At 39.3% G+C, this 72,089-nt stretch overlaps 3 protein-coding genes and 2 long non-coding RNA genes across 5 annotated transcripts in view; 3 read left to right on the forward strand and 2 right to left on the reverse strand.

Moving 5' to 3' along the window:
• The first annotated feature begins 11,225 nt into the window (after positions 1–11,225).
• On the forward strand, positions 11,226–11,986 carry LOC131691124 (uncharacterized). The gene is made up of 3 exons (XR_009305718.1): positions 11,226–11,288; positions 11,345–11,503; positions 11,560–11,986. It is a non-coding gene; the product is annotated as an uncharacterized LOC131691124 (long non-coding RNA).
• A 7,201-nt stretch (positions 11,987–19,187) lies between these two features.
• LOC131691098 (uncharacterized) lies at positions 19,188–20,942 on the reverse strand. The gene is made up of 4 exons (XM_058977299.1): positions 20,875–20,942; positions 19,970–20,084; positions 19,785–19,909; positions 19,188–19,730 (listed from the first exon to the last, which is right to left on the reverse strand). The coding sequence occupies exons 1-4, from the start codon at positions 20,875–20,877 to the stop codon at positions 19,410–19,412; spliced, it is 564 nt and encodes a 187-aa protein (XP_058833282.1). The 5' UTR covers positions 20,878–20,942; the 3' UTR covers positions 19,188–19,409.
• A 4,749-nt stretch (positions 20,943–25,691) lies between these two features.
• LOC131691121 (uncharacterized) lies at positions 25,692–26,766 on the forward strand. Its single transcript, XR_009305715.1, has 3 exons — positions 25,692–25,804; positions 26,150–26,602; positions 26,658–26,766. It is a non-coding gene; the product is annotated as an uncharacterized LOC131691121 (long non-coding RNA).
• On the reverse strand, positions 26,455–48,490 carry LOC131691093 (uncharacterized). The gene is made up of 12 exons (XM_058977292.1): positions 48,355–48,490; positions 47,955–48,105; positions 47,395–47,486; positions 46,603–46,646; positions 33,506–33,574; positions 28,502–28,680; positions 28,288–28,448; positions 28,115–28,211; positions 27,730–28,058; positions 26,825–26,939; positions 26,640–26,764; positions 26,455–26,585 (listed from the first exon to the last, which is right to left on the reverse strand). Exons 4-9 carry the CDS (start codon positions 46,628–46,630, stop codon positions 27,768–27,770), a joined length of 825 nt encoding a protein of 274 aa, XP_058833275.1. The 5' UTR covers positions 46,631–46,646; positions 47,395–47,486; positions 47,955–48,105; positions 48,355–48,490; the 3' UTR covers positions 26,455–26,585; positions 26,640–26,764; positions 26,825–26,939; positions 27,730–27,767.
• Positions 48,491–52,664: 4,174 nt separating this feature from the next.
• Positions 52,665–72,089, forward strand: part of LOC131691094 (V-type proton ATPase subunit D 1) — a 118,175-nt gene continuing 98,750 nt past the window's right edge. Inside the window, exons 1-3 of the mRNA XM_058977293.1 lie at positions 52,665–52,819; positions 52,892–53,009; positions 53,071–53,434. Of these exons, the coding sequence (XP_058833276.1) occupies positions 52,779–52,819; positions 52,892–53,009; positions 53,071–53,434 (523 nt within the window). The 5' untranslated portion in view covers positions 52,665–52,778. The remainder of the gene's footprint in view (positions 52,820–52,891; positions 53,010–53,070; positions 53,435–72,089) is intronic.

The following is a 72,089-nucleotide window of genomic DNA, read 5'->3' on the forward strand; positions in this document are numbered from 1 at the left end:
AAGAGAGAAGGTCAATAGAGGTTCACAGACAGTGGCCTTTACCTTCTACGGAGCAGCCACGTCGATCGGAGCGGCGACCGAGTTCCCCTCGAAGGGAAAAGGAAAGGGCAATCGCAAGACGGCATCGAATGCGAAGCGCCCTAGGAAGTCGCCAGGAGAGGGTGCCAAAACCGACACCACTCGGCGTGCAACCGTCAAGGTCAAACGCCGCCTGGGTGAGGTAAGCGAGGGCGAGAGTGACCTCGCTGTGGAGAGCGATGGTACCAGCAACCCGACACGACCGGGGCAGGGGGCTCAAACCCCTGGACGCTGGTTACCAAGAAAAAGCCGGCACCGAAACCGGAGGTACCGCGGCCTGCGAGGAAGGCCAAGGACAGAGGCGAAGCCCTGTGGTTAAAAACCGACAAGGACAAATACGCCGATGTCCTTAAATCGATGAAGGCGGCCGAAAGTCTCTCGGCCCTTGGGCAGGATGTGCGTAGCGTAAGACGCACCAATACGGGAGAGATGCTCCTGGTGCTGAAGCGAGGCGCACAATCAAGTGCAGTATATAAGGCCTTGGCCCAAGAGGTCCTTGGTGAGGGCGCTCAAATCAGGTCGCTAGGTGCGGAAACAACTCTCCAGTGCAAGCACTTGGACGAGTTCGCGACCGCAGAAGACGTCGTCGCAGCCGTCAAGGAGCAATGCGGCGTCACAATCGAGCGGGCCTCTGTGCGATTGAGGGACGGACCCTCTGGCACCCAAGTAGCCTACCTCAGGCTACTGAATGCGGATGCCAAAAAGGTAACCGAGAAAGGGAAGCTGAAGATCGGCTGGTCGGTATGCCCTATTAGTATACCCCAGTCGCCTTCAGTGGACAGGTGCTATCGGTGCCTAGAATCCGGCCATAAAGCTTACGAATGCAAAGGCATAGACAGGAGCAAGCTATGTCGTCGATGCGGCGAGGAGGGGCATAAAGAGCGGGGGTGCACTAAGGCATATAAGTGCCTTATCTGCACCGCTAAGAAGCAAGCCCATAAACATGCTATGGGCGGACCTTCGTGTCCCTTCGGCGAGTTAAATAAGAAGAAGCCGTGAGAGTCACACAGCTAAATCTTAACCATTGTGCAGCAGCCCAACAGCTGCTGTGGCAGTCGGTCTCGGAGTCGAGGACAGATGTCGCCCTCTTATCAGACCCGTACAGCATCCCTGCCGGCAACGGCAATTGGGTGTCGGACGGGTCTGGAATGGTGGCAATCTGTACAACGGGAAGGTTCCCGGTTCAAGAGGTAATACACCCCTCCGCCGAGGGTGTGGCGATTGCCAAGATCAATGGTGTGTTCTATTGCAGCTGCTACGCCCCACCAAGGTGGCCAATAGAACAGTTCTACCAGATGATCGACAGGCTCTCGTCGGACCTCGTGGGCCGGAAACCGGTAGTAATAGCGGGAGACTTCAACGCTTGGGCAGTGGAGTGGGGCAGCCGCTGTACAAATAGCAGGGGTCAAGCGCTAATGGAAGCGTTTGCGAAACTCGATACTGTGCTAGCTAATGATGGCTCCGCCAGTACATTCCGTAGAAACGGAGTGGAGGCGTGGATTGATTTGACCTTTGCCAGCCCGAGTCTGGCTCCAGGCATGGAATGGAGGGTAGACGAAGGCTACACCCATAGCGATCATTTAGCAATCCGCTTTAAGATCAACTATGGTGTACAGCATCCGAGGGCGGGAGATCCCTGTCAGGTACGCGGGTGGAAGTCCAATCACTTCGACAGCGAAGCTTTCACCGCGGCCCTGGGATTGGAGGCCAACACCGACAGTCTAAGCGGAGATGCGCTGGTAGCTGTTCTATCACGCGCGTGCGACGCCACTATGCCGAGAAAAACACTGCCAAGAAACGGTAGATGCCCGGTATACTGGTGGAGTGCCGAGATTGCAGCTCTACGGTCAGCCTGCCTCAGAGCTAGACGTAGGATGCAAAGAGCTCGCACCGAGGATGCAAGAGAGAACCGCCGTGAAGTGTTTCGGGCTGCGAAATTAGCCCTTAACAAGGCTATTAAAAGCAGCAAGAGAGCGTGTTTCGACAACCTGTGTGAGAGTGCCAACGCGAATCCGTGGGGTGACGCCTACCGGATTGTGATGGCCAAGACCAAAGGGGGCTCCTCACCCCCAGAACGGTCTCCGGACCGGTTGGCAACGATTATCGAAGTACTCTTCCCGTCTCGAGCCACAAGCCCCTGGCCACCTGCACTACGAGACAGTGCGGGCACGGTCGAAATGGTGGCTCCAGTGACGAATGAAGAACTACTCGCAGTGGCTAAATCCCTAGCAATGAACAAAGCTCCAGGGCCGGATGGAGTTCCAAACAACGCTCTCAAGGCAGCGATCATAGCGAACCCGAACATGTTCAGGCTAGCTATGCAGAGATGCCTTGACGAGTGCCGTTTCCCCGATAGATGGAAAAGGCAGAAACTGGTGCTGTTGCCGAAGCCCGGGAAGCCGCCAGGCGACCCATCGGCGTACAGACCAATCTGTCTGATAGACACGACTGGCAAACTGCTTGAGAGGATCATCCTCAACAGGCTCACCCCGTACGCGGAAGGTACGGACGGTCTGTCAAGCAACCAGTTTGGCTTTCGAAAGGGTAAGTCCACAGTGGACGCTCTCAACTCAGTGATAAATACTGCCGAGATAGCGATCCAACGAAAAAGGCGAGGTATTCGATACTGTGCGTTAGTGACACTTGACGTGAAGAACGCATTCAACAGCGCAAGCTGGGATGCCATCGCGCTCTCGTTACACCGGCTTAGCCTACCGGTGGGTCTGTACCGGATCCTGGAAAGTTACTTCCAAAACCGCGTACTGATATACGAGACCGATGCCGGTCAGAAAAGGGTTCCGATTACCGCCGGAGTCCCGCAGGGCTCGATCCTAGGCCCGGTGCTATGGAACCTCATGTATGACGGGGTTCTGAGACTGAAGTTCCCTCCTGGGGTCAAGATCGTCGGCTTTGCCGACGACGTAACCTTGGAGGTCTACGGGGAGTCAATTCCTGAAGTAGAACTAACCGCAGAACACGCGATCAGCACGGTGGAGGAATGGATGAGCGCGAGAGGCCTGGAGCTCGCTCATCATAAGACGGAGGTAGTTATCGTCAACAACCGCAAGTCGGCACAACATGCAGTTATCCATGTGGGAGAAGTCGCGATCACTTCACAGCGAAGTCTGAAGTCTCTCGGAGTCATTATAGACGACAAGCTGATATTCGGCAGCCATGTCGACTATACGTGCAAGAGAGCGTCGACTGCTGTTGCGGCACTATCGAGAATGATGTCCAACAGCTCAAAGGTGTGCGCCAGTAGACGTAGGTTACTGGCAGGCGTTGCCGTATCTATCCTCAGGTACGGCGGCCCGTCATGGTCAAGAGCACTGAGGGTAACCAGTTACCTACAGAAACTGGAGAGCACCTACCGCGTGATGTGCCTCAGAGTGATATCTGCCTACCGCACGGTATCACACGATGCATCCTGCGTGATAGCGAGCATGATGCCAGTCGGGCTGGTCATTCGGGAAGATGAGGAGTGCTTTGAGCTACGTGGAAATAGGGGAGCCCGCGAGCGCACCAGGGTGACCTCGGTCGCCAGATGGCAGCGTGAGTGGGACAACTCCTCGAAAGGTAGGTGGACCCACCGGCTGATACCTAGCATATCGAGCTGGGTGGGAAGACCCCATGGGGAAGTTCACTTCCACCTGACACAATTCCTGTCAGGCCATGGCTGTTTCCGTCAGTACCTCCACAGGTTCGGGCACGCGGAGGTCCCGGTCTGCCCGGACTGCCCAGGTGTAGATGAAACTGCCGAACACATACTGTTCGTATGTCATCGGTTCGACGTCGAAAGAAGAGCAATGCTTGACGTCTGTGGCTGGGACACAACCCCGGATACCCTTATCCAGCGGATGTGTCAAACGGTGGAGAAGTGGAACGCAGTCTCGGCTGCTACCATCCAGATTGCCAGTAGGCTACAGGTAATCTGGCGAACCGAGCAACAGACGGCGGGCACGGCTAACTAGTGATTGGTTAGCTGGAGCGAAAAAGGCCAAGCGCAAAATAAGAGAGTGAATGGTCTGTTCATGCCGAGGTAGGTTGGCGCAGCGAATGGCAACCGCGTAAGGGGTAAACCCAGCCACCCCGAAGCAAGACAGAAGAGTGAGTGTATAGGCGTATAAGTGGACTGCCTCATGCCAAGACGGGAGGGTCGTAGCGTAGTATGTTGGAACTAAGCTATCGATGCCTCATGGCGTGGCAGAGGAGTGAAAGGGTGAGCATCCAAGTCAGTCTCACATTGCATGTTAAGGGTGAGCATAAAAGTCAGCCTCACAGGTTGGTAGAGGCTAGCACAAAAGTCAGCCTAGCAAGGAATGAAAAAGGTGAGCACACAAGTCAGCCTCGCATGGTATGTCAGAAGTGGGGCCTAAGAAAAATGTCCCACATGGGATGCCAGAGGGAGTGACAAAGGTACAATAGAGTGGCACGATTGAGAGTGAATCAGGTGATAGGGTGAGCACCCAAGTCAGCCTCACATGGATGGGTAGGGCGAGCACAAAAGTAAGCCTAGCAAGGAATGAGTAAGGTGAGCACACAAGTCAGCCTCGCATGGAACGTAAAAGGTGAGCACAAAAGTCAGCCTCATGTGGGAGTGTTTGAGAGTGAATCAAAGTGTGATTGAGAGAGCACCCAAGTAAGCCTCATACAGGATGTATGATCGCGCGAGTGAGAGTGAATGAGTACATTGAGTACAGCCATCCCCCCAGAAGTAATACCGAGAGGTAGTTCCTGGGAGGAATGATGGCGGAGCCCAATGGAGTTTAGTCGGTATTAATGGCTGGTCACCATTCGAGTCCGACACGCCCCCAGTGCACCCCGTGTGGTAGATTGGACCCTACCGTTAGCACGTGTACTGGGCTAGGACATAAAGGTCTTCTCCATTGTAAAAAAAAAGGGCTGCGAAAAGGAAGCGTCATGGGGACAATTCAAACGGTGGATGGAACTGCGCATAACATCATGCACTTCGCTCACATTCCAATAGCTTTCAACAATCGGATTCAAATGACAACGGTGCTGCTTGCTCCATCATTGCCTGATTGTGTCATACTGGGAATGGATTTCTGGACCAAGTTTGGAATAAAAGCGGTGTGTTGCTCGCTCAGTGCAACAACAGAAGCCTCCACTGGACCGGAAAAAACGGACACCGAACACGTGAAACCATTGAGCGAGAATGAACAACGCAGACTGGAGGAAGTGATCAAGACATTCCCGGTTGCACAGGACGGAACATTGGGTAGAACACATGTCTACGAACATCAAATCAACGTGGGAAATGCCGTACCGAAGAAGCAACGTTATTACGCGATGTCCAAATATGTGATGGACGAAGTAAACAAAGAAGTGGACAGGATGCTCGCACTCGATGTCATAGAAGAAGCCATGTTCTCACCTTGGAATAATCCATTAGTGGCGGTCAAGAAAAAGAATGGGAACTACAGAGTGTGTCTAGACGCGCGGCATCTGAACAGCATAATGGTAAACGAAGGAGCGCCGATTCCACAAATCTTAGCAATCATGAACAACTTGAGTGGCTGTTCGTACATATCCACCATTGACTTAAAAGACGCGTTCTGGCAATTGCCACTAGAAAAGAAGTCACGACCACTAACTGCGTTCACAATCCCCGGGAGGGGACACTTCCAACACAAGGTGGTGCCATTTGGTCTGTGCACGGCCAGCCAAGCGTTGTCCAGGGTAATGATGCATCTATTCGCAGATTTGGAACCTAAGGTATTTCACTATTTAGACGACATCATAGTTTGCACCCCAACGTTTGGAGAACACTTAGAATTATTGAAGGAGGTGGCACATAGATTACAGCGAGCAGGGCTCACGGTTTCTCCAGAAAAATCTCAATTCTGCCGGAGCGAACTAAAATACCTAGGATATGTGCTCAACAGTGACGGTTGGAAAGTCGATAGCGACAAAATAGACTGCATTGTAAACTTCCCCACTCCGAAAGACAGGAAGGAAATACAACGTTTTTTAGGAATGTGTAACTGGTATCGCCGTTTCATCGACAAATTTGCAGATATGGCCACGCCGTTAACGGAGCTCACTAGAACCAAAATAAAATTTCGATGGAACTACAAAGCTGAAGATGCGTTTCTACGACTGAAGGCGGCAATGGTTTCCGCTCCAGTGCTGGCCACTCCGGACTACCAGAAGCCGTTTGTCATAGCATGTGATGCCAGTGATCGAGCAATTGGGGCAGTATTGACCCAAGAAATAGACGATCAAGAACATCCTATATGCTATTTCTCCCAGAAACTATCCGCCTCTGAGCGCAAATACTCCGTTACGGAGAGAGAGTGTCTCGCTGTAATACGGGCCATCGAGAAATTTCGTGGTTACGTGGAAGGAATAAAATTCACGGTATACTGTGACCATGCAGCTCTATCATACTTGAAATCCATGAAGAACCCGACAGCACTCCTCTGCCGCTGGATCCTTCGTCTAAACGCATATGATTTCGACGTGAAGTATCGCAAAGGGAGCTGTAACATAGTACCAGATGCACTTTCTCGAGCAGTATCCAGCATGGTATTCAAGACAAATACGGACATGGACGATTGGTACAAGCGGATGGTCGACAAGGTGTTGAAGGAGGGTGACAAGTTTCCAGACTTTCGCTTAATCAATCAGGATCTCTACAAAAACTGCAATTGCAGGGACGAAACGGGAGGTAACTCACACAGGTGGAAACGCATCCCACCATTAGCAGACCGCCTGGACATTATACGAAAATTTCACGATGCACCGTCAGCTGCACACCTTGGATTTCACAAAACCTTTCAAAAACTCCAAACCCACTTTTACTGGCCAAAAATGAGAGACGAGGTGAGCAAATACGTCAAAAGCTGCCACACTTGCAAAGCTAGCAAAGCCGCAAATTCGACACTGATGCCGACCATGGGCAATGCGAAGCCGGCAAAGGTCCCATGGGAGCTGGTATCGGTAGACTTCGTGGGCCCCTTCACGAAGTCCAAGATGGGGAACACTGTCATGTTAGTAGCCGTCGACTGGATCACAAAATACATAGTCGTTCACCCGATGCGAAAAGCAGATTCAGTTAGGATGGTGCAGTTTCTAGAAGAACAAATCTTTCTCAAACATTCACGACCAAGAGTTATCTTGACAGACAACGGCAAACAATTTGAATCTATGGCGTTCAAGGCGCTACTTTCTAAACATAAGATCACACATATGAAAACTGCATTCTATTGCCCCATGGTAAACAACGCAGAAAGAGTGAACCGTGTGCTGATAACATGCATAAGATCGCTGCTGGATGAAGAGCACCAGGCATGGGACGCTAATCTACCGGCAATAACAGCGGCAATCAATAGCGCAAGACATGAAGTGACAGGAGTGAGCCCACATTTCGCAAACTACGGCCGAGATTTGATTCTACACACCGATTTATACGATCAACAGAAGCTCAACATTAACGAGGACCCGAAAATAGCGCAAGAAATGAGACTGTCGGCGATACAGAGGGTTCACGACTTCATACTAAAGCGAATTCAAAACTACCACGAGAAATCCAAGCAGCACTACAACCTCAGAACGCGTTCAATATCCTTTAAAACAGGTGACGTCGTTTGGAGAAGAACATTCACTCTATCGTCGAAGGAGGATCAGATCAATAAGAAGTTGAATCCGAAGTACGTGCCGGCCATTGTCAGAGAAGTCCTGGGGACGAACATCTATATGTTGGAAGACGTGAAGACTGGGAAGAAAGGTCGCTATCATTCCAAAGATATCAAAGCAGACTAAAATGAAATAAGGAAAAACCAAATCGAGCTATGTCCACAGGCCAAGCCTGTCAACAATGAGTCAGTACTCCCAAAAAACCGTCGACTGATCGGGAAAATCAGTTTGTCAAGGTGCGGCGAGCAACAACTATTTTAACTACCTCCCCACCTTGGCGCTAAACAAGGACAACTGAAGCGAACCAGCGACAACAGTAAATTGACTGGCGAGCAGTGCTGGGCGGTGCAGTTTTCGACAACCCTCCAAAGAGGTTCAAGACACAGCAAGCACATAAACCGAACTGGTTGCAATTCAGGAGAGAAGCACTACAACAAGGTAGCCATGCAAATGGACGATGGCGCACCTGAGCTACTGAAGTCAGCTCATTGGACAAAATCGTACGCCTAGAAAAGCATCCCCAAGATGGGCAATTGACAATTACCCAAAACAAGCAAAGTATAGGCTCAACTACTAAACAAGGGTATCCAAATCACATCGTCGTGTCAGTCTGGGCGTCTCATGAAAACTTTCAAAAGCAACGCGAGCTGAGGGCGCGGTATGTTTCATGAACATGAAACTATCTCTGATATCTGGGCTCATGTAGATTGGAGTGAGGAAATGCGCTCTTTCCCAGACCAGAACACGACAGCTGTGACAAGTAGGCGGTTATTGAAGGGGTCAGACGACCTGAAACAACGGCCTGTCTCAAAAACAAAAAAAGGAAGGAAAATCACGTGTAGTGTGGAGAGGATAGCCAATTCTCGCATACATTTGCTTTATGTGCGATCGTACCGTCCATTAACATGGACTAGTTTAGATCGACTTGAATGTATTGCTGTTGGGGAAATGTACCAAACGAGAAGAGGGCAAGAATAAGGCTAGAGACACTTTGCCAAACAAAGTTGGCGTTCGATCAGAACATTTCGCAGATCTAACTGCGGTATTTCAGTATGAGTTCTGGGTCTGGAGTAATACGCTCTGGCAAGCAGAAAGGCTTGCGTGATTAAGTAATGGATTAGTGGAAGGATTATGAAGTCAATTTTAAAGGATAAACCATGATCGTCGTCTCTAGCCAACTTCAAGGGCAAGTAAGAAGTAATGAATTTTTCATGAATCGGCAATTCGATTCATGAAAAATTCAAACCCCAACGGTAATGTTGTGTTACGTTTGATTATTATGTCGGCACAAAAACACATTTGAAGTTAAGCCAGCAACTCAATGTATCGATACTAAAAGCAGCACGAAATAAAAGTACCACAGACAAATAGTTGTAATAGCGACTTGAAGAGCCCCTCGCACAGACAGTTCCAGAACATCGCATAAGACAAGCACGACAACACCTTAACACGCACTTCCACAGCAGACCTTCCTCAAAGTGTATCCGTCACCGCAGAATGAGTCAAAAAACTACAAGGGGCAGCCCTATGGGGTTGCACGAACTGTAGACGTAGGACTATACTACTTATTGTAAAATATTTAGTGTGTGGGAAAAAAACACCCGGACCGGTGAAGAAAAATCAAATTTTAGACAATATAATCACTTCTCATGTATAGACCAAGCTTTTTAGTTGCTGTCAAACAGATCCTAAAAGTTCAAACACCCATGGATAACCCCAAGTTTGTAGATGTGTTTTCGATGCCACAGGATTGTAAAATGGTAAATATTACGTCATGAAAATTCAATTCTTCCGTGACAATTTTTTTTTGCCTGCAAAATGCCCTGTGTGTATGCAAAGCTTATGATTTGTTGGGTATTAGCATTGATCGGAAAATGCTTTCCAACGCTGCGCATTGCATACATACAGGGCGTTTTGCAGGTCACCAGAAGCTGTTCATTTTACCACCGCCACATGTTCATTTTAACCACTTGCTATAAACATGTCTTATTTTTGGACATGTTTAGAAATCAAGAATCAAGTTTGAAAAAATGTGTTTATGACGAATTATTTTTACCAGATATGTACAAAACATGTCTAACAAGAAACATATAAGGTGATTGTAATATCTCATTCACTTATTAGTTAGAAAATAATGACTTTGCTTTGCACATTCGCTCCAAACATTGAACCCAAGCGCACAATGCAAAACGAGTCAACGCTGATGATGATGGGTAGAGCGAAAGAGACAACTAGTACCACCACGACACTATTAGCGCGATTCACCAAAATTCCACGCGGCCTTTCCCGATTGAAAGAAACGGCCGCGCTTAGCCCATCTGTTATAATATAGCGAAGGGCTGAATGATTTTGTTCCAAAAACAGCCCTGCGTTATGCAACACTTTGTGCAGGTTGATTATACTAGTTGCAAGTGGGGCCAAATTCACCAAGTTCCGTAAAATTCCTTTTAAATTGCAGAATTGATAAAATTGATAGCTATTCTAGCTAAACTAATTAATCAAATCCTGTTTTAAAAACTGTCCTTGCGTTTAAACCAAAATGGGAAGCTTATTACTACCACTACATTACTTAATTTCAAGCGCAAATAGCGAATACATGTGCTAGTTAAACCAAAAATTTACTGGCAACATTACAGCGGCATTCAGGAAGCAGTTGGAGCGGTCGCCTGTTGGACGACACAGGGTAACGTCCCTCCACAGCCAGTGTAACGGACTTCTAGCTCAGCTACACTGGCTGTAAAAAACACAGCACAGTGATCTGCTTCGCCAGTCGTTCAACAGGGAACTGAGCGTGTCTGGCCAATCCGTTCTTTAAATAGTCGATGATGACGTCATTCATAGAAGCGTTGCGCTCTAGATAAACCAAACCGTCGTACAGGGCTTGGGAAGCGCTATCTTCTGTGTGTTAATGCGCGATATTTTGACAAGGTTGTATATTATTTAATTTTTTAATGCTATGATATCAAAAATCTTTGGGTTTATCTATTGGAATCTATTCTTAGAAGTATTTCGGGGCGATTTGCGCAAAAAATTCGAAAATTTATCGTGAGATGGCTGAATTATATTCGTTTAAAATTGGACCACTTTTCGTTACATACCATTTTTGTAGAATTTGCAGAGTGCACCCCCATATCGAAAACAAAGACGTAGTCCTACGTCAAAAGGGAAACAAAGCATCTCATTTCTCGTGGACAAAGACATTGCTTTTCGCTGGCAAAAGGTGGCAAAAAGCACACGCGGATCAGTGCAGGTCGGTTAGTCAGAGTGGCAGCAAGTGCAGGAGAGCAAACCGCTTCAACCGTCACAGAAGACACACGCAAAGGTGGGCTAAATTGCACCCAACGAACGGAACGTCTCCCAGTAGAGGTAGGAAAAGACAAATTCATTAAAAAGGGTCAGCAACATCATGTGATATTCCTCGACAGAAAGCCGCTGTGCCTAGTCATCCAACCGATCTCACCCGTGGTTGGAACGGCACGAAAGCGGAACGGCAAGTGGTCCACCACGGCAGAACCGACAGGGTCTGGAAGAAGGCGGAACAACCAAATCAGGTACACGCAATTCTTCGGGATTTAGCAAATGTCATCTGAACACGATCTTTCTACAGGGGCGAAACACAGACAACGCCACTGTTCGAGGAAAAGCATTGCTGGCAGGTCAAAGCCCACAATTGTCACGTGCAACAAGCAACGATCGAACAACGAAGGATCAACATTAATCGTGCAGCGCTTCATTTCATTGCACAATCACAACAGGGGATCGACGAGTAAGTCCGGTTGATCGATGAGTTTGGCGAGACATAACATATGCTCTCTTATTTAGGGTTCCCTGTTGTGCCGGACCTAAGAGTCGACGAGAACAAACTGCTGTCAGGCACGCCATCCTCTTCAGGACAGTAGGGACGCCCAATTGTACGGTTGAGACGAGTGAGAGTTGTAAGGCGGTGCGGGAACCAACGGCACGTGGGAAGTCGTCAGCAGACGCGGCGAGCCGAGGGGAGAAAGCGAGGACGGTGAAAATGTGCGAAAAGTGGAAGTCCGGGAAGTCGTGCGAGGTGGCATAGAATAGGCGGTGACCGCACGGGGCCGAAGGCCCGCTGTGAGTACATAGAGATTAAGAATCAAGTGCACGCAATAATAGGGACCTCAAGATAGATGAATAGGAGAGCAGGATCCCTGCAATAAATGTTTGAGATACAATGATTGAGTAGTTTGGTTCTATTTGATTTGGTTTTTGGAAGTTAGTACGTCCCTTTTGTTACAACCCTCCTCCTTTGCACAGAAAAAGCTCATCCAGGTAGACGATATGTAGGTGCCCTGTCAAAAAAATGCGGACGAAAATGGTCAGGCGATTTAAAAAGTTTGACGTTTGACTCAACTCGCCTGTGCTAATAGACCTTTCTCGTCAAAAAATTTTATATGATAGGATGCTTCCTTTTTTATCCCCAATTCGTTACTGCCTATTGCCGCGATGATTTGGTGCCTCTAACTATTGAAAAAATCAAAAATAGTGCAAGCTGCTCATTTAACCCCATATTCTGAATACCTATCTTGCCTTGTTTCCCCATATTTTTACACCATTTGGATGAATTTTCTGTGGGGAATACTAAAAGGATGCCAGATCTGCATATATATTAGTAAATCTGCAGATTTTGCATTTTCACTGCAGATCTTTTGCAGATTACAAATATTTAGCAGAACAAAGCCTATGCCAGCCAATTTATACACCAGCCTTCAACATTTTTGATCATTTAAATTATATACATACTACATTTCTACGTCGCATTTATTGAAGATTTTTGTAGAAATCTGCAGATTTTTATATTTTTACTGCAGGCTATTGTTTAAATAGACCTGGCATCACTGATGCTGAAATGATTCATTCATATACCTGTCAAAAATATAGAGCATTGTATGAAAATGTATAACCTCACTTTTCTGACAGTTTCGGTGTGCTTGTTTACCTAAGACTTGTTTACACGGACTATTAAAATTTACATTACTTGAATACTTTCGATGCTCTTTGAAAGAATATCAGCTCAAGAGGGATGAGGATTGGAACAATGGTAACCTGGTTCATACATTGACCAATCGGCGCTGGATGTAAAACCCGGTGGCATATGCTGAATCGCAAGATCAAGCATTGGGCTATAAAACGATTGCTTTCTGGATGATGGATCCTTATCACATTTGTACACATTTTTTTGTTTGCTCGTGGGTTAATTCCTAACAACATGATCAGATTGATTATTCATTTTTAGGTGGTGAAGTTTATCTGAACTTTATAGGTAACGAATTCGGTCGATGATAAGCTGTTGAAATGATTTTGATCGTTCAATGCCTATATCGAAGAACGTTTCCATTGGTCAGAATGCCTACCAGCGTATAGACTTTTCTACGGCTCATGTACGTACACGGCACATGACACAAACACTACATCACTAGCTGGTGGAAAATAATAAACAAAGACGGCAAAATCAAATGGGATTGTTTTCAACCAGGAAGCTGCAGAAGTGTTCGTGAGACCGGGCGACAAGAACTCAATGATAGCAGCAAACATGAGGACGACAAGGTTATCGCTTTCGAGTGGAATAATCATTTATTTAGGGTTACCAAATGGACTGAGAGCAAATTAAGTACATCCCTGCCAAATCTATTCGGAATTGGAGCCTGAATCAGTTGTCACTTGAGCCAGAATTCTGAAAAAGTCGGGATTCTGGCTTATGTTCCAGCAGTTGAACTGGGACGTTGAATCTTGATCGAGACAAATTGGAATGGTGTAGTGCCAATATTGAACGAAGGTAACATCTTTGGCTATATCGAGTTATCCAACAAATTTTGGTTACTTCTGAGTAAAAGAACTTTTGGTTGTGATGAGTCGCCGAGAGTATGCATTAACAAAAAAAATCGCTGGAAGTATTTGAAATTGACAATTGAAATTGATTCTCTTGGAATAAAGCTGATCTGAATAATTTAATACAGGGTGATTCATCATGACGTTTTTTTGATCTCGCAAAAATTTTAAAAATGGAGTAAATCGCGAAATGTTTATTTGTCAATCGAAAGAACATTTTTTGCCATTTATTGTTTGAAAACAATTTCTTTTAAACGTTGACCATGTTGGCGCTTGAGGTAATCCTTTCGATTGGTCCAATTTTTGTTGATGGATTCGAGTATTTCAAGTGGTATCTGGCTAATTAGTCGAGTAAAGTTGGTTTCCAATGGGAATGTCAATGTTTTCTTCAATGCGTGCTGGATGTGGTCGATTTGTTCGCTAACCATCCAATAACGAGAACTGCAACTTTCACTCTTTTATTGTATGGTGAATAGTGGAATCAGTTGGCCGATTATATCGACCATATTATGGACGGAGACTAAAAATAAGGACATTTGAAGTAAAATAAGGACGCTTTCCAAAAACCTCGAAAATAAGGACATGTTCTTTAAAATAAGGACGGTTGGTAACCCTAATTTATTATTCGTGTTCAAGTTCCATTACAGCAAAAGTTTCGTCGATTATCGCATTGTCGTTGATTTCGCCGGCAAATGCAAAATAGCGCTCGGCACTGACGATAAGGAGTAAGAAGAATTTGATTGGAGTGATAATAATGCAGAGCATTATACATTCTGATAGAATATCAGGGAGGAGAAATTATATGTAAATTTATATTATATCCCGAGTTGCCATCATTTTGGCACCGCAATAAAGCTATCTGCTGTCTTGTTCAAATTGGCACGAAATAACTAGGCAGCGAATGATAAATTTCATAGTCAATTTATTTAATTTTCCGGAATGATAAGTAATTAGTATGTTGTGAATATATGTGTCGCCGGTGCCGTGTGTTATGGTGGTACCGGACGGAACCGTTGATCAGCAGACCGTCCTTGTCGTACTGGTCATAGATGCGACGTTTTTTCTCATCTGATAGCACTTGACATGCTTCGGAGATCTGTCTTAACGCTCTCTACTTAGAGCAGGATACGCGAAACCACTGCTAGCTTTTGAAAGAAAATTCCTAGCTGCTGCTACCCTATCAGCCTCTTTCTCGGCTGAGGACTACAATTTCGGTCGATTAAATAATGCTATGAAAATTGTACTTCCTGGAATTTCATCTAACAAGGTCAATTCATTGTGAGGAATTTCGCTGCGTTCCAACATTGCTTGCCTCTGTAGGTGAAGATGTGTGTGGATTCACTTCGGCAGCCAGCTCTTATCTTTTGGATAATTTTGCTATCTTATTCTGCTGAATAAATCATCTGCCTAAAGCCTCTACGTTATACTACGGTCACTTTAAAAACGCTCTGCTATTTAATCTTGTAGCTCTCGGCAAGTCAGTCCTGGCACTCTGCTTGACTATTCCTTGCACTATACTGCTGACGTCGCACTTATGACGGTGATCAAACTTGGCGAGAGTGGCAGTGGTTTCGTCGGAATTGTTCACTCGACAAGCAGTAAGTGCATGGACTCTGCTGCTTATGCCTGAGCCCCTCATTGAAACCTTCGTCCTGCCGGAGTGTTAGCTTCGTCCGATACCGGAGCGTATTGCTGAACCGAAGCAGTCTGCAACTGGCGCAACTTCCTTCGAATCGGAATCGCTGAATATTCCCGTTAGCCGAATGTCCAACGTGGCCGAAGGCAAACCGATTGCAGCAACACCACCAGCCGTAGCTGACCTTTTAGCCTTTAATCCAAGTCCCTGCCATTGGCATAGCGACAGACGAGTGCGGCGCAGGCTGGACCATCAGTTGACTCGGTGCCGGACGGGGCGAAACAGCTGCAACAGGAGCGGACCTAGTATGGGGTGTAAAGGTCATCAATTGCCATAGATCACCAAAATGCTCTGCGACTAACATTGTGAACAAAACAAACCAAATGAAATTGATCGCAACAACGATAAAATAATCTAAATTCTACCCAAACATTTGAAACATTTGAAAAGGGTCTAACCAGCCCCCTGTCAAGGACGACGTCTCTGTACAGCCAGCATCACTGCCATGAAAGACAAAACATTGATTTTGAACCGAATGTTTAGAAGCTGTATTTAGTTACAAAATGTCGATTTTCTGAATAATATGATATTAAATCATCCCACAAGATGCAAAACGTCGTGTGGAATGCTTGAATATCGAGCATAGTGCCGAACATAATTCTTTGTTTGCGGCTTTATAGCTATAACGCCCCATATATGTCGGTCGCTGTCAAACTCCATATGATGGTATAGGGTTGCCAGGAGGCTGGGTCTAGCTGCCAAACGTAAACCTCGAGAAAAAGGCAAAAGAAGTTTTGGTCGAATTCATTATAATTCTATTTAAAAATTGAATACTGTTTTATTTAGTTTGATAGCGCATATTGTTTACATCAGACACTCTCCTTAATTCATTGAGTACGTATTTCACTGCCTTTATAATCCTTTTGGAATCAGTTACAATAATCCTTTATAATCATTTTATAATAAGTGTATTGCTAGTTAGGACTTTTATATCAGCCGGGCCCTTTTATAATTTGTTATAAAATCATTATCAAAATTCTTCATAATCCATTGTTGCGTTATGTTTATGTACATGGCCAGATAGATAGTTTTTAACTGGGACGGGAGTGTGGATACGAAAAAACCTAATGTCAATTGCAGCCAGGAGGAGCTGTCAAATGCAGCCAAAGGGAACCGTCAAATGCAGTCAGGGGGAACTGTCAAATGTAGCCAGTCCATTTAAAATATGTGAGAAAGAAAGAGTGGCTATGCATGACAAGAGATCAAATGAACAGAAAAAAAAAGAAAAAGACAACATATCCACAGGTTTTGTCCCAGGATTTTAATAGAGAACATGAAAATTCGATTTGTTTGCATTTGGCAGTGGGCCTTTTTCAAATGTTTGGCTAGAGATTCCTTACTTCTACGATAAATCATGTACAAGAAAAGTAAAAATGTTAAATTTAACGGAACAATGTATGATGCCGACATCAAATAAAAAATAACAGCTGAGCGACCTTGTTTGGAAAGTTAACATTTGGCAGCGAACCAAACCAAGTTTCTCATACTATGATCGAATCAACAAAAATTCCAAGACCATGTAAACAATCTCTCTGAACTGCCAAAAAAGTGCGGTTAAACATTATCATGCAATGTTCTCCACCAAGAGGTTCACTTTAGTTTGTTTACATAACCAATGAACTTTGTACCGCGACTCACCACTTCATTTGCCGCGTTGCCAGGAACTCAAGCAAAAATATTCAAAACAGTGTTGCCCAAACACACATTTTCAGTCCCACCATTCTTGCAAAGGTGAAAAAAATACTCAACATTCTTGCATTTTTCAAATCTAAAAAAATCATTAAAAAATCACGATAGCTCCAAATAGTCTCATTTCAACGGCAATATTCTTAAAAATGTGTAGTCTTTTGAATAAAAATAAGAAAAAAGGGGGTTAGGTCGGACGAGAAAGGTCTATTGCCCCTCGGAATAAATGCTATTTGCGAATGCGATTTAAAGGCAATTTCAATACTTAGACAAATTTTCTGGCGGCTGAAAAGGACTTGGTTGTTTTTGCGTTTTTCAAACATGGCGGTTCATGTTTGGCTTAAGCTTAAAATAGTTTTTTGAACAATTGGTGTGTTCTCACTTTTTTTTTATTTCAATTATAGAGGTTTTAATCTTAAGGGCATTCACATCTTCGGGTTAGAAAAACCTCTTATGAAAAATTTCTAACCCTATGTGCGGGGTCGGGACTCGAACCCAGGTGCGCTGCGTACAAGGCAATCGATTTACCAACTACACTACGCCCACCCCCTGTTCTCACTTGTATCTTGTTTGTCTAGTGCACTTCATTTAGCCAACGAATGTAGAAAATTGTGGAATCGTGTGTAAGTATAGTAGAACAAGATCTCTGACCTAAAGTCTTAATGAACGTCAGATTGTGATAAGTTTTGGTGTGCAATACCAATTTCACCATTGATTCTTCCTATAAGTTGGTGGTGATTACCTAGTATACTGGTAAGTATATGTGAGTAGATACTGAATCCGAAAATAAGTATTATTTGTAATTTTCATATTAAGCAATTAAGGGCGATTAAATGGCGCGTTCCGTGGGCGATTTAAGAGCGCTACATAGCTTCGAAGAATCCAGCAACGGTAAGTCTTCCGGAACTCGAAGAATTCAACCCATTTATCGAGTAATGCAGCATCCTTCGGGTACCGAAAAAAAAACTTATTTCGGCTATTAGAGCGTAATTACAAGGCCGATTCGCACAAAATTTTCCAATGCACTTCATTTCTTATTTTTAAAATAAAAGTAATAATAAAGTCACGCTAAACTTGGTTCGCAATAAATTATACTAGTTATTTATCGCGATATTTACTGTTGCTAGCTAGTTGCTATCTCTCCCTAGAGGATAACTACAGTCGTGATTCGCTGGTTGGACACTTTTTAACTGGACCGCTTTTTAGTTGGACCTCCGCTAGTTGGACCATTGTCCAACTAAAAAGCATCTGAACGTCAAAATCTCGTGTCAAATTTACTTTGACAATCAATATGACTATATGAGATGCATTTACACTGCCAACATCGCCTTTGGAGAGTTTTTGACATTTGTCAGTCGGTCCAACTAGCGAATTAAACCCAGTAAAGTTCAGCCGGAAATGAACTGGAATTCTGGCTGGTTCCAGTTCGTAATCCGGCTCCAGTGACACAACCGATTCTATCTAGAATCGGTTGTGTCACTGGAGCCGGAATGCGAACTGGAACCAGCCAGAAATCCGGTTCATATCCGGCTGAGCCTAACTGGGAATTCGTTAGTTGGACAAGGCTGTGGCCCAACCAGCGAATCACGACTGTAATTAAAAGTGTCTGTACTTTCGACAAGTTTTGATTCGAGCCAACAACATCCAGCTGGATGAACCTATCGTCAATTGACATTTCGACGAGTTTTGTATCGATAGCCAACATAATATGCACGCTAAGATTAAAAAACTTTTTTTTGAGGAAAAATACCCATCTCGGACTAAATTTCATCCCATCAAAATTGGGTAAAAGGCATATTACCCAAAGACTGAGTAACATTGAACATTCTCAAAATGGGTAATTTTTACCCATAGTTAGGTCCATGAATGATTCTCAAAAGTAAGCAATTTTTACCATAAATTAAGTTGGTGAGACATTACTTCAAATTGTGTACTTTTTAACCAAAATTATAGTGGGGGAGTCATTCTTATAATTAGGTAAATTTAAACCAAAATTGAGCTCGTTTTTATGCTTAGGAATTCGGAAGAAAAAATTTAACAAAATAGATTATAACCTCTAAAGCACATCGTTACCCATTGCTTTCACAATGTATACACGCAGGTCATTGGATGTTTACTTATTGACCTATCATAATATTATGTAACAACGAAACAATATTTGACCTAGCCCTCTGGAGGATACAATCTCTTTTGGTTGCTTATTTGTTTTCTGCGATTTTATTTATTATAACAGCTTTTTTCAAGGCCGTTTACCTTAATTTACTGACTGCGATAATTTTGTTTATGAATTCATAAATACAGCCTTTGTGTGGATGTTTTCAGGGAATCAAGAGTTTTACTACAAAAAGAGAAATAAGAGCAATGGTCTATCGACCGTAAATGCAAAGGAACAGGCACTTTTGATACGGGGTAGTAAAATTGGAAGCCCAGCATGATGTTAACCGTTCATCTCAGCTGCATCTGTGTTATCAAGTGCTGTTACCAGATCGTTTACCGACCTGCGCGAGCTACATAATAGAACTTTCTGTACTTTCATGCGAAACAAATCAGATATTGGTCCTAATAGCGGTGGGATGCGTAAGTTGAACACTACGAAACATTTAAACAGGACATCAAGAGCCTGGAGCGCACTCGAGCCGATTGAGATTTGAGCATCTCCACCTAACACGACAAAATAATTGCCATTTTGTGCAGGTGTTCCGATGCACACTAGATGAATGTTGTGGTCAGAGCTAAAATGGTCTATGGCATCTGCAGGCTGCAATATATAAATACGTAAGATATTGCTTATAACAAGAAATAAAATAGTTACATTTATCCATCTTATTAGCGGCGCAGCAAACAACTCATCTGGTGTTAAGTTTCCTGGTGTGTGTGGTCTTTTTACTCCTCGTACGGCCATTTCTTTCATCAAGATTAGAGTTCCTCGAATGTACACTGCAAATATTATAGAAATAATATTTCAAAATAAGTAATGGCATATAATGTTGTACATACCGTCAGCTATGTTCGGAAAAGCTCCACGGCGAAGTAACAATGATTGAGCTAACACTCGCTTAAGGCTTGCCTCCGAATCTGGAGCATTCATCAACCTGTCGAACGCCTGCTGCACCTGGTTTATATAAGAAAAGGACGCATAATGTCATTAGCAGGAATAAACATAACTTGTAGTATTAGATGAGACTGCTTAAAAATCTATTGATTCAATCAATCTTTTTCAGGCTACTTTTGTTTCATTTCATTGCCTTTAGCCAATGAGAACGATTCGAATCATTCTTTTCAACTTCTTCAGCGTTTACGTTAAATTCTAGAAACTGAAACTACATCCGCCATATTGAAAAGTTTCTACTTCAAGTTAAAAATAGAGCGCAACTTTGTTGTTACAGATAATATAAGACGGTATTAGATAATTTCTTCACCCTCGCTTAACTTTTAAACCAGGTTTGCGAGTATGTTAACCTTGTTTAAATGCAAATGAAAAGCCAAACACTTAAGCCAGGTTTTATCGCACCGGTAAAACTGGTTTAAAAGTGAAGCGAGGGTCAAGAAATCGACCTGAAGCTCATTTTAGACTTTAACAATCCTAAAAAGGGTGGCTCAAAAATATTTATTTCGAATAATGGTTTAAATAAAATGGCGTTTTGTTTCAATTTTAGTAGCTTTAACCTTATGGTCAATTGCCTAATTTTTCGGGGTGGACAAATTTTCTAATTCTATATACGGATTTGAGAATCAAACCAAAGTGAGCCGCGTACAAGGCAATCGATTTTACAACTATGCTATGCTCACCCCTTTCGAATAGGATGTTTCTAGGGTATTGTTGGTACTAGGAGCAGTTCCCAATAGAATGGAATACGAGAGAACAAATAGATATTTATGATAGATAAATGAGGGATCCTTACCATTAGACCATTGTATGATTTTAAATGCGGAAATTGGCTCAGAATTTGACATTTTTTTTCTGGGTAATCATGTTTTTATGGATGACAAACGAGTTCTTTAGAGCTATTGAAATCTCGCGTGAGTTTTGAGGGGTAGCCTCCATAGCAGTGCACATTTCCGCCACCGCCACCATCTCATCAGAAACGTCCTCTACACTTTCGTTGCCATTTGTGCGCTTAAACTTTTGCATACCACGTGGTATTTCTTTGCGCATGTTCGTCACTCGCTGTTCAATGTAGCCACTGTGCGGGCCTGTTAGTTGACCATTATGTTTGAAAAAAAACGCCGACTGTAAGAGATTATGTTAAAAGTTATTTTGGACAGGTTTATCTTATATATAAATACCTCGATGGGTGCATCTTCCGTCACCTTTTTGATTAATTGTGGGAACGCTTGTACAATCCGTTGCGCAAGAAGCATTTTTTCCTGTCTGGTAGGATAACTGAAATAAGAAAATTGTGAAGAAAAACGAGAGAACAAAAAATGATGTATTAAATATTATTAACTACAAAACTTACTTCTGTTCTGTCCAAACACGTTTCCCAAAAAAATGGTCGCATATGACCCGCGTCATACGGAGCAGTTCATTGTGTTCCAGAACCACGTGCATTAATAGCTTACTGGTGTAAATGTTTCGAAATTGTGGGTTTTGTTCCAATGCAGCCTTAATTTCATGAATCTGCATAATATAAATGGTTAGTACATGTAAGTGAAAATGACTTTCTAACTTACTGGAAATGCTGAATTCACCGGTGCTGATGACTCGATCCAGTCGTCATGTGAAGTAATAGTTCGCTTGGCCTTTTCAATGAAATCCAGAATGAGAACAAGCAGTCCTTTTTTGTTATTTCCATCTCTCTCAAGTCTTGCTTTTTCATAACAGCTATACTCTCGAACGTTACGCCGTTTTCTTTCCAAAATTACAGAAGTAAACCATTAGATTGTGATATTGTATTTGATGTACAGGTTAAGTATGGCGAACTAACGCGCTCAAGAAATTTATGATTATATTAGTATCAAGCACACATATCAAATCAAAGAATATTATATGTGCATTGGCATCGTAATTTTATTGGAGCGACTGTAAGGCAAAATTGGGAAATCTTCAAAATCCACCATTAAACAGGTTTCTCTCTCTTATCGTTGGCATCAAAATTGATCAACGTATTCAGGACGAATTTTCGAATTTCGAAGCGATGGATCCTTGTTTTGGAAAACCTTGCCAACAGCAGGTAACATTTTTTTCAGTCGAAGATGTGCGATTTTGAAGATCTCTCAATTTTTCTCTGAATTTTAAGAATTGCACACAGATACAAACGAATGTGTTAATTTAATTAATTCTGCCTGGCATGCATTTACATATAGAACTTATTTGATTTTAATACCATGGAGCCAATGTATTATGAGTGATAAATGTAGGTTTAAACAGTTGAACTAAACTTTATCTGGTGAGTTGCTATATGATTTAGACGATAAGTTTGCATCACACTTAAAATAGTTTAGTTAATAAGAATGTTGATTTATTATGTCGTCCAAAGGAAATAATCCAAAACAATCTTATTATGCCCCGAATAGAAATGTACAGTAACAAAATCACGATTTTCACTGTGGCAGGACAATAATTTTACAATAATTTACAGTATGTACTAGTGCTATGCTACAACACAAAAACAATAAACTTTAACATTTCTACAGTAAATTTCAATGTAAAATTAACTTTTACAGCAAAAAAGGGGGTGGTTACCCGCATAATGTGTACCATATGCCAACCATTGCATCAATCGTTTCAAAACCATTTCCAATATGGTTCGTTCAACAATAGATTAACCATTGCCTGGTATAATATCGAACATAACCAGTGTCGTTTTTCCATACTCGACCATACAAACAACGGGTTGTTAAGAACAGTCACCATACCAAAATGTGCTGTTTTCCATATACATTTTGACAACATACCATTCAAGAACCATACAGATTATGGTGGCATGCATATTTTAGGTCTAGCGATGGATAAAATATTAGCTGGAGAAAAAAATCTCCTCCCCTTCACATTTCAATTCTATCGATTGATGAAGTATTGTTTTGCTCTCGCCATCTTCTGCAGAATGCTTCGTTGACACTAAGTAGACTGACACTTTATCCAATTGAGCTATCTCTGTAATATTGTTAGACTCATTCACAGTAGAATCTCACCAACCTATCCCTGTAACTACAATATGGCATTGCTTCACGAGTCTTCGGTGCATACCCTTCTTGATAACCGTCTACCCAGAACATCATGACATACCTCACATGCAGATGATATAGAGAACATCATGACAGTATCAGAGTGCCAATAATTATCCGAAATATCGACCCTCCCCTCGCCCCTGCGATTACAGGCTGGAAACTACAACACTACAACAAAGTGTGCATATCCGCCACAATGATCAATCAGCAAACGACGATGTCAATTACACAATATGTATCCCACTTCCTACCTTTTTCCTTTACTTACATAAGCGGGGAGCAAGCCGCCCCTAAATACGGCTTTCCTTTCCCCCACTAACATGTGACATGTAAATAAAAAAAAATGAATTATCGGCCTCGTTAAGCTAAAGCATTTGGGCCTAAATAAACGTATTTAAGATAAAAAAAAAAAAAAAAAACAGCTGAGCGACCTTGTTTGGAAAGTGTTAACATTTGGCAGCGAACCAAACCAAGTTTCTCATACTATGATCGAATCAACAAAAATTCCAAGACCATGTAAACAATCTCTCTGAACTGCCAAAAAAGTGCGGTTAAACATTATCATGCAATGTTCTCCACCAAGAGGTTCACTTTAGTTTGTTTACATAACCAATGAACTTTGTACCGCGACTCACCACTTCATTTGCCGCGTTGCCAGGAACTCAAGCAAAAATATTCAAAACAGTGTTGCCCAAACACACATTTTCAGTCCCACCATTCTTGCAAAGGTGAAAAAAATACTCAACATTCTTGCATTTTTCAAATCTAAAAAAATCATTAAAAAATCACGATAGCTCCAAATAGTCTCATTTCAACGGCAATATTCTTAAAAATGTGTAGTCTTTTGAATAAAAATAAGAAAAAAGGGGGTTAGGTCGGACGAGAAAGGTCTATTGCCCCTCGGAATAAATGCTATTTGCGAATGCGATTTAAAGGCAATTTCAATACTTAGACAAATTTTCTGGCGGCTGAAAAGGACTTGGTTGTTTTTGCGTTTTTCAAACATGGCGGTTCATGTTTGGCTTAAGCTTAAAATAGTTTTTTGAACAATTGGTGTGTTCTCACTTTTTTTTTTATTTCAATTATAGAGGTTTTAATCTTAAGGGCATTCACATCTTCGGGTTAGAAAAACCTCTTATGAAAAATTTCTAACCCTATGTGCGGGGTCGGGACTCGAACCCAGGTGCGCTGCGTACAAGGCAATCGATTTACCAACTACACTACGCCCACCCCCTGTTCTCACTTGTATCTTGTTTGTCTAGTGCACTTCATTTAGCCAACGAATGTAGAAAATTGTGGAATCGTGTGTAAGTATAGTAGAACAAGATCTCTGACCTAAAGTCTTAATGAACGTCAGATTGTGATAAGTTTTGGTGTGCAATACCAATTTCACCATTGATTCTTCCTATAAGTTGGTGGTGATTACCTAGTATACTGGTAAGTATATGTGAGTAGATACTGAATCCGAAAATAAGTATTATTTGTAATTTTCATATTAAGCAATTAAGGGCGATTAAATGGCGCGTTCCGTGGGCGATTTAAGAGCGCTACATAGCTGCGAAGAATCCAGCAACGGTAAGTCTTCCGGAACTCGAAGAATTCAACCCATTTATCGAGTAATGCAGCATCCTTCGGGTACCGAAAAAAAAACTTATTTCGGCTATTAGAGCGTAATTACAAGGCCGATTCGCACAAAATTTTCCAATGCACTTCATTTCTTATTTTTAAAATAAAAGTAATAATAAAGTCACGCTAAACTTGGTTCGCAATAAATTATACTAGTTATTTATCGCGATATTTACTGTTGCTAGCTAGTTGCTATCTCTCCCTAGAGGATAACTACAGTCGTGATTCGCTGGTTGGACACTTTTTAACTGGACCGCTTTTTAGTTGGACCTCCGCTAGTTGGACCATTGTCCAACTAAAAAGCATCTGAACGTCAAAATCTCGTGTCAAATTTACTTTGACAATCAATATGACTATATGAGATGCATTTACACTGCCAACATCGCCTTTGGAGAGTTTTTGACATTTGTCAGTCGGTCCAACTAGCGAATTAAACCCAGTAAAGTTCAGCCGGAAATGAACTGGAATTCTGGCTGGTTCCAGTTCGTAATCCGGCTCCAGTGACACAACCGATTCTATCTAGAATCGGTTGTGTCACTGGAGCCGGAATGCGAACTGGAACCAGCCAGAAATCCGGTTCATATCCGGCTGAGCCTAACTGGGAATTCGTTAGTTGGACAAGGCTGTGGCCCAACCAGCGAATCACGACTGTAATTAAAAGTGTCTGTACTTTCGACAAGTTTTGATTCGAGCCAACAACATCCAGCTGGATGAACCTATCGTCAATTGACATTTCGACGAGTTTTGTATCGATAGCCAATATAATATGCACGCTAAGATTAAAAAACTTTTTTTTGAGGAAAAATACCCATCTCGGACTAAATTTCATCCCATCAAAATTGGGTAAAAGGCATATTACCCAAAGACTGAGTAACATTGAACATTCTCAAAATGGGTAATTTTTACCCATAGTTAGGTCCATGAATGATTCTCAAAAGTAAGCAATTTTTACCATAAATTAAGTTGGTGAGACATTACTTCAAATTGTGTACTTTTTAACCAAAATTATAGTGGGGGAGTCATTCTTATAATTAGGTAAATTTAAACCAAAATTGAGCTCGTTTTTATGCTTAGGAATTCGGAAGAAAAAATTTAACAAAATAGATTATAACCTCTAAAGCACATCGTTACCCATTGCTTTCACAATGTATACACGCAGGTCATTGGATGTTTACTTATTGACCTATCATAATATTATGTAACAACGAAACAATATTTGACCTAGCCCTCTGGAGGATACAATCTCTTTTGGTTGCTTATTTGTTTTCTGCGATTTTATTTATTATAACAGCTTTTTTCAAGGCCGTTTACCTTAATTTACTGACTGCGATAATTTTGTTTATGAATTCATAAATACAGCCTTTGTGTGGATGTTTTCAGGGAATCAAGAGTTTTACTACAAAAAGAGAAATAAGAGCAATGGTCTATCGACCGTAAATGCAAAGGAACAGGCACTTTTGATACGGGGTAGTAAAATTGGAAGCCCAGCATGATGTTAACCGTTCATCTCAGCTGCATCTGTGTTATCAAGTGCTGTTACCAGATCGTTTACCGACCTGCGCGAGCTACATAATAGAACTTTCTGTACTTTCATGCGAAACAAATCAGATATTGGTCCTAATAGCGGTGGGATGCGTAAGTTGAACACTACGAAACATTTAAACAGGACATCAAGAGCCTGGAGCGCACTCGAGCCGATTGAGATTTGAGCATCTCCACCTAACACGACAAAATAATTGCCATTTTGTGCAGGTGTTCCGATGCACACTAGATGAATGTTGTGGTCAGAGCTAAAATGGTCTATGGCATCTGCAGGCTGCAATATATAAATACGTAAGATATTGCGTATAACAAGAAATAAAATAGTTACATTTATCCATCTTATTAGCGGCGCAGCAAACAACTCATCTGGTGTTAAGTTTCCTGGTGTGTGTGGTCTTTTTACTCCTCGTACGGCCATTTCTTTCATCAAGATTAGAGTTCCTCGAATGTACACTGCAAATATTATAGAAATAATATTTCAAAATAAGTAATGGCATATAATGTTGTACATACCGTCAGCTATGTTCGGAAAAGCTCCACGGCGAAGTAACAATGATTGAGCTAACACTCGCTTAAGGCTTGCCTCCGAATCTGGAGCATTCATCAACCTGTCGAACGCCTGCTGCACCTGGTTTATATAAGAAAAGGACGCATAATGTCATTAGCAGGAATAAACATAACTTGTAGTATTAGATGAGACTGCTTAAAAATCTATTGATTCAATCAATCTTTTTCAGGCTACTTTTGTTTCATTTCATTGCCTTTAGCCAATGAGAACGATTCGAATCATTCTTTTCAACTTCTTCAGCGTTTACGTTAAATTCTAGAAACTGAAACTACATCCGCCATATTGAAAAGTTTCTACTTCAAGTTAAAAATAGAGCGCAACTTTGTTGTTACAGATAATATAAGACGGTATTAGATAATTTCTTCACCCTCGCTTAACTTTTAAACCAGGTTTGCGAGTATGTTAACCTTGTTTAAATGCAAATGAAAAGCCAAACACTTAAGCCAGGTTTTATCGCACCGGTAAAACTGGTTTAAAAGTGAAGCGAGGGTCAAGAAATCGACCTGAAGCTCATTTTAGACTTTAACAATCCTAAAAAGGGTGGCTCAAAAATATTTATTTCGAATAATGGTTTAAATAAAATGGCGTTTTGTTTCAATTTTAGTAGCTTTAACCTTATGGTCAATTGCCTAATTTTTCGGGGTGGACAAATTTTCTAATTCTATATACGGATTTGAGAATCAAACCAAAGTGAGCCGCGTACAAGGCAATCGATTTTACAACTATGCTATGCTCACCCCTTTCGAATAGGATGTTTCTAGGGTATTGTTGGTACTAGGAGCAGTTCCCAATAGAATGGAATACGAGAGAACAAATAGATATTTATGATAGATAAATGAGGGATCCTTACCATTAGACCATTGTATGATTTTAAATGCGGAAATTGGCTCAGAATTTGACATTTTTTTTCTGGGTAATCATGTTTTTATGGATGACAAACGAGTTCTTTAGAGCTATTGAAATCTCGCGTGAGTTTTGAGGGGTAGCCTCCATAGCAGTGCACATTTCCGCCACCGCCACCATCTCATCAGAAACGTCCTCTACACTTTCGTTGCCATTTGTGCGCTTAAACTTTTGCATACCACGTGGTATTTCTTTGCGCATGTTCGTCACTCGCTGTTCAATGTAGCCACTGTGCGGGCCTGTTAGTTGACCATTATGTTTGAAAAAAAACGCCGACTGTAAGAGATTATGTTAAAAGTTATTTTGGACAGGTTTATCTTATATATAAATACCTCGATGGGTGCATCTTCCGTCACCTTTTTGATTAATTGTGGGAACGCTTGTACAATCCGTTGCGCAAGAAGCATTTTTTCCTGTCTGGTAGGATAACTGAAATAAGAAAATTGTGAAGAAAAACGAGAGAACAAAAAATGATGTATTAAATATTATTAACTACAAAACTTACTTCTGTTCTGTCCAAACACGTTTCCCAAAAAAATGGTCGCATATGACCCGCGTCATACGGAGCAGTTCATTGTGTTCCAGAACCACGTGCATTAATAGCTTACTGGTGTAAATGTTTCGAAATTGTGGGTTTTGTTCCAATGCAGCCTTAATTTCATGAATCTGCATAATATAAATGGTTAGTACATGTAAGTGAAAATGACTTTCTAACTTACTGGAAATGCTGAATTCACCGGTGCTGATGACTCGATCCAGTCGTCATGTGAAGTAATAGTTCGCTTGGCCTTTTCAATGAAATCCAGAATGAGAACAAGCAGTCCTTTTTTTGTTATTTCCATCTCTCTCAAGTCTTGCTTTTTCATAACAGCTATACTCTCGAACGTTACGCCGTTTTCTTTCCAAAATTACAGAAGTAAACCATTAGATTGTGATATTGTATTTGATGTACAGGTTAAGTATGGCGAACTAACGCGCTCAAGAAATTTATGATTATATTAGTATCAAGCACACATATCAAATCAAAGAATATTATATGTGCATTGGCATCGTAATTTTATTGGAGCGACTGTAAGGCAAAATTGGGAAATCTTCAAAATCCACCATTAAACAGGTTTCTCTCTCTTATCGTTGGCATCAAAATTGATCAACGTATTCAGGACGAATTTTCGAGTTTCGAAGCGATGGATCCTTGTTTTGGAAAACCTTGCCAACAGCAGGTAACATTTTTTTCAGTCGAAGATGTGCGATTTTGAAGATCTCTCAATTTTTCTCTGAATTTTAAGAATTGCACACAGATACAAACGAATGTGTTAATTTAATTAATTCTGCCTGGCATGCATTTACATATAGAACTTATTTGATTTTAATACCATGGAGCCAATGTATTATGAGTGATAAATGTAGGTTTAAACAGTTGAACTAAACTTTATCTGGTGAGTTGCTATATGATTTAGACGATAAGTTTGCATCACACTTAAAATAGTTTAGTTAATAAGAATGTTGATTTATTATGTTGTCCAAAGGAAATAATCCAAAACAATCTTATTATGCCCCGAATAGAAATGTACAGTAACAAAATCACGATTTTCACTGCGGCAGGACAATAATTTTACAATAATTTACAGTATGTACTAGTGCTATGCTACAACACAAAAACAATAAACTTTAACATTTCTACAGTAAATTTCAATGTAAAATTAACTTTTACAGCAAAAAAGGGGGTGGTTACCCGCATAAATGTGTACCATATGCCAACCATTGCATCAATCGTTTCAAAACCATTTCCAATATGGTTCGTTCAACAATAGATTAACCATTGCCTGGTATAATATCGAACATAACCAGTGTCGTTTTTCCATACTCGACCATACAAACAACGGGTTGTTAAGAACAGTCACCATACCAAAATGTGCTGTTTTCCATATACATTTTGACAACATACCATTCAAGGACCATACAGATTATGGTGGCATGCATATTTTAGGTCTAGCGATGGATAAAATATTAGCTGGAGAAAAAAATCTCTTCCCCTTCACATTTCAATTCTATCGATTGATGAAGTATTGTTTTGCTCTCGCCATCTTCTGAAGAATGCTTCGTTGACACTAAGTAGACTGACACTTTATCCAATTGAGCTATCTCTGTAATATTGTTAGACGAGGATTTTGACCATCTTAAACTACAGATTTTTGGAACAGGGTAAACAGATATACGAATAATAAAGCCCACCAGAGCAATATTAACCTCTGGCGCCAAAGGACAATGTAGTATACAAATCTCCAATATAGGATACACGGAAAGTATTGGAAATGGTAACGAAAATGGGTATGGTAGTATAACAATTCAATTATAATGGTGAAATATATCAGTAGTATTCCCAATATGGTGAGCATTATACGAATGGTTTGGAAATGGTTCCGAAGATTTCTGGAATGGTATTTATTTATACGGGTATGCATCTTAACATTTAAAAAATCGATTTTCTCCGCACATTTTTTCTCAAAAACGGTAAAATTTATTGTGAATTTACTATATCAGTTTTTGCTGAATAGTAAAAGTAATTGTTACATGAAATTTTATTGTAAATCTACTGCGAGAACTTTGCGTCGAACAATGTTGAAACAGTAATAACTATAATATATATTGTTTTATGATTGTTTGTAGGGTAAATGCTAAAGCAAAATTCTATCCGGGGCTAAACCTAGGGGCAGATCACTAGGAATGTATAACAAATTTGCATCAACTTAGAAAAAATGCATTTAATTTCCATTTTTGCATCAACTTTGCACTCCCTCGCAAAAAAGATTACTTAACAATCGTCCTACGCTGATCCACTTTGTTCGATGTTTTGTTGAATGTGGGGCTGTTTTTTGTAGGGTTTTGCCGTCTTACACGCAACGCAAAATACATTGCACGCAACGCCAAATGCGTTCCCGTATAAATAAATACCATTCCAGAAATCTTCGGAACCATTTCCAAACCATTCGTATAATGCTCACCATATTGGGAATACTACTGATATATTTCACCATTATAATTGAATTGTTATACTACCATACCCATTTTCGTTACCATTTCCAATACTTTCCGTGTATCCTATATTGGAGATTTGTATACTACATTGTCCTTTGGCGCCAGAGGTTAATATTGCTCTGGTGGGCTTTATTATTCGTATATCTGTTTACCCTGTTCCAAAAATCTGTAGTTTAAGATGGTCAAAATCCTCGTCTAACAATATTACAGAGATAGCTCAATTGGATAAAGTGTCAGTCTACTTAGTGTCAACGAAGCATTCTTCAGAAGATGGCGAGAGCAAAACAATACTTCATCAATCGATAGAATTGAAATGTGAAGGGGAAGAGATTTTTTTCTCCAGCTAATATTTTATCCATCGCTAGACCTAAAATATGCATGCCACCATAATCTGTATGGTTCTTGAATGGTATGTTGTCAAAATGTATATGGAAAACAGCACATTTTGGTATGGTGACTGTTCTTAACAACCCGTTGTTTGTATGGTCGAGTATGGAAAAACGACACTGGTTATGTTCGATATTATACCAGGCAATGGTTAATCTATTGTTGAACGAACCATATTGGAAATGGTTTTGAAACGATTGATGCAATGGTTGGCATATGGTACACATTTATGCGGGTTACGAATTTCTATTTTGATGGAAAGAAATGCATTTAATTTCGCTGATTTTTAAAAATGCATCATAAGTGATCTGCCCCTGGGGCTGAACTATATTTCGTTTAATGTATGCTCATGCGGTAAGTGCTATTTAAAGCGGACCCTACACGAGACAGAAATATTGTCATTAAATAGATTGACAAGACTGCTTTAATCCATCAATCCTATTTAAATACTACAGAATCAATATTTTCAAGATGACCTTACACCATCAATATATTGATCAATATATGATTTATTGTCAATATTTTTGCTCGCGTAGGGTCTGCTTAACAAACCTGTTTCCGTTGGATAATATGCTTTAAAAACAAGATCACTGAATGCAATACAGTTTGATTCAGATCGTCATCACTGGTGCCACTAAATTAAGATCTAGAAAAAGTATTATATACAGTACATTGAAATAATCTGAGTAAAATCAATGAATTGCAATCTCTTTGTTTTTTTTAAATCTTTTGCGTGATATATTTTTATAGTGCACATTATATTTCTAATTTAATATATTGGGTCTTAGCCACAACCCAGTAAAGTTCTGCGGGAAATGAACCAGAATTCCAGCTGGTTCCAGTTTGTATTCCGGCTCCAGTGGGCAGAGAGAGGGGGAAGTTTTGTATTTTGTAATGTGTGACGACATGGAGTAGGGGGTCACATCATGCTACGTAGCTTTTTAAGGGGGTATAGGAGTTGAGTTGAGAGAGGCCAATTTTCAAATCGTAAGCGTTTCCGTATATGATTCCAAAATCGAAGTGTGAGCAAATTAATTGGTTCCTGTAGTGAATGATTTTTTATGTTTCCAAACTTTCAAGTTTTCTAATGATAATGGAAAATTCTTGAACATGTGCGCAGTTAAAAACGAAGTTTTTTCTTTGTTAATTCTCGAACAATATATACTCAGCTTTAGGGGGAGGTGGGGGGAAAGGTTTCCTTCAACCTACGTCATTACCAGGGGGATTGGGTCGAAATGCTACGATAGGGGAGAGGGGTGCTAAGAATCGCACTAATAATGCTGCGTCATTTTTTTGATGTGGCTTGTAAAAGTAGTGTAGATACCAGCCGAAACCTGCTGTTCACCAGAAAGAGTTTGAGTATTGTTGTATACATGATTCTGTTGTTTATTATTGGGATATAATATGATTTCGCAGTTAAGTGATTTTCGTTGTAGGAAAGTACTTGTCAATTGGAGCAAAGACCTAAAGACGAAAAGTGACGAGGGAGAGGGTAGGGTCAGAAGTTGTGCGACCTAGCATTAAGTTTAAAACCCATTGTTTAGAGAAAACAATTTAATGATCCTCCATTCCCAAGAGATATGAATTTAAAATCAAACAAGTTACTTTTGATGCGGTTTTTCATGAGGTAAATTTTACGATTGGCGGAATTACAATAACACGAAAAGATTTTGCATGCTGATTTAATTTGCTGCATTAGTTAGCTAATGTTGCTAACTAGCAGACTTAGTTTGGAAGCTGAATATAATTTTCACTTCGGATTCAACCAAACAAAATTGCGAAGGGTTCGAGCATTTGTGTGTTAACGTATTTGATCGCGTATGCTAGCGTGTTCGTGACTTCGAGTGCTCGAGTTACCCCATATTAACCCTCAACAAGGCAAGGTGTCTCAGAGGCCCAGCTAGTTACAGTTCTCTAGTTTCAATGAACTTAGAATTTGAAATACAAATGATCAAGCGTTTTCGGGTTATCGATTCTCTCACTGATAAAACGAAAAAGTTATGCGTGGATCATGGGTGGGGGGCGAGGATCTAGGAAAAAATCCTGACTGAATAGACTAACACTATCTGTATCGCCAAACTTTTTTAAAATGATTTTTTTCTCCGAAAATACCTTAAACCCTACGCCCCCTCCCCCTAAATGAAAAATCGTAAATTTGTGACCAAGCAATGTTTTTCGATTTTCTCATAGCAGCAGGGGACAATTTTTTTTGCGTTGAATGTTCAGACAAATTCATTGATTTTAATTTTGATTTCTATTACTTATTACTTACTAATTTAAGAAGATAAACAAAAACTTACCATTCAACTTATCACGCGTATCTTCGTGTAATGTTAATATGAATTTATTGTATAAGCTGTCTTTAGTTCCTGTTGATAAGGAAAAAGTTTTAAAATGAGTTAGTGTTATGACGTTAAAATATTTCAAGAACTTATTTTCATATTTCTGTTGACAAATTATTTCAATGGACCTAGTGGAGCAATCGGGATCTTTAAGGATATGTAGGTTAATAAATTTTCTGGGTGGATTATCAAAATAAGGGCTATTAAACATATTACGAACAATACGAGTTAGGCCGCCATCATGGCACGCCAAGAGCTGGATAGTATTTAGATGGGTAGCTCTCTCTAACACCAGTAGTATGAACGTTAGTATTGAGCAGTTAGGCAATGGTTATTATAATAATCATAATTTTATTCTATAAAATGGCGCTATTTTATATAATAAAATTATCATTATAATAACCATTGCCCAACCTGTTCAATACTAACGTTAACGCTACCAATGAAAACGTACCTTTCTACTGTTAACGAATTGGAGTGTTTCATTTGTTCCTATTACAGCTCATCCATGTATTGCAAACTGATGTATAAGAATTCATTATTCGCATCGTAGGTTTTCCATAAACTGTATGTTTTTCGTTTGAATATTTTTGATTCCGCTACTCGAACAATGCGCTGTGATAACTCCGTAGCAAGTGACGTCACATTTTTTATATTTAACTGTAAGTCCTGCGATGAAATTCGTTTCGTTGTATGAATAGTGCATAATCAGAGTGATTTCAGGCGGCAATTCGAAGAGCAGAGCTTTATATTCTAGCTCATCTTTTTTGACATTGGCAGTACGAAGTATTTGTTTCTTTCCAATGTCGTATTGGTGCTCAACAATTCGTTTAATTTGACTTAAATTTGAGCGTTTCGTCAAACTAAGCGTGACATTTTTAAAATTATTGCAATTTTTTGTTTGACCCTTTATTTGCTTAAATTTGCTTTCAAAAAGCATGCAGCTATCATTCACAGATGGTCCTTTTTCCAAGATTTTTTGAGGGTAATGACTCAAGTGATGAAGTTTGTTTATGGCATTTCCAGGCTGCCTTGCTGCGAATTCAAGATAAAATATGCTTATAGCCATTCGTAGATCTTTAATCATGTCTTCATTCATAATGTTTGAAAAAGAATAATACGTAATCTTTAGCAAAGCACAAAGAATTTTTGTGTAGTTAATGTCTTCGTCAAGAAAGCTGCTGAACAAGAAAGGGAATGCACGTAACAATGTCCATGTTTGTGCAGCGGATTGGCTGATAGTGTGACTTTTAGATTTTAATATATCCATGGAAAAATTTGCTGACGGTTTATCTCGTTTTTCTGCGTCGCCGTAGTTGAATTGTGTAATTCTTTCGTTGATTTCTTGTACTGTTATTATTTTTGGCATTAAAAATGTCTTACTCCACTATCTGGGGCTAGGTGTCATTCTAAAATCTAAACTATCTCCCATGTAACGAAACTATGTAAGGTTTGCACGCTTATAACTCCAATATTACTAGATGGATTTTAATCACTCATACACCAACCGATTCAGAAACACCTAACTTAAATATTGGTAATAATTTAATATCTCCCCAATAAAAGTAGACTTTTGGAAATTGGTAAAATTAAAAAGTTCACGAAAAACGGGAAAATTACCATTCGTGAGGCAGATTTCTCAGACACAGCCGTCAAAAGAGGGCAGCTTAGTGACTCAATGAAAGACGAAAAGTCATAAATAGAAGCGACGCATGTCCGTTTAAATCAGTTGTTGCTCTTGTCTCATACGAACAACATCGTCTCCGGGCGATGCAATAAGCGCTATCGATTTTCGGCAACGTTGGCATTTGCACACACTCGCACCTATGTCACTATGTGACTAAACCATATACGGTTAGTTTATAAATAGAGGTGACGCGTACCCGTTTGAATCAGTTTTTGTTCTTATGTCGAACGGGTAAGATCATGGCTGCAGCGTGTGGGCACTACAATAAGCGGTAGACGCTATGCATTTTCGGCAGCGGTGGCCGTGTGCGGATTTTTCGGGTACCAGCACGGTGTCACAGAATGATTTGCAAAGTGGGTGGGTGGGGCGGTTTGGATTTAATTCAATACGGTGTTTGCTGCTTAAGAGTGTTGCGTTTGAATAAAATATATTTATTTTTATGCATGCGTGTGCGTTGTAACTTGTTAATCCATGTTTACGGCGCATTGTAGCTGCCTAGGGTAAAGAGCCTATTGGTTTTCATATGTTTCATATTTTGGTTATATGTTTTTTATCAGTAAGGCATCTGACAACGTGCTTCTGTAGTTATTGCACTGTTCAGCAGCGTAGTATTTTATATAGGGGAGTACACTCAGGTTTTATTACGCGGTATTTTTTACGCGAATTTTGAAATTTCCGCGGTTTTCATTTACGCGTTTTTTTTAAATTTAGGCGGTTTTCATTTGCACGGCCTGTATCCCCTGCGTAAAAAAACCTGAGTGTAATTGCATCGGAAACAATCACATTCCCAGCAGAACTTTTTGTTTTCTAATTTCAAACACTTTTGTTTCGTACTGTACACAACGGAAAATTTAAAACAGAATTTACCGTCCCAGCAGCAGTTTAGGCGGGTGTTCTTTTTCGATTCAAATTCAAGCCATGTCTTAATCGTTACTGGACTTAAAATTGTTTTCCCAGTTTATCCAGTCAGAGTATCTGTCCTGCCCTATGTAGTTAAAACACAGTTCTAATTGCGTTTTAAAGTATACAACAAATTGAACGGTTAGGTATACTAATTTAAATTTTAAAATATATCTGTTTGAAATTATGCAACAAACCGCTGTACTGAAGATATAATTATGTCAGTCCTATTACCACATAAAACACCTATATAACATAAAACGCTGCAGAATTGGTTTAATAATACAATGTTTACACTACAGAGTTATAACACGTTTTAATAATTAGCAACAAGAGAAAATGTCACCAAGATAGCATAAAACCCGTTTTAACTGGTAGTGCGAACGTTGCATAACAATGTAATTTATCAAATAATTTCATTTTTTTCACCACTAATCGATCAAGAAATACTTAACCTTAAGATTGTTTACTTAAGTTCATTAATACATTATTGAAAATTTAAATGGAAAATGAAATTTCATATTTCATGAAGAATCTGTATATTTCCGTTGCTGGGCGTGGGCTTCCTCGTCACGGTTCTAAATATGGAACTTTTCTTTTAAATATATTTTCTGGACAGACCAGCCTATTTTTACTAGATGGATTAGCCAAATAATGCCAATCACCTAGTGAGATACTTGATTAATTAATAGATTACCGTTAAAAGACCTTCAATAAATTATGTTTTAATGGGGAGGGTATATAGCAAATTGTAACATAAAAAACAGGCGAGTGAGCAAGAACTTGAGTCGATATGTGTGATAGATAAAATACATTTGCACGCTCTTGAAAAAAGCTACATTTTTAATGTCACCGTGGTCGTGTCCTGTACACAACCCTTTAATTTTTTTCTGTACTGAAGTCCTTAACATAATTTTTAAAACCATGCTCACTACTCCCTCGAGTAGGTCGTGCATTGGATCAAATGTTAGATTATTTGCCATCTTGAAATATCGCAGTTCGTGAAATGGGCAATCCTGTATAATCCCGCATTGATTTGGCGTAATTTGTCCTCGCTGAAGTGCTGTTAGATCATTCTCATAACTCTCTACCGTCCGCAGTGGATATGTATCGCCAAACTCACCGGTTTTGAACGTGTCGCGGTTGATATAACAAGTGCGACAAAACATTTTTGCTGAAGGACTAAGCAATCCCAATACTTCATGTAACGCCAAAGTATCACCGAGTATGTCCACTAACACCGCTCGCATTTGCAACTGTCCTTGTGGTGTACTGATCGTAATTCCTTCGTCAGATTCTAATGTGAGTAGATCATCGATTAGTGGCTGCAGCGTTGTTTTAAATCCGTATTTTTTCAAACATTTAGCTTGCACGATCAGAGTGGAATATATTCTACTCAGTGATGCGTTCAGTATCGGGTGAAAGTTTTGAACCTTAAACGAAAATACGGTAACTTTCTGTTTCCCTTTTCTTGAACCCAGTGGATTCAAAATTTCCATGTCATCAAGATGAAGCGACAATCTTACTGCGTGAGGATACTTCTTCAAATGAGGATGCGACCGAAACTGAGATCCATCTTTAAAGGTACGTATTGTACCATCGTTTCTTGGTTCCTCCAGAGTTACCATTCTTCTTGCATCAGGATTGCTCATTATTAGACGAAGAGTGTCTGTAACCGGGATGTAGTGTGCACGATCTTTCACGAACCATATTTTTTTCACCGGTGGTCTTGATTGTAACCTTTTCAAAATCACTGTTCCTCGCTTTTCGGCAAACAGACATATTTCCATCATTTTAGTTTTACCTAACTGTATTTCTCTCGGAACCGGTAGAGGGCATTTTGCTTTGTATTCCAGAAGTGCTAAATTACTTTTATGTGTTTTGACATCCACAAAAGGATTAGGTATGAACAAATCGTTGATGAACTCATTTGCATCATCATCAGAAACTGGAATTTTTTTCTTTGCCAAAAAAATGCTCACGGTGCGCATTGTATATTTTTGAATATTTTCACACATTTTCGTGGCCGCGTCAATAAAACATCTTATTTTTGATTCTGGAACTTTGACGTCACTTCGCATAGTAGTAATGACTGACGCACAGTCAGCAGTAATTTGTTCCAGCAACAATACTTCCATGTTTAAAAAAATGGATTTGTGATCTTCGACGTATCCATTATATCCATTTTCTCAGAACTGTTCGATGTTTCGATAACTTCATCATTTACATCGCAGACAATTCCATCGTTCGACAAAATATTTTCCTCGACTGGACCATGCTGATGGTAATGTTGATAATGTTTTTTCAATGCGTCGAAGTTAGTAAAAAGAACTGGATGTGTAGTACATATAGTACATTTATATGGCATTTGATTTCCTGATTTTGATTTCAAGCCGTGTTGTTTGTAGAAATGTGTTTTTAATAGATCTAATGAGCTGCATGTTGTTTCACAGTTCGGCATGTGACATCGAATACCTTACAATTCACATAAAGAAAAAAATGAACCATATGTAGTATGTATTGTATGACGTTTCGTTATTTTATTTATTTACTTGTACTGGTCTTCGAAGTACTCGTATACAGTTCCTTAATTATTACTAATTCTATGTTTAAAAATATTCTTACTTATATTTAAATCATGTATCATCCATTTTGGATCTTTTTGATTCGGGATTTGCTATCAAAAACGAATCCAATAGAACATCAGCCTATCCTTATAGCATTGGACGTGTTGCCATACAATGCCGGGGGCATACGTTGCCAAAACTGCAGTTTTTCTTTCCGCAGTTCTCTTTCTAGAGTTTTTCTAGTTTACTCACACTGAGAAAAAACCTGTGGTATCTGTGACCAGACTTTCGTAGTTGTTTTAACTATTTGCCGAAATAGCAGTAATGACCATGAGATCGGTAATACTAAACATCTGTATCGCAAAAAATACTACAAAAATCGATTACCGCTCAACTATGCTGTTGTTATTTACGACAATTTGAACATGCTCACTCCAACAATATTTATCATCTAAAAACTGACAATGGAATAGTGTGAATCACTATTAAACTTAAAGTAAAAATAAAAATATGAACATGGTAAACATCTTGAATGTAACCAGTGCCATTGTTATAACTACTTTTCGTTTGATTATCCTCTGCACAATATATTAATAAGTCGTGAACACTAAATGTATAGTTGTTATAAGAATGTAAAGGATGAAATAACTATATACACCGTTTATGTGGACTTTACCGTTGTCGAAAGCAGCTTCTGCGTATAGTGATTTTCAGCTGACAATGCTTTGTATTACTAACAACCACAAAACTCTTAAATGTTTGCGTTCCCATTAAGTATTACTGCAGGATGCGGCCATTGCAGTAAAAAATGTATAGATAACATACATGCGTGTTTTTCGGCGCACATTTTTTTTAATTTTTAATTTTTTAACTATTGCAATTATATTATCTCTGTGATATTACGGTAAGGCGATAGCATCATAAGCCGTTGTATGATAGAGTTCCAGTTAGGAAAGGTATTTAATAGCTAAATTTAGGCGTAGCACTAGCCTCACAAAAGGTCTGTACATTAAGAGCCGGTTTGAAGTCTTACGAAACAGAAGGTCATCTTTCGCAAGGGACTGTATTACTAAGTATTTGCTTTGCTTTATTGCACTATGTGAGTACATACTTCAATTTAATTCAATAACGATGTTTTAAAATCGTAAAATTTTCGATTTTTCAGTTAAGCGTAAAATCAGAAAAGGAGGCTGAAATGTGGATGCTGCGACGATTCATATTTTTATAAAAAATGTGTATCATCAATAAATTAAGGGATGCTTTCAAAAACCAAGATTGGCTCAATCTTTCTTTTATCCACCCTCGTCATTTCCGAAACAGTGATATCCCTTTTTAAAATAACTAGAGGAAAAATGTCAAAACCCCAAGGTTTTAGTTATTGCAAGCAGGCCCTGCTCAGGATGACTATGCTTATTGTTATAACAAGCATCCCACTTTTAATGGTCATTCATACAACAGAGTGTTCAATTTGACTATTATGCATAAAGCATGGTAAAACTGGTAAAACATCCTATTCTCCTGGTTTAGTTATAACAAACAGTTCTAGGTCAAGATAACGATGCACATTGTTACGGCGAGCATCCCACTTATAATGGTCCTGCTTACAATACAATGTTCAATAGTACTATTGTGGTCAAGAGCTCTTGTATAGTAAACTTGAACATGCATATAGTTAAAGTGACCTGATACTATAGTCGGTTAAAAAGCACTATACTCGAAAAGTCGAATTAACCTCCTCATATGGTAAATGTTACCATATAATTTTTCTTAGTGCATAATTTTATCCACAAATCTAGGAACATTGTCTATGGTCCGAATATACGACGTTAACTGATTCATGATTTATCACATATTGATCTTTATTTGGTATTAGTGGTTGTTAAACAAAATTAACAAAGTCATGATATTTTCTCGAAAATCGTTACACGACACTCGGAATATAATTCATGGATCCATTCTGGATTCGTCAAATGGTTATGATCAAGGATGCAAAATGCCTACCTTTTCCACGGCTATAATTTTTCTGCCTACATTCTCATTTCTCTCTCGATGCTGCTGTCATTCGCTAGTGCAGGACGCCCAGCGCTGTACGGCTGCCTGTGTGCAAAGCAGTAACATGACAAAAAACTACTGTCCCCAGTACAGCCACCAGACGCGAGCGGTACAGCTTCTCTTTCCTTATTTTACATTTTTTAATATTTTCATTCTTTTTAATATTTTTATTCAAAAATGACTACAATGAATGCGGCTCATTTATGCCATGGCCGGCATCAACGCTTTCGTGTGCGGGCCTCTCCCTTTGACTATACAGAGAAAAATGTACAAAGCGAGAGAACAAACTTTACTACGCCACACTCTCACCGAGCAGTCGGAGTACAGCAGCAAAACAAAAATGTATTCTACTACTGTACGAGAAAATGTACTCGCTTTGGCTACTGTTCTGGCAAGAGCTGTAGTGATGCGTCGCTGTAGCGGGCTGTACGGCTTGTGCAAATGTAAATATATCGAAAAAAATGTAGTTTATCGGTACCGTTGGCATCCCTGGTTATGATCGCGAGCATATAAGTTACAATTCACCATTCGTGCGCGTGGAATGGTCTACAAGTTAAAAAAAACACTTCCACTTTCAAGGTATAGTTAATGAAATTTACGATTATGTGCCTGATCTTAATCTTTGCACGTAATCAATTTCACTGGAACGCAGTGTACTATTCATCGATTTTTTAACCGATTTATGATTCCTAATATGCTAGAAACGATTCATCATTCGAGCTCGTGAAACTGTTCATGATATATTTAATGAAGTAATTAATTTGCCTCATAATCTTAATATACTTACGTAAACAATTAAAAGGAACTCAAGACTATTATTCATGGATTATTCGCTCTGCTTTTTGTTTTTGAATATTCGATGTGCGCTATTGTGTACAACTGCTAGCAACCAGACTCATTGGCGCGAGCATTAGACACAAGAAAACTAGTAGGACTTGTAACCCTGTTACAAAAATTGCCAAAATTTGCCAGAAACGCGAGCGAAACCGAGTTCGCCCTAGTTCAACTAATTCGACAGGATGCGCTCAGAAATCTGACAGGGCTGCCAAACCAAGACTTACAGAAATCTAGCAGAACAGTTTCTGCCAGAAAATTTGGTGACTGGGCAATTGCAGACGAAACAGGCAACGTTGCCCACTAAATCACTGCATAAGGCCAATTGCGGCGGGCCATGATTCTGAATGTGATATTTATTGTACGGTTTAGATATGAGACTTCACGATCGCGTGTATCATCGCGAAGGGCTCGAGCATTTGTACGTTAACGTGTTCAATCGCGCGTGCGTTTGCATGTCGCGTGTGCTAACGTATATGTAACTTCGCGTATATGAATTCTATAACTCTATTTTATAACCGTGTGCCTTTCGCATGTTTGCGTATGATCTTGGATGATCGCGCGGGGACCGTGAATCAAATACTTAATTGTTGGTGTACGGCTTAGATGCTAGCAGAAAGTGAGATCTTCCATATCACTAGAGTTTCCCGTCATGTCGCCATGAAAGGTGTTGTCTAGTGGATATGAGCTTTATTTTTTGATTGATCCAACTGAATGTATGGACCTAAGTTGCTATGACGGAGGGTAATGATTTTCCGACGTGACCGATTCATGATCGCGCGAGTTGGCAATCGTCGTAGATGAGTTGGCAATCGGTTGAGATGCGTCTTCCTCTGCATCTTCTGCGCAAGGTTGTCCATGATGTGCTGTCTGATTACAATACTTGCAGTTTGCCCCTCATGGGTGCATAGCGTAGTTTGTATAATTGTAGTTCCGTGAGTTTTGAGTTTTATTGTCAAGTAGGAGGGTATGGGCCTAGGGGTAGATCACTCTAGAAATGTATAACAAATTTGCATCAAATTAGAAAAAATGCATTGGAACAAAGTGAATCAGCGTAGGACGTTTGTTAAACAAACTTTTCTATGAGGGAGTGCAAAGTTGATGCAAAAATGGAAATTAAATGCATTTTTTCTAATTTGATGCAAATTTGTTATACATTTCTAGAGTGATCTGCCCCTAGCCTGTTGTTCACTTCGCTCGATTGTACGTCTGACTGCGGCAGAAGTAGAAAGTAGACTGAAATTATCCCAATTGATGGTCAATAGCTAAGTTATGATTATATTTTCTTAGTGGTGTATTTTACCCCATCTACCTCTACTTACGCTTGCATTACATTCACATAAATCACTTGCGACGCATTTGTGCAAATGGAATCTTGGTCATACCTCGAAAAATTCAAACGTGCACCAGAGGCACATACCTGGCAAAATTCAAATGTTAGATTTGTTCCAAAGTTTCGAGTGGGTAATTACCAACTCAATTATTTTCAAGTGGATAGTACTACCTTTAATACACTCAAACAAAATTATCACTTACCAATCACATGCAAAAACATATAAATATTTCCCATAATACTTTTCGCGTAAATATTACCTATTTCCCACATAGAAAACTTTGTTGTCAATCTATAGAAAAAGGGAAAAAATTAGTAAAAATAAACAAATTTTGGTTTTAAATAACAATTTTCCCGTTTGATATAATGACAAACAAGATTCAGGTTTGATTCAATCAATCCTGTTGGTTCAAATTACCAACAAATTCTTTTGTTGGATTTTCAGTAGTTTAAACAAATATTTCGTTTGAAACAACAAATTTTATTTTGATTCAACAATGTTTCTATTTAAAATGTAAACAGAAGTATTTGTTGAACTAAATCAAATACATGCTCTCGAAAAACGCCCATTTCAGTTTGAAATAGTCATTCGTCACGTTTTAAATTCTACTAAACGTTTTGTTGATTCAAAAAGGCCTGATTCTTCTGCGTGTAATTAAAACCAGTGTTGACTACATGTATATTCTAAGTGAAGTTCATTTCCCTTCCATAGGAATTTCATATACTTTCTAGAATTATTCCATATATTTTAATGTGATTTTCATGTGATTAATAGTTGCATTTAAAATTACATTCAAATGATTTTCTTACTGTATAAAAAAGTCGACGGTAAACAAATACATAGGCATTGAATTTTATTGGTAATGCATCTTATATGATTGGTTTATAATTAATAGCATAACTATCCTCAACTAGAGCCGTTTCCCTTACCATGCATCCTTTATGTTGAGAAAATCAGCAAACTTCGTCGTAGTTTTCGTTGGTTCCTATAATGCTTAATTTATTTTTATTTTCTGCAATCTGAAATATAATTTAATTTTACTGGTATTTTCCTTTTGTACTTAATTGATTGAATTTACATTTACATACCTTCAGAAAAGTGTTCGAGTATCTCCAGGCGTATTTTGCCTTGTGCTGTAAGTACCGTAAACTATATTGAAACTTTTTTCACATCTTAATTCACGTAAAATTCATTTTCTTTACACATAACACTTAAGTATGTGACAATCACATAGAATGTATGCATGGTATACTTTAAAGTCATTGGTAGCGTATTTGATATTCAATTATGTAGGTATGAATGTTAATTGCTGCACATGAATCTAATGAGATTGGAGATTTTTAATATTTACGTGTTTTTTTTCACATGAAATTTACTTGATTTTTTGGCTCAGTGTATAGTGGGATCAAAATGCATTCGTCTTGCTGAATGTTTTTAGAAATAGGCCACTTTAAAGCATGGCATGTACAAATAAAGTAAATTAAGGGTCAAATCGGAAAACAAATAGTTTTTGGACTTACTGTAAATTGTACTTATTCTACAGTTAAGAGCCAGCTGAAGGGCATTTGCGCGTGGAATGTCTGCATTAGAGACTTAAGGCAAATTCCCTATACCTAATATCACAGAGAACATACATCCATGATCGAACAAAAATATTTAAAAAACGTGTGTAAACATTTGAATTAATATGCGATAAACACTAGCACCGCCACACCAACCTATCCCAACTACCCGTCAAATCCATTCCGGAATCGGTTCGAAATCCTGAATGGATTCAGTATGGAATCTTGCTCAAAGAAAACAACCGATTCCGACTCCATCGGTTGATGCATTTGAGCTGGAATTCATGCTGGAAGTCCGAACCGGTTCCGGACTAGTTTGACTGGGTAAAGGAATAATCGCTGTCAATTCTATCGAACTCAGCCACAAAAAAACATGACGACAGCAGCGCACCTGGTTTGGATATCCCAACTACCTTCGAAACCGTTAGAGATTTTACACAAGTTGAATGCTGAAGATGTACGTCTGCTCTCTGTGATAATATGTGCAAACCTTCACCAAGCAGGTTTCTTAGCGTGGAGTTTTCGCAATAACCCTGTAATTGCCACGTATGGTAATAACCAACAACGTATGTAGTGCCAGGCAGCGATGCCACATGTTTTTATGAAATGTCTAGAAGAATAATTAAAATGTCTGTAAATGTCTCTAAATGGTTGAGTAAAACCTAGTTACACTAGAATATTAATCTTAAAATAGATTGAAATTAAAATACTAATAATGAAGGAATCACTCGTAGTCGAATACAGTTATTCTAGTACAATTTTGCTAAACACTTACTCTTTTAAAAGTCTGTAGATTTCTAACTACGTCTGTAGGAGACTATCAAAAGTCTGTAAAATTCAGACATGTCTGTAAATCTGGTATCGCTGGCCAGGACATTACTTTTAATGGAGCATTTCACTATTTCTCGAAATAAGCAAAATCGTTTAGCTGAACATAAAGTAAACCGGTCTTAATGTGGATGTACAAATCCTGTCATACATGCAGCAGTTATACAATTAAACTGTGATTATAGCAGTATATACATAGATATTTAAAAAATTATCTCAGTTTGCCCCGAGTTTCAAATCAACGGCAGAAACATATTATATCAGTATCCAACAATCATCTCCTTTACACAACACAACAGCCAATGCTATTAAAATCGTCAAAAAATTAGCCAACATAATTTGTGATGCATTTATCTGTGCCCGCCACGCATTATTTAAAGAGCACTCAACCACCCCGTCGCACGTGCACACTTGCAATCCGCGTATTGAGCTCCGAAAAAAGAGCGGTGTTCTACTTTTTCTGCGATGTGTGCACGCCACGCCTGTGCATCATTGATGGAATGATGCCTGGCGGCAGTCATTGAATATAATCCAACCAAAGAGTTTGAGCTGACACAAAACGTAACAGCTACTACGAGGTCAGAAAGCAAACCGAATTTTCTCTTATGTGCCGTTTTTATACCTGGCGAAGTTCATAGGATAACAAAGAGGCTGTCCTAGCAACGTTCGCTGCTGGGTTGAGTTGTGCGGACCAATCAGCGCAGATAATTATCACCTTTACAAAATACATTATTTTCGTTATCTATAATAGAAGTACATTTTACGGGATCAAATACAATATACGTGCACATATTTCCGATGCAAAAATATAGCGATTTCGATCAGTACAACGGAAGTTACTCGCATTTGAAAACTGGTGAAAATATCTCAGCAGAAATTTTTGAAAAGGAACCCCCATATTGAAACGTTAGCAGTATTCTACTTAAAAAATGCGGTTAATGTCCATACTACCCTAATTTGGATATAATTTTGAGTAAAAATTAGGGAAATAACACATACGAAAAGACTGAGACGCTAGCGAATTAAATATTATCTGAAATATATATGTTTCATGGTCGCTTGTAACATAATAAACAATACCTAACGATTTTGAATCATTCCGTTGAATTTAGTAATTTTGTTATATTAGCCTAGTGACTTCTGTAAGGAATGGTGCACTGTGAACAAAAAGTGAAGTCACCACAATATGTAATATTAGATATTCACGTTGGCCTATACAAAATGATGGACCACGACAGTTCGAGAAATCAGCAGATAATAAAGAAAACATTGCTTAATGTTACAAACTTACCGTTACTGCTTGTAGCTTCACCGTCCATTGTATTGTATTGAACCCTAAAAGAAAAATGTTGAAACAATTTCATTTTCACTGTAAAGGATAATTGCATGAACTGTCAAAAAAGATTATAACTACTAGATAGCATACGTCTGTTAATATTTTTTCGAAGCACTAACGGCATTCAATCAGTAATTGACTGGAAGATATGAAAGGTATGATTAACGCCTTACTCTAGATAGAGTAAGGGATCTTAAATCTGTTAATTGCGTTCTTGTCGGCTGGTCTCACGAACACTAATGCAGGTTCTTGGTTGAAAATAATCCCATTTGCTTTTGCCGCCTTTGTTTATTATTTTCCATCAGCTAGTGATGTAGTATTTGTGTCATGTCACGTGTACGTAAAGTCTATACTGGTAGGATAGTCTCTCACACTTGCATATCATAGGTTTAACAGTTAGACATTTATTGCCCCAGGTACATAGATGTCAAAGTAATAAGTTACAATATGTTAGAGCAAGACATCATGGTTCGATTAGTGAATGCATGTATACACTACCCCATTGCCCCCCAATAGTTATAATCTCTTTTAACTGCTGACTAGTAGAGAACGCTGTCATTAGCTTCAGCTGAAATCTAATTAATATCGCAACAACATCCGAAACAGAAAATAATTCGGATGCATCTGTTTTGTATGGGAGCTCCAACACTACATCAGTTAAGGAATGTATGGGCCTTATAACAGTTCATGATTGGAGTGCGACGACTGGATTAAGTGATCGCAAATGTAACAACGTGCAAAACTTACCAGATTTGCTTTCGACACGCTTTGCTTCCCGTAGATATACGACCAATACCTCTCTCCTCTTCCTACACGGATGCGGCAACGCTGATTGTTTCCTAGATAACGAATAAACTTAATTAATGTTTCAACTAAAGAACCTAACAACGGATCCGTATCAGCAATGTCCCGGCAAATTAGACCATCAACCAAGAGGCTGTCTAAATTGCCAGGATTCATGCTGATTTCGTTTTTGGATACGAGTCGCGGTAGATTCTCTTTATACAGTCTTTTTGTATAGATTTACCATTGTAATCCTTGAAGCGAACTTACTGTGATTCGTTTCGAAAAACATAATCCAAATGAACCGAAACACAGAATGATTTGTCGGTTTTCCAATGAAAAACACCGGAACAGTGGTTTTGCACTCTCTAACAGAAGTGGGAATGAAACACGTCTAGCGGCCTGCTCTTCCGCCAGAAAATGAAACACCAGTGCAATCCACTACCCCGGGGTTTTTCAATGAAAAACCCAATTGTTCAAAATATTCGAAGTTACCCAAAGTATATAAAGATTTTGGAACTTACCAAATTTTCAATCGTTTAACTTCGATCTTGTTCCTATTAAACCACCTTTTAATTCGGGTACAGCTGGTGTATAGCCTTGACCCGCGTCGCTAACAGATTCCCGTGTGGTAAATAATCCTCCTATGCCGATACGACAACGCCGATCTTTTTCCTGGATAAAGAATGTACTAAATTAGTGTTCTCACAAAAGATCCAAATATAACGGAACTGTATCAGCAATGTTCCGGCAAGTTAGACCATTAATTTAGATTCCAAATTGTCGGAATTCGTTTTGGATCCGGGTCACGGTAAATTCGCTCAAAACAATCGTTTTTTTTTATATATATATTTAGTAAACATGGAAGCGAACCTAGTTTGACAGTAGCCGAACCCAATAATTTTTTAAAATATGCGAACTTACCAAATATTTGACCGATTTCTTCCTCCGTTTTTCTTAGAAAGTTCCTTCCTTAACTTTAACTAACTGAGGTACAGTCACGCAACACTAAAAATAACAGCGGCATTCGTTGGAAAATTGTCAATTGTCATTGAAAATACCCAAAAGTACGTTCCCTGCATATTACCCATTCAGTGGGTAATCACCATGGCGAAAAAAATACCCAATTTTAGGTTCATACTATTAGAACTTCTCGCTATGGATTATTTACTCACAGTTTGGGTACTACATTCTTTCCGTGTGGGCCCTTTTGACGTCTGTGGCTTTGACGGGCGAACCTAGGATAGGATCCGCCAAAGAGAATAGGAAAAGAGACGAATAGTGTGAAGCCAAAAATACCTTATTGAGCAGACCAATCGTGCAACGTAAATAAACATTACTCATGCCTGAGTTGGAGGAGATAAGTATTGTAAATCTATCAAAAAAAAATTTGAATTTTCGTCAGAATTTAGTGCAATCGTGATTGTAAGGTGCATTCTAGAGTCTATGTATGAGTAAAAACAAGTTTTAGAATTATTTCATCTCTTTGTTTCGAAATGCACATCGTTTGATAAACAAATTCAACGATCGACAAAAGGTTTGTTTTCAAAATATAATAGGAGTCATTTAAAGTGCTGCCTTTGGAAACGGTTGCCAAATTCTAGTGTTGAATTCATCGTTAAGGGATTGTTGCCGTTTTGACTGATTTTCACTCTGCGTCTCTTTCACTATTCTCTTTGGGATCCGCCAGCTCTGTCTTCTGTTTTTGAACCAATTCTGAACCAGCTCGTGATTGGACGAAAGTGACATAGGCAAACCTTCGGCTTGGAAACTAAAAGTACCAAAGGGCTGCTTGGAAGTGTTGTCATATTGTGATATCAAACATAAAACGACGATTGTTAACCGTGTTGATTTTTTTGTTTTCTCGAGATACCGCTTTCTTTCTATAACATCCGTCTGTAATTATGAAGTGCAGGCATTATTTGGCAGACGAAATCAAACATATTATCCAGAACTGAAATTCCCGAGAGATCCGGTAGCGCGGTTATCGTGGATTCTGTTCTGTGTGCGGAGTAATGCGGAAATGCCTCTTTTCGAAATCAACAGACTGTGTAGCGTAAGTATGAAAATATTTTGAACATCATGTAAAAATTGTCTTTGTTCCAGTACCGAGTAAATTGGAAGTACTGAGCAAACAGGGAGAAAGTTATCCCGGAAGTCGCTTCTTGTTCTTCCTTTGGTATTATCGATACAGTTGAATTGTACAGTTTTCAACTGAATCGATCATCGGTGTAAATAGGAGAGTGTATTTTCTACTGCTGTTTTCTCCGAAACAATCACATGTAAAAACCTATACATTCCTCCAAAACAAAAATTAAACCTTGCAGAAAAGTAGTTTTAGAATATTTAAAATAAATCCGAACAGAGAAAATTATTCTTGTGACAGAGGTTGCTTGACTCAGAAAGCAACTTACAAAAATGAAGAGGCGTGAAGATATTTTTCGTAATGTCCAACAACGAATATATATTATTTTGTTTTGCTGTATTCCGATGGAAAAAACGTTATGATCGTTTAAATGCGGATATAAAGACTAAATCTTTGATTTTTCCATGAAATTGGTACATAATATAGAATATTTTAATCAGAACAAATATACGACCGAAACAAAACAAATATTTTGGCAACATTGGTCGAGTGGGGGTATGTCGTTTTCAACAGGGATTAGTAAAATATAAGAAGAAGCCAGCTGGCGGATCCTATCCTAGGGGCGAACCTAGGATAACTAAATAACCAGAGATGCCAGATTTTCAGAGAAGTCTGCAAATTCGCAATTTACACTGATAAAATCAAGTACCTATTAATGCGTAGAAAACTACTCATTTTCAATAAAAGTGGAATAACCAGGTATCTGCTACGCCGCCATGATTTCAAAGCCAACATCTAAAACGTCACATTAAGGTCGATCCACAATGAACAGAATCGATTTCATTGGACACAACTTTGTGAAAGTCGAGTTCGTTTGATTTATTGATGCATCATGGTATAAAGTTTTTGTTATTCACCGACATGTCCAAAACAACACTTTTCATCAATTAGCGGTCCTATATTTTCGTTTTTTAACAAAAAACTAAAGATTGAGTCATGCCGTACCATAGCTGACAAGTGAAGATCGAGCTTCGAGCAAAACGAGCAGAACAATTTGAACTGTCAGTGGGGCCCATAATTTTTGTGCCCGCTGAGATGTTGACTTATGTCAGTTCAATACAAATGGGATACGGGTGCCATATACGTGGGAATAACCCATTAAAAGGGTAAAGCGTTTGTACCCATAAATAAGTACAGACATTGTACGTCAACCTGGGTATGTTTCACCCATTATTTTTCGCAGAACTGTTACTACAAAATGCGTAAAAAATACCCATTCATGAAATTCGCGCCAGAATGAAAAATACTGTCAATAGAATTATTTCTGAATTAAAAAAAAAACAAAATAACATTCATTTCACATTATTGTTTCCTCATAAAAGTATAGGAATCTAGATAGAAATCCTATTCTAAAACTACTTAACATAATAAAACCGCCAACTGGATATATTTTTGATGGCTGGATCTTTTGGCTGCTCTAAAAATGCCAAACTGGCGCATATTTTCAACATCCTCAGTAGTCTAAACAGACGTTGTTTTCGGAGCATTGCCGAAATGTTCCGTTTCCGCCACGGACTCCGATGCAGGGCAATAATTTGCAGGTTCCACTACGATCCTTAGTTTGCAGGTTAACTCGCTTGAAATAATGCTTAAGGATTTTTCACCCATTATCAAGATCAATATACCCATTGACATTACCTCATCGACTAGTTGTGAAATGGATAAAAAGTACTCATTGTTAGAAACAAAAAAAAACCCATTTTTTGACAGCTCGAATAACTTCCGATAATGGGCAATTTGAATACAAAAATAGGTAAAGTTTTTATACCGTGTAAGCTGTAGATTTTTTCGATGACGCTTATATTTGCAGATTTTTTTGTTTGGTTGCAGATATATACAGATTTTTGAATATAAAGGCTTTTGATTACACTACCCGAATAGAAATGCACAACAGTATTACAGCATTTTTTATTATTACATTACAACGAAAAACAATGTTATTCTGGAAAATTTACAATGGAAATATAATCACATTTGTTGTTACTACATCCAATTTCATTGTGAACCCGATTTTTACATTGAAAAAAGTATAAACACTCATAGTAATAGACTCGCGGATGTAAAAACCGCAAACTAAAAAAGACAAGCATGTTAAACTGGCATCACCCAAAAATGTGCAAGCTCGAACGTGCTCGACTGTATTCGATCATCTCTTTTTATTGAAATAATTTTTCAAGTTGTTCACTATATGAATCAAAAGAGAAGTTTTAAGGGCCCCGCTAGTAATGTCATTACTGAGCAGTAATGTCACTTTTAGTGATCGTGTAAGGTGAGTAATGACGGAATTCCCATACAATTCTAGTAATGACACTACTTAGTAATGACACTTTTATTGCGCGTGTAAGGGCCCCTATATGTTTGATACTGAGCAACAAGAAATTGAGAAAAGATAGAAAAAAATCCAATTTCTTCAGAAACACAAAGTTGATGAAAAAGAACATAATTAAAATGCTTTTTGTGTAGTTATATTAAACACAATAAATATCTTTCTAAATAACACTGTGAAATACTAATACGTACACGAAAAGTGAAGCTTACTAAGAATAACAAAATATATTTTTTTAAATAAAATCGCAATATTTGTTCTGCTTGTTTGCATTGAATGACGTCATGCTCGTTTGGCTCCGGATTTTGACAGTTCGTTTGGCTCGATAAAAGTACCTTCGCTGGTCTATTACTATAAGTGTCTATAGAAAAAAGGGGGTCGTTAAGGGATGTAACAATGAAAAAATTGATCTTTTCCCATACATTCTGAAATCAAAAACATCGATTTACATTGTTTTTCCGTTGTAGATTTTGGAGGCATGAAGGACTGCATCGTAAGTTTATTGTTTATTGTTTATTATTAATCGTACGATAGCCTGTCAGTTTAGAGCTATAAATCAGGTCATAAGTACATACAGTACAATAATAAGTACATTGATGTAACAAGAAAAGTTATTGTTAACAAATAAAACTGTTGTAAATTCAATGTTTCTACGATCAATTTCGATATTACTTTCTGTTCGGGTAGCTTTCCTGACATTTTTTGTTCTTCCCAGACTTTTAAAATTATTATTGTAGACATTTGAAAAAAGTACCTGGCATCTCTGGTAATAACTGTCAAGAGTCAATGAACAAAAAAAAGCGAAAAACCATTTGATCTTGTGACCAGTTCTGCGTTGGTTGATTGAATATTGTCGAAAAGAATTTTTGGTAGAAAATGTCTTCAAAAGATCGAATCCCAATTTTTCCCTCTCGAGGGTAAGTATGTTTGGAGCTTTGGTTGGCAATATCAGCTAATAATGTCAAATCTGTTTTATCCGTTTTTCTTAGAGCTCAGATGCAAATGAAGGCTCGTCTTGCAGGTGCCCATAAAGGTCACGGGTTGCTCAAGAAAAAAGCTGATGCCCTCCAGATGAGATTCCGTATGATACTGAGCAAAATTATTGAGGTAATATTCATTAATGATATTTTAAAACGAGCGAAAATTACAATTTTTTTGCATTTTATAGACTAAAACGCTGATGGGGGAAGTAATGAAGGAAGCAGCATTTTCCCTGGCGGAGGCAAAATTTCTCTCCGGTGATTTTAATCAAGTGGTGTTGCAGAATGTTACCAAAGCTCAAATTAAAATCCGAACAAAAAGAGATAACGTAGCAGGTGTAACGTTACCAGTATTTGAGTCCTACCAGGACGGCAGCGACACCTACGAATTAACTGGTCTTGCAAAGGGTGGTCAGCAGATGCAAAAGTTGAAGAAAAACTATCAGAGTGCTGTTAAGCTACTAGTAGAGCTCGCTTCATTGCAGACTTCTTTTGTGACTTTAGACGAAGTCATCAAAATAACAAACAGAAGAGTAAATGCTATTGAACATGGTAAGTATGCAAACACGGCAAATAAATCTTATAAAAATCTTAATGCAAAATCATTCTAAGTTTTTGAGACCACTAGTACATATAATTTTTATATCACTTTTTAAAATTAATAGCATACAAATAATTTAATATCGGTTCCTATGGGCAGTTATGTAATTGATGAAGGAATTTTTCTCCTCGTTGTAGATATGGTCGGTGTTAAGACAGACCGAATCAAGTGACAATATATTGTTTTCGAGAAAAACGAGTTAAAAGTTTGAATCGCAGCATCATTTACGTTATAATTGGTAATTTATTTTTGTCATAATTCTTGTTTATTATTACTTATTTCAAATCTGGCAAAAGTCGAATCTAACTGAAGAAACTCTTTATCCAGTACTACTATTATCTCATTTTTTATGTTTTGCGACTTAATCCGGTCTGACTTAACACCGACCATATGGCCAATAGGAATACACTAACCGTACCCAGATAGATTTCTCTTCATATCTTGGGTTAAATTAAAATCGACCAACAGCGCACAGTGATGCAAAGCTGGTCAAAACCTCAAAAATAGAATGCAATATTCTCATCAAAAATATTTTTTCTTTTGGTCTCAAATAGTTGATTTAATAGTCTGTAAAAAACTTTGGTGTTTGAAAATCTCTAAGATTTTTTTTCCCTGGTGTACCAAATGTAGTGAGAATTATGCGCATGAAACTTGCAAAACCGATACCGTCGTATGTGATGGTGGACACGAATGACTCTTATAACCTACAAAGGTCAAGTCGCCACATGCAAACATTGCAATCGACGCGTTCACTATGCTCAAAAGTGCTCAGAGTATGCAAAATCTCTGAAGCCGAGCGTCAGCGGTCGTTCACACTGGCCGAAATCGTGAAAAACGGCGAAGGTCGGTCACTTTCGCAGCAGACTTTTCGTCAACCAAACACTGCTGGCTCCGCAGGCTTAAAAAAGGGCACATCTCACCACGGGTCAAATATATCGTTGGCTGGAAGTGATACCGCTATGGTGGCCGAGTCATTCCAAAGCACACCTGAAAACAGAAATCAGCAACAAATAGAAACAACCAGTACATCTCAAGCTGCAAACGATTGTCAAATCGTGAAAGTTACGAGTCCATTTGCCGGCTTCCCAGACGAAAGCGACGATCCCACTGCAGACAAAATCAAAACCAGCACAGTGAGTTCAAAAAGATCAGCATCGCCTCTCGAAAATGAAAGAAGAAACAACGAAAAAATACCGTCCGGAATGACACACGGCTAGATACACATCACACTTCGTGCAACAAACAGTGAATAGCAAAACTACCCCGAACCAGCCTCATCACAGCAACAACAAACAAATGAATGTGCCAACTGTTTCTTCTTCGCTTGTACCTCTGCTGCTGTACTCGGTGCTCGCCGATCTCATCATAACAACAAGAAAAAAGTGCAAATTAATTAACTGCTCCCGCCACTGATGAACGTTGTCAACTGCCTCGCAAACTTCGATCATTATCAGCTGCTGTTGACGTTTTTGTGTCCTGCATTTCCTCACCCTGCCTGCGCAGCAGAAAAGACAAAAAAAAAGAAATGCAGCTGCACACATTCACAGTTCGTGATGAAAAATCGACCTGCTATGCGTCTCAACACCGAAACAACAAATTGTATCTGGAAACAGAAATTTTGGCTGTCCTGGTAAGCATCTCGGGCAGTATATGTCCCGCCGAAGCAACAAATGATACTACCACCCTTAGCAAGTTTCCACCGTTCCCAATTTGCCGCTAAACCCTGCTGCTATTCGTCGTGTCGGCGAAACATAAACAAATGCAGAATACAGTGTTACTTCACTGCACTCATCAACTATCCGTCTCATTTGTGTAACAATAAAATGATTACGCAAGCGCTCGGCGTCAGGCAAAATTCGACTAGCTTCGCCGTCTGCAGCAGCAACAAACCGGATATGAAAGCAGCATCATTCGATTCCCTGTTTCCATCTCTCCATACTCACCGCGCCACCGTAACGACACCCAGCGGCTATCTGTCCAGTCGGGGAAAACGTACGCAAACGTGCGCCGGCTGTGATGGCACCCTGCATAAAACGAAAATGTCAGCCGCGTCGCCAGTTTCCACGGTAAGCACTTATGTCCCATCGAAGCAACACATGATAGTACTACCCTTAGCAAGTTTCCAACGTTCCCAGCTTTACACGCAGCAGCTGAACCCTGCTGCCATTTGTCGTGTCGGCGAAACAAAAAGCATTCTGGACAGTATATGTCCCGCCGATGATATGAAACTGCCATCCGCAGCAAGATTTTAACTTTCCCAGCTGCCTCCTCAAGTTGCTCCCCTGGTTTTCGTGTCGCAGCTATCGTGACAACGCTCAGCTGGCGGCGCAAAAAAGTCAACGAGCCGCCTTGTCAACGATCAAATGGCTAATATGAGGAGCTACAAGATTGCTACAATCAACATGAACGCAGTGACAAATGGGACAAAGCTCGACGCCCTGAATTCATTAGCGGCCCTTACACGTTCAATATGTTTGTCAATACCAGCATTGACGATATTTTTTTTATCCCTTTATGGGCAGCTATGTCCGAGGGTGGTGGCTAGCGGGTTTCATACATCCTTGACCTGACGGACAAAGCTATGGTGCCTTGAACACAGGCAACGCAGATCCAAGGCCATCATTGAAATGATAAGTTCTGCGTTTGAGATGTACTTCCCCCTGTTGCCAGACGAATACCTGTAATTATTACTTGTTGCTTTGTATGTATGAATGTAATGTTTAGCCCTGGGTGGTGTATGTGTGGAAGGTGTGATTTTCAGCGTTCGAGTCCAGGAGTGCATATCTGTCTGGGTTAGCGTGGGCGTTTACTAATTGTGTAATAGTGTGATCGCCAAAGGCTCGAGCATTTGAATGCTAGCGTGTCTCTAACTTTGCGTGCATAAATTCGATTTTAGATTCGTGTGGCCATTCGCATATTCACGTGTATTCTTGAATGATCGCGCGCGGACCGTGAATATGATAATTAATTTTTAGTGTATGGTAGAGGAACGTGTTGTCTGGTGAATATGAGCATCATTCTTGATTGGTCCAACTGAAGGCATGAGTCGAGAGTAGAGAATTCCGAACGTAGCCGGCCTATGATCGCGCGAGTGGTGGGTTAATGCTTGAGACCGCGGTGGTAAAGTTATAGGTGCTGAAAAGTTTACTTAAGTAAGGGGGTGTTTTAATGTTGGCGAAATTGCGAGCGTAGGTGTGTGTGGATGATTGAAATTGTAATGTAAGTTCGTGTTTTTGACCAGGTTTGTGTTATCGCAAAAGCTAGGGGCATTTGCGCGTTTTAGATGTGAGTGTATAAGAGAGAATATGCAATTGATTGTGTTAGTGAGTATGAGTATGAACCTAACTTAAGATATAGTAATAAAAGGAAAAATAACATGCCGAATGTTTCTTTTTTTAGGTCACTAACCGTGCATTGCAGAATGCCCAAAAACTCTGAACTAGGCCTCGTCGAGACCAGTTTGTCCGTCTCGTCCTGTCGTGTCTGGGGTTTCCAGGTTACATGCATTCACCAGATGAGACTAGCTTGTGTCAGTTTACTTGTGTACTGGTTTCGTAGAATCGAGGTGATCACCGAAATGATAGATCCTACGAGTGAATGCACTTGGCCCAGTCACCTGTCGAGCATTTGTATGTTTGCGTGTGTGAATGTTTACGTGTGTATGGGAAGTATTGTGTGTTGAGATATATGTGTTACCTGTAAATAATACAAATATGCATGATGTTAAAATAAGACATGTGTAATATGCTACTTGCAGTTCGTTGTTCGTTCCTACTTATCTGATTCAATTGAGTATGAAAGTACATCTTAATTTTTCTAAAACCTGGCGACGTCTGATGGCAGCGAATAGTCATTGTTTGCGCCTATGTCCAATTTCTTATCAACACAGTAATAGAGTTTCACTGTACCCACAACATAAGTGCCATCGGCATGCACTTTAGATCAGATTGATTCAGTGTAGTGGTAGTGAGGATATTTTGCCTTTCTGTCAGTCATATATCGTCGTCAGTATGTGTTTCCGGTCAGAAAAGGGTTTCCGGTTGCACTAATCTACAGTCATCAAAGGGTACAGCAGGACTATAAAAGCCTAGCTCACAGCAGTTCAGGCACGTTCTTACGTTTGTAAGATATTCCGTCAATACTGTTTATACTGTTCGTCCGTCCCTTAAATACATTTAGATAAGTACATATTATATTGTGTCCGTCAGTCCGCCAGTAATTTTGTGAGTTAGATCCAAACCGCGTCAGTACCGCTTAGTCTAATAAACGGAAAGTGTGAAAGTAGAATCCACCGAGTTTATCTACATCGAGAACACGAAATATCACCGACAAACCATACAGACGCTTTGATGTGCGAAAACAGTCATTATTGACAGCAATGTTGCCCTTTTATGTTAAATTAACTCGGAGAAGTCATCAGAGGAATATGACGCATGAGACCGAAAATAAATAAAATAAAATAAAGAGTTGAGTTAGTACTGTTATTGAATATTAATTGAACAACACACATGTACCATGCAATAAAACTACTTGGAATCGTCTAAATGCCAGAAAATAATATATATGTATATATATATATATATATATATATACATATATATATATATATATATATATATATATATATATATATATATATATATATATATATATATATATATATATATATATATATATATATATATATATATATATATATATCTATATATATATATATATATATATATATATATATATATATATATATATATATATATATATATATATATATATATATATATATATATATATATATATATATATATATATATATATATATATATATATATATATATATATATATATATATATATATATATATATATATATATATATATATATATATATATATATATATATATATATATATATATATATATATATATATATATATATATATATATATATATATATATATATATATATATATATATATATATATATATATATATATATATATATATATATATATATATATATATATATATATATATATGTATATATATATATATATATATGTATATATATATATATATATATATATATATATATATATATATATATATATATATATATATATATATATATATATATATATATATATATATATATATATATATATATATATATCATTTTCTGGCATTTAGACGATTCCAAGTAGTTTTATTGCATGGTACATGTGTGTTGTTCAATTAATATTCAATAACAGTACTAATTCTACTGTTTATTTTATTTTATTTATTTTCGGTCTCATGCGTCATATTTCTCTGATGACTTCTCCGAGTTAATTTAACATAAAAGGGCAACATTGCTGTCAATAATGACTATTCGCTGCCATCAGACGTCGCCAGGTTTTAGAAAAATTAAGATGTACTTTCATACTCAATTGAATCAGATAAGTAGGAACGAACAACGAACTGCAAGTAGCATATTACACATGTCTTATTTTAACATCATGCATATTTGTATTATTTACAGGTAACACATATATCTCAACACACAATACTTCCCATACACACGTAAACATTCACACACTCAAATATACAAATGCTCGACAGGTGACTGGGCCAAGTGCATTCACTCGTAGGATCTATCATTTCGGTGATCACCTCGATTCTACGAAGCCAGTACACAAGTAAACTGACACAAGCTAGTCTCATCTGGTGAATGCATGTAACCTGGAAACCCCAGACACGACAGGACGAGACGGACAGGCTGGTCTCGACGAGGCCTAGTTCAGAGTTTTTGGGCATTCTGCAATGCACGTGACCTAAAAAAAGAAGCAATCGGCATGTTATTTTTCCTTTTATTACTATATCTTAAGTTAGGTTCATACTCATACTCACTAACACAATCAATTGCATATTCTCTCTTATACACTCACATCTAAAACGCGCAAATGCCCCTAACTTTCGCGATAACACAAACCTGGTCAAAAACGCGAACTTACATTACAATTTCAATCATCCACACACACCTACGCTCGCAATTTCGCTAACATTAAAATACCCCCTTACTTAAGTAAACTTTTCAGCACCTATAACTTTACCACCGCGGTCTCAAGCATTAACCCACCACTCGCGCGATCATAGGCCGGCTACGTTCGGAATTCTCTACTCTCGACTCATGCCTTCAGTTGAACCAATCAAGAATGATGCTCATATTCACCAGACAACACGTTCCTCTACCATACACTAAAAATTAATTATCATATTCACGGTCCGCGCGCGATCATTCAAGAATACACGTGAATATGCGAATGGCCACACGAATCTAAAATCGAATTTATGCACGCAAAGTTAGAGACACGCTAGCATTCAAATGCTCGAGCCTTTGGCGATCACACTATTACACAATTAGTAAACGCCCACGCTAACCCAGACAGATATGCACTCCTGGACTCGAACGCTGAAAATCACACCTTCCACACATACACCACCCAGGACTGAACATTACATTCATACATACAAAGCAACAAGTAATAATTACAGGTATTCGTTTGGCAACAGGGGGAAGTACATCTCAAACGCAGAACTTATCATTTCAATGATGGCCTTGGATCTGCGTTGCCTGTGTTCAAGGCACCATAGCTTTGTCCGTCAGGTCAAGGATGTATGAAACCCGCTAGCCACCACCCTCGGCCATAGCTGCCCATAAAGGGATAAAAAATATCGTCAATGCTGGTATTGACAATCATATTGAACGTGTAAGGGCCGCTAATGAATTCAGGGCGTCGAGCTTTGTCCCATTTGTCACTGCGTTCATGTTGATTGTAGCAATCTTGTAGCTCCTCATATCAGCCATTTGATCGTTGAGAAGGCGGCTCGTTGACTTTTTTGCGCCGCCAGCTGAGCGTTGTCACGATAGCTGCGACACGAAAACCAGCGGAGCAACTTGAGGAGGCAGCTGGGAAAGTTAAAATCTTGCTGAGGATGGCAGTTTCATATCATCGGCGGGACATATACTGTCCAGAATGCTTACCGAGGAAGCTGAAAACGCGGCTGGCAGATTTGTTCTATGTAGAGTTTCCTGACAGCTGGCGGCCGCTTGCAGATACAATGTAAGGTTTCCCCAGCAGGACGGGTAGCTGATGGGTACCGTTGCGGATACGCCGTTAGCTGGGAGAGGTAGAAGGAGGGAAGCGAAAGTCGCTACTTGCACATCCATCTTGTTGATGCAGTGTTGAGACGAAGAGCTAGTCAGAATTTGTCCGACGACGGATATTTGATAATTGTTGAGTGCAACTGCAGTAACGAAACGCTGCAGACTGCATTTTTTTGTTCGCCGACACGACAAATGGCAGCAGGGTTCAGCTGCTGCGGGTGAAGCTGGGAACGTTGGAAACTTGCTAAGGGTAGTACTATCATGTGTTGCTTCGATGGGACATAAGTGCTTACCGTGGACACTGGCGACGCGGCTGACATTTTCGTTTTATGCAGGGTGCCATCACAGCCGGCGCACGTTTGCGTACGTTTTCCCCGACTGGACAGATAGCCGCTGGGTGTCGTTACGGTGGCGTGGTGAGTATGGAGAGATGGAAACAGGGAATCGAATGATGCTGCTTTCATATCCGGTTTGTTGCTGCTGCAGACGGCGAAGCTAGTCGAATTTTGCCTGACGCCGAGCGCTTGCGTAATCATGCGAAAGTAACCGACCTTCGCCGTTTTTCACGATTTCGGCCAGTGTGAACGACCGCTGACGCTCGGCTTCAGAGATTTTGCATACTCTGAGCACTTTTGAGCATAGTGAACTCGTCGATTGCAATGTTTGCATGTAAAATAAGACATGTGTAATATGCTACTTGCAGTTCGTTGTTCGTTCCTACTTATGTGATTCAATTGAGTTTGAAAGTACATCTTAATTTTTCTAAAACCTGGCGACGTCTGATGGCAGCGAATAGTCATTATTGACAGCAATGTTGCCCTTTTATGTTAAATTAACTCGGAGAAGTCATCAGAGGAATATGACGCATGAGACCGAAAAGAAATAAAATAAAGAGTAGAGTTAGTACTGTTATTGAATATTAATTGAACAACACACATGTATCATGCAATAAAACTACTTGGAATCGTCTAAATGCCAGAAAATGATATATATATATATATATATATATATATATATATATATATATATATATATATATATATATATATATATATATATATATATATATATATATATATATATATATATATATATATATATATATATATATATATATATATATATATATATATATATATATATATATATATATATATATATATATATATATATATATATATATATATATATATATATATATATATATATATATATATATATATATATATATATATATATATATATATATATATATATATATATATATATATATATATATATATATATATATATATATATATATATATATATATATAGGGTGTTTGGTTCATGGTTAAGAATCTCTCGGGGAGTTCTAGATTGTCATATTTGGAGAAAAAATTGTTCTACACATACCATCAAATCTCTACCATTACAAAGTTATTGAACTTTTTGTGTTAAAAACTTAGTTGTCTTAAAATAGCTCTAACTCAAAAAACATACTTTGTATTTCAAATCTTGTAGATTCATTGGATAGGTGAGAAAATTTTCCACTGAAAAATTTCCTCACATGTTTCAACTAATGAGGTTAAGTAATCTTTTCACAGTAATTTATTTAAAATTTAACAATTTTGATCGATTCTTCGTTCACTTCGCGAAAATCTTAATAGTTAACATCACTATTTTAATAATTCAAATTGTTAGTCTTGAAAAGTTGTATAGTTTGTTCTTGGACATGATATACTTATCTTGTCTTGTTTTCATGTGTTTGGATTATTGAACTTGGATATTTTTATCTCATATTCACTAATACTAGCTCTTATTGAAAAAGTATGGCACCTATTGTACCTTTTCTTATTTTTATTCGAAAGCCAGGAAAATTTTGCAGAGAAAAATGTATAAATACCTTTCAGTTAAGTAAATTTGGTATTCTTTTAGAAGTTAATTAGTTTAAAGTTAGTGTTATTATTAGGATTTTTGTTATTTCTTAAAATAGTAAATAATAAACATCGCCTTTTTTATCATGGAATTAATGCATCTCAGCAAGTTTTACAATTCTTCCTTTGACTCCATTCAATTATCTCTTTTAGTTTCGAAGCAAAATCATTTTTATCTTCTCGTTTCATATGCAAAAACAACGATTTCGAACCCACTGCATTTGTGACAAGGCCATGCTGTGTTAACTATTAAATTGCAACGAAATGAAAAGCGATAGGGATAAACTGTCAAATAACAAGTTGTAGATAATATGGAGGGGCGCCACATGAACAATAGTGACGATAAATTTAGTTAAATAATAATTAGAATAATTACAAAAATCACCAAAAAACGCAAATTTTGAGTTATTTTACTAGTAAAAAGTCATGTAGCGCACTTAACTAAAAGATATCTGTACATACATCGAAAGGTAATTTTCTCAGCTTTCCAATGAAGCCCTGATAATAGCGATATAAAGCACATTTTTTAGATTAGAGTCATTTAAGAACTTGCAAGTGAATTACAGGAAAAGTTCAGAAGTCAAATTACAAGGAAACGAGAAAAGATAGGAATATTATGTTGAAGAACAAATTATGAATCGTCCTCAAACCCAACTTTTGGATAATAGATATTGCTATAATCGTTATTCATTATTTTGAGAAAATTAACAAAGACCTCATAAAAAACATAAAAAAGGCCCATAAGCCCTCTTGGTCTCCTCGATGCACCACTATCAAGGCGTAATGCAATAATCACCTTAAAGCAGTTGTCTGCCAGAGCTTCTTTAAAACTGACGCTGAAATATGCTTGAACATGTTTGCAATATCGTCAAACCCGTCAACCTAGGGGAGGGATACCAGTATTGACGATATTGTTACAATATTTCAGTCTCGTTTGAAATCCACATCGTCAATACAACTTTTTTCCATTACACGTACAATACTTTTGTCAATACCCTCTAGTATTGACAAAAATATTGAACGTGTAAGGGTCGCTATTCATCTGAACCGCTGAACTTGATATCATATTCCTGCAAGAAGTGGCAACGATACATCTCAACATACCAGGCTTCATCATTGAGTACAATATAGACGAGCACAAAAGAGGAACACCAATTGCAGCACGAAGTTTCCTCACCTTCACCCATGTAGACAGAAGCATGGATTCAAGGTTAATCAGTGCACGGATCAATGGCGTAACTTTCATTAATGTGTACGCAGCATCGGGAACTCAAAATCGCAACGCAAGGGAAAATTTCTACAACACAGTTTTACCATACTACTTCTATAATGCTACGAACACTGTCATCATTGGTGGTGATTTCAATTCGGTAGTAAACAAAAAAGATGCTACTGGTTCAAACGCGCAAAGTCCAATGCTAAAACGATTCATGACTGCCTCAGGTGTGGACGATAGCTGGGAGCTTTTAAACCGCCAACATGTTGAATTCTCCTTTATCAGATCGGACTCTGCCTCTAGGATAGATACGATTCTTGTCACACCGAATGAACCAGGATTTCAACAGTTTTAGCCTTCGCCTTGAAAGGTTGTGTTAGCTGATTGGTTGTAGCAATCAAGGCTGTGCAAGCCGTGAATAGGCTAGAAGTTTGTGTACCGTGTCAGTATTTGATGCTGTGTTGGTGCGGAGACAGGCAGGATTGTTGGCTGCGAGAGCGGTCGTTTGGTGGTGGTACCACGCGATAAGCGAGTGTTGGTGTGAAGGCAACGAAGTCTCCGGTAAGCGGCGCCCCACTTTGGTGGTGGTAGTGGTTGCGCTGCATACAACCTGCGCTTGCGACGGAGTCAAACAGAGTTGCGTCTGGTTGGTGAAGCGGCTCGCTTCATCATCACTCATTCATCCGTATTAGTACAGATGCGGGATTTTGAGTATTTGTGTACCTAGCCACGCTGCGTGGTAGGGGAATACCTCTGGACCAACAGGTAAGCGGCGGCCCCACATTAAACCTTGTGCAAATTGCACGGGATCTGACTTCACGATTTTCTGCTGTAACAGAGATCAAATGATCAGTGAAAGTAAATAAAGTAAAACTTTGAGTTAGCATTGATAACATTAGACAAGCTAACGAGATAGTTGCCTGCGAACTCTTCACGCGTGAATATAAAGTTTATATACTTGATATAGAATGCGATATAGAATTCGATGGAATCATCTCCGAACCCAGCTTCACTGCCGAGGATATACTTAAGCATGGTGTTGGTTGTTTCAAGAACACCCTGCCTAATAAAGTAAAAATACTCGATTTTAAGCAATTGTACTCAGTATCACTTGAAGAAGAGAAAAAAGTTTACCGACCATCCTATTCATTTCGTGTAACTTTCGCTGGGTCTGCTTTGCCAAGCCATGTTCTTATTAATAAAATTCGTCTCCCCGTTCGCCTTTTCATCCCTCGTGTGAAGAATTGCCTCAATTGTGAATAGCTTGGCCACACAGCCACTTACTGTTCCAATAAGGTACGGTGTGGCAAATGTGGGGGGCCTCATCAAGAGGATACATGCAATAAAAACTTAGCAAAATGTCTACATTGCGGAGAAAATTCACACGAGCTCCTTCCATGTCCCATATATAAATTGCGGGAGGATAAAATTAAAGATCCTTAAAGGAGAGGTCTAAGCGCTCTTATGCAGAAATACTGAAAAATGCTACTCCTGAACCCACGGTCTCAGAGAACAGATACGCTATTCTATTGCCGAAAGAGTCTGACTCTGACGAAGCGTCCGAAGGTACATCATTTGTTTTACCTAGAGGATCCAGGAAAAGAAAACAATCCTCTTTTCCCAAACTGCCAAGCAAGGGCCTTAAAATTTCTCCTCCAATAAATAAATTGCGGCCAAAGTTAAAGAATTCCGATGCAATACCGAAGCCAGTCCTTCCCGGTTTTGGTAATGTACAATCAAAACAGAACACCATTACTGGAAATAATAAAACTTCAACTTCCTCCGAGCCTCAACCGGGGATAGGTTTATTGAAATTTTCTGAAGTTGTTGATTGGATTTTCAAAGCATTCAATATTTCTGAACCACTAAAAAGTATACTTTCAGCGTTCCTCCCAATAATTGGAACATTTTTAGAGCAGCTGATTTCTCAATGGCCCATCCTTGCAGCGATTATATCTTTCGATGGATAATTCACCTCCTCCAGTGAATGATTCCATCACTGTTTTACAGTGGAATTGTAGAAGTATCATACCTAAAATTGATTCCTTAAAAATTTTGCTGCATAATTTGAAATGTGATGCTTTTGCTTTATGTGAAATATGGCTTGCCTCAAACATTAATTTCAATTTGAATGATTTCAACATTATTCGCCTAGACCGAGACACCCCGTATGGAGGAGTGCTTCTAGGAATTAAAAAGTGCTATTCTTTCTATTGAATTAACATCCCCTTGTTTGCGGGCATTGAGGCTGTCGCTGTGCAAACGAACATTAAAGGTAAAGACATGTCTATCGCTTCTATATGTTTAACTCCCAAAGCTCAAATTGGACAACGTCAGATTTTTGAGGTAGTGGAATCCATGGCTGCTCCGTGGCCGATACTGGATGACTTCAACTCGCACGTATTGTGGGGTTCACTCTTCAATGATAATCCTCTTTGATATACAATGTTTGTGACGAGCTCAATATGACAGTTTCAATCGACATCACTTCGGTTAGATTGCACGTGGAAGGTTGTACCTGATCCTCACGGTAGCGATCATTTGCCAGTCGTTATTTCAATTAACAGTGAATTAGGCCTCACGAATTCAATCAATGTACCTTATGACGAATATGACTTTCTAGCGGGTTTGATTATTGAAGCAGCAGAACAAACCCAAACGAAATGCAATCCTCGCATGACAATGAATTGCTGGCCTCCTAATCCCTGGTGGGACAAAAAGTGCTCGGATGCATATGAAGCTAAACAAGTTGCTTACAAAGAAATTATGAAACGGAAAGGGTGTACACGTGCGAACTTTGAAAATTATTCGTTTTTACAAAACAAATTTGACAGTCTCCGTCGTGCCAAAAAGTCTAGTTATTGGAGACGCTTCGTTGATGGCTTGTCAAGAGAAACATCAATGAGTACTCTTTGAAATACAGCCAGAAGAATGGGGAATCGAAACGTAACTAATGAAAGCGAAGATTTTTCGAATCGCTGGATATTTAATTTTGCCAAGAAAGTTTGTCCAGATTCTGCTACTGCGCAGAAAATCATTCGCGATGCTCTCACAAAAAACGATTTCATAGATTCGCCTTTGACAATGATGGAATTTTCAATTGCATTCCTCTCATGCAACAATAATGCTCCGGGTCCAGACAGAATTAAATTCAATTTGGTGAAGAATCTGCCTGACCTAGCAAAAAGACGCTTGTTGAATTTATTCAATAAGCTTCTTGAGCAGAACATTGTCACGCACGACTGGAGACAAGTGAGAGTTATCGCCATTCCAAAACCGGGAAAACCAGCCTCCGACCATAACTCGTATCGACCGATTGCAATACTATCCTTCATAAGGAAATTGTTGGAAAAAATTATCGCACGACGTCTCGACAATTGGGTTGAGACGAACGGCTTGCTATCAGATACCCAGTTTGGTTTTCGGAGGGGAAAGGGAACGAATGATTGTCTGGCGCTAGTTTCGTCAGAAATCCAACTAGCTTACGCAAAAAAAGAACAAATGGCGTCTGTGTTCTTAGACATAAAAGGAGCATTCGACTCTGTTTCCATTGATGTTCTCTCAGAGAAACTACATCAACGTGGTCTTTCACCAATATTAAATAATTATTTATACAACTTATTGTCAGAAAAGCATGCATTTTTCATATGGTGATTTGGCAACATTCAGAATAAGTTACATGGGCCTCCCACAAGGTTCTTGTTTAAGCCCCCTTCTCTACAATTTTTACGTGAATGACATTGATAATTGTATTGTCAGCCCATGCACTCTAAGGCAACTTGCAGATGATGGCGTGGTTTCTGTTACAGGACCAAAAGCCATAAATTTACAACAACCACTGCAAGATAGTTTGGATAATTTATCAAGTTGGGCTTTGAAGCTAGGCATCGATTTCTCTACGGAGAAAACAGAGTTAGTTGTTTTTTCAAGGAAGCGTGATCCAGCTCAGCTTCAGCTTCAGTTGGTTGGTAGAACGATAGCCCAAGTCATGACCTTTAAATATCTCGGAATTTGGTTCGATTCTAAAGGTACATGGGGAGGCCACATTAGGTATCTGATAAAGAAGTGCCAACAAAGGATAAATTTTCTCCGAACAATAACCGGATCTTGGTGGGGTGCTCATCCAAGTGACGTGATAAGATTGTATCAAACAACGATACTTTCAGTAATGGAATATGGGTGCTTCTGTTTCCGTTCAGCTGCAAACACTCACATTATTAAATTGGAACGTTTACAGTATCGTTGTTTTCGAATCGCCTTAGGTTCCATGCAATCGACATATACGATGAGTCTTGAAGTACTAGCGGGAGTTCTTCCCTTAAAAGATCGATTCTGGGATCTCTCCTCTCGTTTACTTATACGATGTGAGTTATGAATCGACTGGTAATTGAAAATTTTGAAACACTTGTCGAGCTTCAATCCCAAACCAGATTCATGACAGTGTACTTCAATCACATGTCACAAGAAATAACGCCTTCTAGTTATGTTAGGACATGTGTTAATATACTAGATACTCCTGATTCCACCTTTAGTTTTCGACACGTACATGCAAGAGGAAATTCGTGGAATCCCGGATCACCTGCGCTCTCTGGAGATCCCTAAAATATTCATAAGTAAATACCAACACATTGACTGCCATAAAATGTTCTACACTGATGGGTCATGAATCAATGAGGCCACTGGCTTCGGTATTTTCAACAATAACACCTCGATCTCTTTCAAGCTTGCAGAACCTGCCTCTGTTTACACAGACGAACTAGCAGCAGTTCACTATAGTCTGGAAACCATTGATACTTTACGTCCGAGCCATTATTTCATCCTCACAGATAGCCTCAGCACAATTAAGGCGCTACGCTCATTAAAGCTTGATAATCACGCTCCGTTCTTTTTGAAGAAGATACGAGAATAAACTAAATTAACAAATAAATCTTATCAAATTACCTTAGTGTGGATTCTCGCTCATTGCTCCATACCGGGTAATGAGAGAGCAGATAATTTAGCCAAAATAGGGGCACTGGACGGTGTCATCTATGAAAGACCTACTGCCTTCAATGAATTTTATAGCGCTTCTCGTCAGAGGACGCTTATTAGTTGGCAAACATCATGGGACAATGGAGATCTGGGACGGTGTTTGCACTCAATTATCCCTAAAGTATCAACGAAGGCGTGATTCAAAGGGTTGGATGTAAGTCGAAACTTCATTCGTGTGATGTCTAGACTCATGCCCAACCATTATACGTTGAATGCGCATCTCCGCCGTATTGGGATCGCAGAAGATAATCAATGTGCTTGCGGAGAGGGTTACGAAGACATTGAACATGTTGTTTGGTCTTGCACTGAATATCGTGAAGCCAGATCTCAATTAATAGACTCCTTACGAGCCAGAAGAAAACCACCCTATGTTCCTGTTCGTGATATCCTCGCTTTACGAGATCTTACATACATGGGCCATATTTATCATTTCCTGAAAACAATATTCAAATATAATTATCCCCACAATGTTCCTAGTATTTTTCCCTTGCTACTCACAAACAATTTAGATTTTTTCGCAGTTAATTAAGGTAGATAAAAAGATATAAATAAAGAAGAAAAAATAAACAAAGATTACAGAAAAACTATCAATAGGTTTACAATGAAATTCAAGAAAATAGAGTATAAATAAAAATATTCAAAATGATGATTATCCTCAGTGTTAGCATTAGAAAGTGAATTTTTATTATAATATGATAGTCGTAAGAACTTTTGTAACATATTATGTAAAAAAAAACCCCGGCGTAAAAAAGCTTTTGCAAATGCCGTGTCAAATAAACGTTTTATGAAAAAAAATATGCGAGGGTGGATTCGAACCGCAAATTTTGCTGCAACGGCTTTTTCAGACCACAAAGCATGCATAATTCACACTGTTCTTCCAACACTTGGAAATCCACCTGGTCGGGAATATGGCGTATGCATCCAAGCCTGGTTGATGATCCAGCGGTCATTGAGGAACTGCACGTGAAATGGGGATACTGGACAAGGCATCGACGAAATTATCGTACTTGGATAGACTGGTAGACTCAATTCGTGAAACCTAAACTCATCTTCTTCCTAAAATGGAAATCGTCCATTCAAAGGCGCTCATTCCAAGATACAATGGAATTGTATTACGCCATACTTCGTTCAGCATATGATCGGTTGAAGCGTCGGCGGCCACTGGTTTTGTATGACGTGAGCAGGGTAGTGGATTTCTTTCAGATTTGCCTTACCGGACTCGGTCAAACGTAAACTATTTCGTTTTCTTTCGCACAAATATCGCCCAGAAAAGGCACTAAGTTTCACTACCTTTATTTACACACACAATCATGTTAACATACGATCGAATTCTCTCGAGACTACACGACGCACCCGGTTGCGCGTGCTAATCACAATAGACTCCTGACGTCTGACCACGCCGGACGCGGCTGGGCGAGAACTACTTAAAAGACTGACTATAACTTTCGCACACAAAAGACTTTTTACCAACGCGGCACAGTGTTTTTTTTTTTTTTTACAATGGAGAAGACCTTTATGTCCTAGCCCAGTACACGTGCTAACGGTAGGGTCCAATCTACCACACGGGGTGCACTGGGGGCGTGTCGGACTCGAATGGTGACCAGCCATTAATACCGACTAAACTCCATTGGGCTCCGCCATCATTCCTCCCAGGAACTACCTCTCGGTATTACTTCTGGGGGGATGGCTGTACTAAATGTACTCATTCACTCTCACTCACGCGATCATACATCCCGTATGAGGCTTACTTGAGTGCTCTCTCAATCACACTTTGATTCACTCTCAAACACTCCCACATGAGGCTGACTTTTGTGCTCACCTTTTACGTTCCATGCGAGGCTGACTTGTGTGCTCACCTTACTCATTCCTTGCTAGGCTTACTTTTGTGCTCGCCCTACCCATCCATGTGAGGCTGACTTGGGTGCTCACCCTATCACCTGATTCACTCTCAATCGTGCCACTCTATTGTACCTTTGTCACTCCCTCTGGCATCCCATGTGGGACATTTTTCTTAGGCCCCACTTCTGACATACCATGCGAGGCTGACTTTCGTGCTCACCTTTTTCATTCCTTGCTAGGCTGACTTTTGTGCTAGCCTCTACCAACCTGTGAGGCTGACTTTTATGCTCACCCTTAACATGCAGTGTGAGACTGACTTGGATGCTCACCCTTTCGCTCCTCTGCCACGCCATGAGGCATCGATAGCTTAGTTCCAACATACTACGCTACGACCCTCCCGTCTTGGCATGAGGCAGTCCACTTATACGCCTATACACTCACTCTTCTGTCTTGCTTCGGGGTGGCTGGGTTTACCCCTTACGCGGTTGCCATTCGCTGCGCCAACCTACCTCGGCATGAACAGACCATTCACTCTCTTATTTTGCGCTTGGCCTTTTTCGCTCCAACTAACCAATCACTAGTTAGCCGTGCCCGCCGTCTGTTGCTCGGTTCGCCAGATTACCTGTAGCCTATTGGCAATCTGGATGGTATCAGCCGAGACTGCGTTCCACTTCTCCACCGTTTGACACATCCGCTGAATAAGGGTATCCGGGGTTGTGTCCCAGCCACAGACGTCAAGCATTGCTCTTCTTTCGACGTCGAACCGATACACCTGGGCAGTCCGGGCAGACTGGGACCTCCGCGTGTCCGAACCTGTGGAGGTACTGACGGAAACAGCCATGGCCTGACAGGAATTGTGTCAGGTGGAACGCGGCACAGTGTGACGGAATCAAAAAAGCCGGACATAGATATTTGCGACGAAACTATTGGTTATGGCACTTTGATGTCTTCGGAAAGTTTTCTTCATTTTTTAAGTAGTTTAATATAATATTGGAAAATTTTTATTTGAGGGGGTATATACGCAGATAAAAAAAATAACTTAAATAACCAAAACTGATAGTCATGTATAGAAAGTTTGTAGACGAAATGATTTTATGAAACTTTGTTGAAATAGCGAAATGGCTATCTGTTAAGCGAAAAAAGTTATTGGGCAAAATTGAAGTACATGTCGGAAAACCCCCTTTAAAAGTGTTTTTTCATTGTAACTTTTTTATTTGATTTTTTACAGTTTCTCGATGTTCTAGAAAGTTGTAGATGCTTTCAAAACACACCTTTTTGCGGAATAGACCAACTCGCTATCTCTTCGTTTTTAGGGTGTATGTCTGTTTTTTATTTTTTTTGCTAACTTTAAGGGGCTATGGTTTGTAGAGTAGCAGGTAGTAGCAGCTAAATTTATTTTTTAGATGTTCAGCAAGAAATACCCTATTGATACATATATAAATCATAGCGGGATCTAATAGG

Source organism: Topomyia yanbarensis, chromosome 3 (genome assembly GCF_030247195.1).
Source record: "Topomyia yanbarensis strain Yona2022 chromosome 3, ASM3024719v1, whole genome shotgun sequence".
Classification (NCBI taxonomy): domain Eukaryota; kingdom Metazoa; phylum Arthropoda; class Insecta; order Diptera; family Culicidae; genus Topomyia; species Topomyia yanbarensis.

Bases quoted from the DNA above. Each gene is read 5' to 3' on its own strand.
- LOC131691098 (XM_058977299.1), bottom strand. The intron at 19,910-19,969 runs GTATGTACAACA...TAATATTTGCAG, and splicing joins TTTTCCGAACATAGCTGACG to TGTACATTCGAGGAACTCTA. The intron at 19,731-19,784 runs GTAACTATTTTA...TATATATTGCAG, and splicing joins CGCTAATAAGATGGATAAAT to CCTGCAGATGCCATAGACCA.
- LOC131691093 (XM_058977292.1), bottom strand. From the start codon at position 46,630: ATGGACGGTGAAGCTACAAGCAGTAACG. The intron at 33,575-46,602 runs GTAAGTTTGTAA...CCTTATCAACAG, and splicing joins TGAAGCTACAAGCAGTAACG to GAACTAAAGACAGCTTATAC. The intron at 28,212-28,287 runs GTAAGTTTTGTA...TTCTTATTTCAG, and splicing joins CGTGTTTGGACAGAACAGAA to TTATCCTACCAGACAGGAAA.